At 37.8% G+C, this 72,089-nt stretch overlaps 3 protein-coding genes across 3 annotated transcripts; 2 read left to right on the top strand and 1 right to left on the bottom strand.

Moving 5' to 3' along the window:
- Window positions 1–26,205: 26,205 nt before the first annotated feature.
- On the top strand, window positions 26,206–48,809 carry LOC145793582 (uncharacterized). The gene is made up of 6 exons (XM_082876445.1): window positions 26,206–26,648; window positions 41,851–42,349; window positions 43,878–44,380; window positions 46,618–46,928; window positions 47,492–47,556; window positions 48,432–48,809. The coding sequence occupies exons 1-6, from the start codon at window positions 26,221–26,223 to the stop codon at window positions 48,723–48,725; spliced, it is 2,100 nt and encodes a 699-aa protein (XP_082732571.1). The 5' UTR covers window positions 26,206–26,220; the 3' UTR covers window positions 48,726–48,809.
- LOC145792885 (uncharacterized) lies at window positions 29,011–31,160 on the top strand. The gene is made up of 2 exons (XM_082874747.1): window positions 29,011–30,293; window positions 30,371–31,160. Exons 1-2 carry the CDS (start codon window positions 29,856–29,858, stop codon window positions 31,067–31,069), a joined length of 1,137 nt encoding a protein of 378 aa, XP_082730873.1. The 5' UTR covers window positions 29,011–29,855; the 3' UTR covers window positions 31,070–31,160.
- A 4,842-nt stretch (window positions 48,810–53,651) lies between the features above and the next one.
- Window positions 53,652–54,380, bottom strand: LOC145793581 (uncharacterized). The gene has a single exon (XM_082876444.1). The coding sequence runs from the start codon at window positions 54,378–54,380 to the stop codon at window positions 53,652–53,654; it is 729 nt and encodes a 242-aa protein (XP_082732570.1).
- Window positions 54,381–72,089: the final 17,709 nt, after the last annotated feature.

Below are 72,089 nucleotides of genomic sequence, written 5' to 3'. Positions count from 1 at the left end.
CTCTTCGGCCTTTGCAAAAGTCGTGTTGATCGTCGAGGGCGTCGTTTTGATCCGAGAATCTTGGGCTTTGGAGCATTTTGGTTTTTGTCTCTTCTTCATCCGAACTCCAACTTCGAGGTAGGGATAACCTACTCCTCACTATGGGCTTTGTCTTTAAATTTTAGTATTTTGAGATGTTGGAGTTGATTTGGTAATTTTGTGAAAGTTTGGGGGCCTTTGTGTAATTTTATGAAAGTTGCGGTTTTAGCTATATAAAACCTAAATGCATGTTTGGCATGGAAAAGTGAAATTAATGTTGAAACATTAATGAAAATGGAACCTGAGGGTTGTAATGTTAATTATGGAAAATGTCCTAATTACATTGATTGATTAATTTGTATAATTAATTGTTGGAAATGAGGAATTGATTTGAAAATGTGGAAATTGGAAAGGGAAGGGGTTAAAGGGTGTAGTTGGATCACTTGTCACTCACCTAGTTGAAATGTTGATTATATATCCATTGTTGCATTTATTTTCCGTATAGAAATAACTACTTTGGGCTATCGGTGGAGGATAGTCATGATTGTTGTAGACAATGCATGATGATTAGGCTAACTGAAACTAATCACTGGAATGCGTCATTGGGTTTGACGGTTGGAAGAATACATTAAATTTATGTATTGTGTGATGATGTGTATAATTATTGTTTATATGCATTGTGTCGTATTGGAGGAGATAGGGGATGTACTCCACGATTTAGGGGAAGATAGGGGATGGACCTCTAAACCGGATGTTGTTGGGAGGAGACAGGGGCTGGACTCCATAGATAGAGCTCATATGCTTATCTATTAATGTGTTGACAGAGCTCATATGCTTGTGTTTGGAAGTGTGATAGTGCTCTTATGCATATCTATGGAAGTGATGATATAGCTTGTATGCTTATCTGTTGGTGTGGGATATAGCTTGTATGCTTATCTATTATGAAATGAGAAAGTGTTTAATATGAGTTATTGTCTCATATGGGTTGTTTGGCCAGGTTCTTAGCCATGGTTATAAATTGAGAATTGAACAGAATTAGAAAATGGATTGTAACATGGACTTGCATGTCATGAAACTGTAAAGTGTAATAGGGGAAAGTATCAGTGTTGGCCATCTATCAACTGCTAATCTTTTAATCATTATTCATATTTGGTTTAGTGTATTTCTACTGGGCTGTGGCTCACCCTATATGGGAATATCATTTTCAGGTACAGGTAGCATGCCACCTCCAAGGACGTAGCTTGGGAGGCTAGAGGCAGGCGGACCTTTGTTGTTTTATTTCTTTGATGTATTACATGTATATTCCAGCCAAGGGCTTAAGGTGTAAATGAGTTAGCACTCTTTTGTTGTAACCAAGTGTTAACTTGGAAAGCTGTAAGCCCTTAGGGCATTTGCTTTTGTTGTTAACATGTGATACTTTTGTAATGAAGCACTCTGATGAATAGAAGAATGTGAATCATTTGTATATCAATGCATGTCTATATTAATGGGTTTAATGTTGTTATTTCGAGGGCGTTACAACTTGGTATCAGAGCGTACCGGGTTCGAATACTTTGGGGTACGTGGGAAGTGATTAGTATCACAATGGGTTTGTCTCGCTTGATAGAGACTGAGGTGTAGTGTCATATACTATGTGTTTGATTGATAACATGCTTATGTGACTATGTGGGTATGGGATTTAATTTCTAGGATGTTGATTGGATCCTTGGGTTTCTTTGAGTCTTGTTGGAAAGGCACTTGATCAATGCTGTTTCTAACTGGAACTCTGGTAACGCCTCGGGACTATCATTATCCGGAAATGAAATTCGTAAGTGTTTATGTGTTTATGTGCTTACATGGAGTGAATTACAGTTGTCCATGCATTAGGACGTGAGTGTTTAGTTTCAGCACATTTATGAATGTGCTAACGTTCTGAGTTACCGTTATTAGGATGTCAAGACGAGGACGCGGTAGGCGTGGCAGGCGTGGTAGGCAGGAGATGCCGTTACCGGAGGAGGTTCCGGCAGTGCAGGAGGGAATTGGTCAGGCCAATGTGGCCGAGCCAGCAGGTCAACAGGCTATGAGTGCCTTGGCACGAGAGATAGCAGGAGCTTTGGGTATTCTCAGAGCTGGGAATCAGGCAACTGAAGCAGGGCCTTCTTTCTTGAAGAGGGAGTTCTTCCGGTCTAATCCGGACGAGTTTGTTGGAGATCCGAAGGAACCACTGAAGGCTGACGAGTGGTTAGAACAAATGAGTAAGACGTTCGAGATGCTTGGCATCGAGGACGGAGCTTTGAAAGTGACCTTGGCATCCTTCTAGCTGAAGGGAGATGCGGGTCAATGGTGGAAATACGAGAAGGCTTGTGTTGGTGGTACATGGGAGGCGTTTGTGAATGCTTTCCAGGAGAGGTTCTTATCTGCAGTTGCTAGGGAGAAGTTGAGTGATCAGTTTAGCCGGCTTAATCAGCAGGGTATGTCGGTGGCAGAGTTTGAGGCCACTTTTACTAGTTTGTCCAGGTTTACACCTGAGTTGGTGGCGTCCGAAGAACGCCGTTGCTATGAGTTTGAACGGAAGTTGAGGCGGGGCCTCAAGTTGAGGGTTGGTGGGTCTTACATCCGAGAGTATAGGCACTTAGTGGATGCTGCAGCTCATATGGAGCTTATGATGTAGGAGGAAGACGAGGAGAAACATAGAGGCTCCAAGCGGGGCCAGGAGGGTCAGGGTGATGGCAGGAGACAGAGGGGTTATAACCCTCAGCAGTCTCAGGGTGGAGTTGCTAGATCAACCTTTCCGGTGCCGAGTGCAGGCTCGGGGAGAGGTAATCAGGGAGGCTTGACTTGTTTTGCGTGTGGCCAGATAGGTCACAAGTCTTCGGTTTGCCCGCAGAAGGGCGGAGGTCAGAGAGCTGCTTCTTTTTCAGCTAGACCCCAGAGTCAGAGTTCGGGCAGGGGGCAGCCCTTATCTTGCTATCAGTGTGGGCAGCCTGGGCACCTGAAGAGGTTTTGCCCACAGTTGAGTGCCACTTCAGGAGCGTCTGGTTCTAGATAGACGCAGGGATTTCAGCCAGCTCAGTCTGTGTAGGCCTCGAGGGCCAATCCGGGGGCTTCGTCGTCCCAGTCAGTGCAGCAGTCGTATGCTCCGAGAGGTGAGCAGGTGGATCAGGGGCCTACAGGGCGCGTGCATGCTGTTACCGCGCAGGATCTAGTACAGGCTCCATCAGTAGTGAGAGGTACTTTTCTGTTTGGCAACTTGGTTGCTAGTGTGTTGATTGACACAGGTGCATCTCATTCTTTTGTATCTGCTGCATTTGCATCTGTTTTGGAGTTGGAGTTAGCATAGTTAGCATCTCCTATTTGTGTAGTGTCACCTCTTGGGGGTGAACTAATCTTGAAACAAGGTGTTAGAGGTTGTGATATAGAGGTCGCCGACCATAGGCTTCCTTTTCCTTTTGTAGTTATGCCCATGAAGGGTTTTGATGTTATTTTGGGTATGGACTGGCTATCGTCATACCGGGCTGTTATCGATTGCTACCGCCAGAGGGTCACGTTATGTACCTTGAGCGAGGAGTGGTTCCATTTCTTGGGAGACCGGGTTGGTAGTGTTTTGCCACCGGGGTATGATTCGCGAGGGCGGAGTGAGCTTAGTGGTCTATTTGCTAGCTTTGAGAGTGGTGAGTGTGATGAGACCCAGATTGTGTTGCCAAGGGTGGTTTGTGAGTATTCGGATGTCTTTCCCGAGGACCTTGTTAGTTTGCCACCTCACCGAGAGATAGAGTTCTCTATTGATCTAGTGCCCGGCATGGCTCTGATTTCTATGGCACCTTACCGTTTTGCCCCAGCAGAGTTGGTTGAGTTGAAAGTTCAGCTCCAGGAATTGCTAGATAAGGGTTTTGTTCGCCCTAGTGTTTCGCCGTGTGGAGCACCGGCCCTCTTTGGTAAAAAGAAAGATGGTGCCTTGAGATTGTGTATCGACTACCGAAAGTTGAATCGGGCTACGGTCAAGAATAAGTACCCTATGCCCCGTATAGATGATCTGTTCGACCAGTTGAAGGGTTCCCGTTGTTTCTCTAAGATAGACTTGAGATCGGGCTACCACTAGTTGAGGGTCAGGGAGGAGGATATTCCTAAGACGGCATTCCGTACGCGGTATGGCCATTATGAGTTTTTGGTGATGCCATTCGGGCTTACCAATGCACCAGCAGTCTTTATGGGCTTGATGAACCGGATCTTCCGGGAATTCTTAGACCGTTTTGTAGTCGTTTTCGTGGACGACATTCTTATCTATTCGCCTTCAGAGGAAGAGCACGAGGAACACTTGAGAGTGGTGCTTGAGTTGCTTAGAGCCCATAGGCTGTATGCCAAGTTTGGGAAGTGTGAGTTCTGGCTAGGAGAAGTCAAATTCTTAGGCCACGTGGTATCCGGGAAAGGGGTGTCCGTTGATGCATCCAAGGTAGAGGCAGTGCTAGATTGGACACAACCAAAGAGTGTGTTTGAGATCCACAGTTTTCTGGGATTAGCTGGGTATTACCGTCGGTTTGTGAAAGATTTCTCCAGGCTAGCTTCGCCGTTGACTAGATTGACGCGGAAAGGGGTCAAATTTGTGCGGAGTGAGACTTGTGAAAAGTCGTTCCAAGAGTTGAAGGTTAGATTGACCACCGCTCCGGTCTTGATTATTTCGGAGAGAGGATCGGGTTATGCGGTCTATTGTGATGCCTCACGAGAGGGTTTGGGTTGTGTGTTGATGCAAGAGGGGAAAGTGGTAGCTTATGGCTCACGTTAGTTGAAAATTCACGAGAAGAATTACCCTACACACGACCTAGAGTTAGCAGCGGTGATCTTTGCCTTGAAGATGTGGAGGCACTACCTTTATAGTGAGAGGTTCGAGGTGTTCTCGGACCACAAGAGTTTGAAGTACCTGTTTACACAGAGGGACTTGAATTTGAGGCAGAGGAGATGGATGGAGTTCATTGAGGACTATGATTTTGAGTTGCACTATCACCCGGGAAAGGCCAATGTTGTGGCCGATGCCCTTAGTAGGAAATCCATTAGTGATGTAGCTTGTATAGCAATCCGGGAATGGGGAATGTTGGGTGTACTTGGCGAGTTTGATTTGCATCTGGGCGAATCCGTTGAGGCTGCGGCCTCATTTTCTGTTGTTGCGCAGCCTACACTTGTGACTAGAGTGTTAGAGGCATAGAGAGGTGACCTTGAGGTAGAGTCCTTCCGAGAGAAAATCTCCAGTGGGAAGGCTGAGAAGGGTTTGACGGTGTATCCCGACCTGAGTGTGAGATACCGAGACCGTTTGTTTGTGCCGGAGTCTTGCCAAGAGGAAGTACTCCGAGAGTTCCATCATTCACGCCTTGCGGTGCATCCGGGAGGCACTAAGATGTATCGGGATTTTGGTCGCCAGTTTTGGTGGCGGGGTATGAAGAGAGATGTGGCGGTTTTCGTGTCTAAGTGCCTTACTTGCCAGCAAGTGAAGGCCGAGCATCAGAGGCCAGCGGGTTTGTTGCAACCCTTACCTATTGCCGAGTGGAAGTGGGAGCATGTCACTATGGACTTCGTTGTAGGTCTTCCGAGGACTCAGCGGGGTAATGATGCTATTTGGGTGGTTGTAGGCCGGTTGACTAAGTCGGCGCACTTTATTCCCATGCGCGTGAGAGACTCGGTAGATCATCTCGCCGACTTGTATATTCGGGACATAGTGAGATTGCACGGGGTCCCAGTGGCAATCGTCTCAGATAGAGATCCTCGTTTTACTGCAAGATTGTGGCAGAGTTTACAGAGTGCCTTGGGTACTAAGTTGACCTTTAGTACGGCTTATCATCCTCAGACTAATGGGCAGTCCGAGCGTACTATTCAGATCCTTGAGGATATGCTTCGGGGTTGTGTCCTTGACTTTAGTGGGACGTGGGAAAGGCACTTACCATTGGTGGAGTTTGCTTACAACAACAACTTTCAGTCTAGTATCGGTATGGCACTGTTTGAGGCCTTGTATGGCCGACCGTGTAGGTCTCCAGTGTGTTGGGCCGAGGTGGGTGATGCACCTTTGTTGGGTCCGGAGTTGGTTAGGGAGACGACGGAGAAAGTTGAACTCATCCATAGGAGGCTTGTTACAGCCCAGAGTCGTCAGAAATCTTATGCCGACCGTAGGAGGAGGCCTTTGGTGTTTGAGATAGGTGATCATGTCTTTCTAAAGATATCACCTAGGCGGGGTTTGATGACATTTGGCAAGAGTGGGAAGTTATCCCCTCGGTTTATTGGGCCTTTTGAGATCCTTGAAAGGATTGGCGAGGTTGCTTATCGTTTAGCGTTACCACCGCAGTTGTCCGGAATTCATGACGTGTTTCATGTGAGTATGCTTCGGAAGTATGAGCCAGATCCATCGCATGTATTAGATTGGACCGACTTAGAGGTAGATGAGGATGCCTCGTATGAGGAGAGACCGGTTTGGGTCTTGGATAGGCGGGATCAAGTCCTGCGTGGCAAGACCATCCCTTTGGTTAAGGTTTTGTGGAAACATCACGGAGTGGAGGAAGCCACTTGGGAACGTGAGTTGGAGGTCCGCGAGAAATATCCAGACTTGTTTATTGATGAGTAATCTTGTATTTAGATTTTGTAATGTTGTTGGACTTAAGAGCTTTATATATGTCTTAAAGTTGTAAAACATTGGTAATGTTTTGGTATTAATGGAAGCATGTTGTAGAACTTACCTTGATATGGGAAGTTGATTATGATATTGCATATGTTGGCTATATTGTAGAATTGGAATTATATCATGTATATTGATTATGATATGAACTCTGAACCAGGTGTGTTGGAAATGGAGGAAAATTGCATGTTAATAATGCACTTGTAATATATGTTGTGAAATGCCTCTTGAAAAGAGACGGAATTGACCGGTAATGGGCCGAAGTGTCACAATATTGTTGAAAATGGAGAAAACCTGTTTTTGAAAAACCTGTGTTTAATTTCGGGGACGAAATTCTTTAAGGGAGGGAGGTTATAGCGATCCCGGTTGCCCCTTTTCTGTCCTGTTGTATTCCGGACTCGGTTCCGTGAAGTTGGTAGTGGTATCTATCTTGTTGCCGTCCTTTAATTCCACTTGATTGAGTTTTAGGATGTGTTGGGCAGGTTTGTTACAGGTTGGTTACGCCTTGGTTTCAATTCCTTGTTGTTCAGTTTTTAGGCGATCCGCTCGAACGGGGATTGCACTCCTCTAGTATTTCGTGTTCCTGCAAAACTTCTGCAGATGTGATTTTTTTGCTCGAGCGGGTTTGTTTATGCTCGAGCGGGTTGGTTGGCGCTCGAGCGGGTTTGTTGGCGCTCGAGCGGGTAGTACTTTCTGGGTACAGGTTCTGGGAGGGGGAAATCTACGCTCGAGTGGACTGGGTTTCGTGCTCGAGCGGAAGTGCTTTGTTCTTGTGTCTTGGAGCTCGAGCGGGCCTGATTGCGCTCGAGCGTGTTCAGATTTTTGTTCTTGGCGCTCGAGCGTTGTGTTCTACGCTCGAGCGGGTCATACGTATATGAGTTATCCGCTGGGTGATTTTAAATCACTTTTTGCTTTTCTTTCTCTCTTCTACTTTTTCAAAAAAACCATTTTTGAGAGCTTCTCTCTCTAGAAACTCCCTTCTCTCTAGGGTTTGATCTAGTTAGAGTGTCCTCCTTCTCTTCGGCCTTTGCAAAAGTCGTGTTGATCGTCTAGGGCGTCGTTTTGATCCGAGAATCTTGGGCTTTGGAGCATTTTGGTTTTTGTCTCTTCTTCATCCGAGCTCCAACTTCGAGGTAGGGATAACTTACTCCTCACTATGGGCTTTGTCTTTAAATTTTATTATTTTGAGATGTTGGAGTTGATTTGGTAATTTTGTGAAAGTTTGGGGGCCTTTGTGTAATTTTACGAAAGTTGCGGTTTTAGCTATATAAAACCTAAATGCATGTTTGGCATGGAAAAGTGAAATTAATGTTGAAACATTAATGAAAATGGAACCTAAGGGTTGTAATGTTAATTATGGAAAATGTCCTAATTACATTGATTGATTAATTTGTATAATTAATTGTTGGAAATGAGGGATTGATTTGAAAATGTGGAAATTGGAAAGGGAAGGGGTTAAAGGGTGTAGTTGGATCACTTGTCACTCACCTAGTTGAAATGTTGATTATATATCCATTGTTGCATTTATTTTCCGTATAGAAATAACTACTTTGGGCTATCGGTGGAGGATAGTCGTGATTGTTGTAGACAATGCATGATGATTAGGCTAACTGAAACTAATCACTGGAATGCGTCATTGGGTTTGACGGTTGAAAGAATACATTAAATTTATGTATTGTGTGATGATGTGTATAATTATTGTTTATATGCATTGTGTCGTATTGGAGGAGATAGGGGATGTACTCCACGGTTTAGGGGAAGATAGGGGATGGACCTCTAAACCTGATGTTGTTGGGAGGAGACAGGGGATGGACTCCATAGATAGAGCTCATATGCTTATTTATTAATGTGTTGACAGAGCTCATATGCTTGTGTTTGGAAGTGTGATAGTGCTCTTATGCATATCTATGGAAGTGATGATATAGCTTGTATGCTTATCTGTTGGTGTGGGATATAGCTAGTATGCTTATCTATTATGAAATGAGAAAGTGTTTAATATGAGTTATTGTCTCATATGGGTTGTTTGGCCAGGTTCTGAGCCATGGTTATAAATTGAGAATTGAACAGAATTGGAAAATGGATTGTAACATGGACTTGCATGTCATGAAACTGTAAAGTGTGATAGGGGAAAGTATCAGTGTTGGCCATCTATCAACTACTAATCTTTTAATCATTGTTCAAATTTGGTTTAGTGTATTTCTACTGGGCTGTGGCTCACCCTATATGGGAATATCATTTTCAGGTACAGGTAGCATGCCACCTCCAAGGACGTGGCTTGGGAGGCTAGAGGCAGGCGGACCTTTGTTGTTTTATTTCTTTGATGTATTACATATATATTCCAGCCAAGGGCTTAAGGTGTAAATGAGTTAGCACTCTTTTGTTGTAACCAAGTGTTAACTTGGAAAGCTGTAAGCCCTTAGGGCATTTGCTTTTGTTGTTAGCATGTGATACTTTTGTAATGAAGCACTCTGATGAATAGAAGAATGTGAATCATTTGTATATCAATGCATGTCTATATTAATGGGTTTAATGTTGTTATTTTGAGGGCGTTACAAACGCGTACCGAGTACGATCCAATAAGAGGAAGACACGTGGCTGAAACGGTTGAGTTATTGTGCATAACAGCTCATACGCGTGAAGGAGCTCGTGGAATTCTCGTGTCTTTAAAAATGGACATGTCGGCCTTTATAATGATCTCGGCTGAAACAATTTTAAGCCGACGTACTGGAAATCGAGTACTGATATAGGTTCCATCACCTCAGAATGCCGAGGTAATAGAACCTAGGGGGCAGTTGTGGGGACACATTTTAGAGTACCAAACACGTGGCCAAGGTGACGCCGACGTGTCAGCCGAGGTGCCGTGTGTCCTAGTCATGGCGCCATGGTGATCTCGGTTAAGTCGAGGTTATCTTCGAAGATATCGGAATCCGAGATAAGTGGATAAGGCACAAGAGTCCTAGAATGAGGAAAGACTTCAGCATGGATAAGGATAACACTCTAAGGCCATGTTTGTTTGGGCGGACTGGATTAGTATTCCCATGACTAATAGTCCTAGGACTACCAATTCGTTGGATTATGTATCCTATCTTAACTAATAGTCAAGTTTAAAATAATTAATCCGTACTTCAATTGTTTAACCAAACATCGGATTAATAATTTTATTGGACTATTAGTCCAATCCCAAGCTCATGTCCACCCAAACAAACATGACCTAAGGGAATTTATCTTTATCTGTTAAAGAGTCCAGGATAAGCACTGAGCTAAAGTCCATTGAAGCAAGGCTTCCGTTGAGACAAGGATTGAGATAACTATAAAAGAGAGGCACCCCCATGGGTCTAAGGTACGCAACTTATATCCAGAACAGTGAGTTTAGCGCTATTGATTATCTGTGAGAGATATTTGATTACTGATTTAATCATCGGAGTGCCCTCGGGTGGACGAACCACCGCCGGAGTCTCTTCTTTCTGTCACATGTCATTCAGGCGCCATCTATTCCGCTAGTACTTTCCAGTTGAATACTGAGTTGGCAGTGTGGTCAGAAATTCACTCACACACCTACATAATAAATATCATGAGTAATTATTTTACGTTAGCAAAGATGAAGATTGCATCTTATATATATGCATATATATATACACATGATATTATATTCAAAGGTGTTGACTGAATTATATATTCAAAACCTTAGTGATTTAGCAAAAGTTTGACAAAGTAAAAAGGACAAAAAAACAAACGCAAAGTTTGACAAAGAAAAAGTGGACAAAGAAAATATAATGTTTGACAAAGAAAAGGTGTGCTAAGTTGCTTTTCCACAGGCTATTCTGTCGAGGAGCGTCTCCTCTTCCAACGGATATATTTTTGTGTATAAATAGAAGTTTTGTGCAAAGAAAAATTAAGAACTTGAAGAGAAAAAAATTTTGCGCTCCAAAACTTTGAGTGTATTCTGCTCTTTCACTTTCAGATCTAAATGTAGTCTTTGTTCTTACACTTTCATATCTTGTGAGAGAATTATTGTAAAAAAGGGTTGAAGTACCTCTTATTCTTATTTATTATTTTGTAAAGGAATTTTGTAAGAGTGAGGAATTTATTGTTGAGTGAGACTCAATAGATAAACATAAGACCTGTGTAAAATCCATAGGCTTGGTGAAGCCTTGGTGGTGTATTGATTCATTTTAAAAGTAAAGAAATTCTCAAGGAGGTTCCTTGGAGAGTGGACATAGGTCCGGCGTGTCGAACCATTATAAATCTTAGTGTTTGATTTTCTCTTCCTATCTCTCTTACTTTTATATTGAAAATTATTGTTCTGTTATTTTATTTGTTAAAATTCTAAATATTGTGTTTATTATTTTTTAATATTGTGAAATTTTTAATAACCCAATTCATCCCCCCTCTTGGGTTGCCTACATGGGATAACAAATCGAATACTAATTAGTGTGTTTGATTTCAATTTTCTGAATTTAATTTAAGTAATTAAGATGAAATTCTAAATTAATAGCATGTGTGTTGCATTATTTGCGTTCCTATCTGTTTATCATAGAAATATCTGTTTGTGTTTCCGTTTTGTTCTGCGAATTGAAGGCCTTATCGGCCACAAGACGTGAAATTGACTTGGTTTCTGTATTATTTGGAATTTTTAGAATTTTATGATAAGTTTAATTGAAATTCGATTCGGAACCAAATAATTAGAATAAAATAATACAAATTTGTTTGAGTTAAGCCAAGCTTAATTAAGTCCCCTAATTGAGCCTATATAAGGCTTATACACCATTTTGAGACATCTTCTCCTCATCACTTTGAGCCTAAAAATGTGAGAGAGTAAGGGACCAAGAGAGTTTGAGATCAAACCTTGAGTTTAGGAAGGAAATTGCTAGGAGATTGGAGAATCGCTTAAGAGCATCATTAAACCTTAAAGAATTAAAGACTCTAAATGAGAAATCTTGTCCTTAAGCTTTGTATTGAAGACATATGTGAAAGAGTTTAAGAAATTAAGTTGGCTAAACATGAGAATTGAGCTTAGATTAAGGAATTTGGGAAGAGTCATTACATGCATGCATAATTCATGAAGTTTTGAGTTTGATTTCAAAGAATTTCAACATGCATGTGTTCATCTTGCCTTTGTTTTGAGAATTCATGAAGTTTCATACCAAATTACCCCAATAGCTCATGTATTGAAAGCTTTGAAGCCAAAGTAAATTCATACATGTTACATTCTTGAAATTCTAAGTTTGAGTTTGCACAATTTGCATACTTTTGGGCTTTGATTTTGCGAAATGATTTTTGAATTCACTATGTTTTACAAGTTTACATATGTTTCCTCAAGTTTTGGGCCCAAAAGGATGTGAATTGTAGCTTTGAATTTGAGTTTTGGACTTGAGAGTGCAATTTGAAAATTCCAGAATTCTGCCTCGCCGCTCGAGCAACAGAACTTGCGCTCAAGCGACCACTCTTTGTTTTGCACTTCCGCTCGAGCGATCAAGAGTTGGCTCGAGCATAAAATGCATGCTCCCAGAAGTTTACATGTTTTGCAGACTGCTTGAGCGACAAGAGTTGCGCTCAAGTGAAGACCTCAATTTCACGCTCGAGCGACCGTCGAGCAGAGAAATCACACAACCAATACTTTTGTAGAGGTTTACAGACCGCTCGAGCAACCGAAGTTGCACTCGAGCGACCATGCCTATTTTGCACATCTGCTCGAGGGAAGGAAACTGCGCTAGAGCGAGGACCCTATTCTCAACAAAATTACCAAAGTGTTGAACAACATGTTTTGGCATCCTCATTGCATCCTAGGTATTCCTAGGTCATGATTAAGACACAATAATGAGATAAGACTTAGAAACACACTAAGAATGAAATGAAAAAGTTAAGTACGATCCAAGTGTGTGTTTCAGTATATGTATCTGTTATGTTTATGTAGGTCACGCGCCGTAAGTTATTGATCCATTTGCAGCTATCGAAGCTATCTGTGTAGTTATCTGTGAGTAATAACTTAGTAAAGCTATGTTTGATATGAAATACTTTCTGAACATTATGATATGATATGAACTGTTTTTGAATGATATAAAAGGCTATTTTGTGATTCCATAAATGATGATCCATATCTTTGAAATGTATTTGTGGTGTCCTTAGCAGAGGCCCTTACCCAGGGGACATAATACTGTGACTTATGGTCATGAGGCCCTTACCTAAGGGGAATAATACCATGGCCCAGGCCCTTGCCCGGGGGAAAGAATACCATAACCCATGTATGAGATATGTTACCCGGTACCGAAGGTTTTATTATGAAACTTGATATGCTTGACCAAAATGATATGTTAATGCTAATGGAAGTATCCCATATAATTTGAATATGAATATGAATATGAACATGACTTTGTTTTTTATACGACTATGCTTATCTCTCTAATTGATATGATACAAAATTGGATATCATTTCTTAAAATCTTTACTCTGTTATTATTCATTGGGCTTTCACTCACCATATATATTATGTATGTAGGTGACCAGGTGTGTGACTAGACTCAGAGTTGATGATCTGGAGTCTCTGTTTTGTCGGCCAACCATTGTGCCTCCCGAGGAAATTCCTAAAAGAGTTCAGTGGTCGAGTTTTGTAAACCAAGACATAAGCTTAAGACTTTTGTTATTTTGTGACCAAGTTGGATGGATGTATATGACATCATATATGTATATATATATATATATATACATATACAAGGTTTTAAATTATCTGTCCCATGTATGTCTGCACAGCTCTATAGATGTTGTATTTTGTATATTTGCTTCTGCAGCCCCTTTATTTATATGATTTTTAGGTTAGAGGCCTTTGGTAATCCCAAGATTACTGGCCGGTTACGACGCTAAACCTATAGGGACAGGTTTGGGTCCTGACATACGATATGACTTAAGTATACACTAGGTATGTCTACGGTACGACAAAAGTTAAGAAGAAAAAATTTGGCTCATGTTTCATGTACACGTATGCAAAAGCACCATACAAAGTACAAGTACAGGTACAACATTTTGTCGAAGTACCCATGTTTCACAGGTTTTGGTAGATCAAAGAGATTAAGATGACGGTTTGGGTTCGATATAATAGATTTGAGAGTTTTGGATTCAATGGGGTAGATGGTTAGGGTTTGGTGGGATAGATCTGAGAGTTTTGGGTTTAGTTGGGTAAATCTAAGAGATAAAGATAAGGGTTTTGGGTTCGATGGGGTAGATTTAAAAGTTTTGGGTTTGACTTGGTAGATCTAAGTGATAAATTTGAGGGTTTGGGTTCGATGGAGTAGATCTGAGAGTTTTAAGTTTGATGGGGTAGATCTGAGAGATAAAGATGAAAGTTTTAGGTTCGATGGAATAGATCTGAAAGCTTTGAGTTCGATGGGCCAGATTTTAGAGATAAAGATGAGAGTTTTGGGTTTAATCCGATAGATCTGAGAGAAAAAGTGAGGTTATGAGAGAGTGAGGAATATGATCAACTAAGAGAAAAGAGAAGAGAAAAAAGTAAAAGAGATAAACAAATGAGATGGTGAAAGAGAGTAAGGAAAACAAACGACTAAGAGAGAAGAAATGAGAAAAGGGTAAAAGACAGAAACTAATGAAAGGGTGAAGGAAACGTCGGAGACGAGAGGGTTAAATGGAGGGGGGAGATGAAAGGGCGAGATAGAGAGGCTTAGATGAGATGAGATGAATTTGAAATGGATGAGATAAGTCTTGACATAATGTAATCTAACAAGTTAATTAACGAAAACACCTGAAAACTAATAATGATTTCATGAAAAAAATCATACATGAGTAGTTAAATAAGGGGTCGTTTGAAGTGTCCTAAATAAGTGTACTTTTTGATTTTTTGAACTAAAACTGAGAGGAAAAAAAGATAGTTGTTTGGGATAACTTTTTATCTTTTTACGAAAAAATGTGTATTAAAATATTGTATAAAATAACAAAATTATGTTTTTACCCCTACATATATAAATATGTATTGACAGTGATGGTACATGAAGACAGTATGTTGGCAGTAAGAGATATAAGAAAAACTTTGCTTACGGTGCTGTTTACACAGGACGGTGCTTTTCGGCTCGTGGGGCCCACCACGAGTCCCGTTTTGATAATTAGAACCGTTCAATATGTAGAACTCATCGAGTATTATATGCTTGTAAGAAATTACGTTGATCGAATATTGATAGCTATTTGATCGGATTAGTTTTTTGTCAACCGTTACTTTGTGCACCGTCTATTTTTTATATAAAACTGATTTGATCATACAGTTATCGATATCTGATCAACGTGATTTTTTTATAAAAAAATAGTATTCGACGAGTTCTACACATTAACAGTTCAGATTATCAAAAAAAGACCTGTAATGGGCCCCTACGGGCCGAATAGCACCATGCTATGTAATTTTTGTGTGTACCCTCTTTTCAAACTCACCATCACTTCAGACCACTGTGTCACGTTCAGCCATGATGTTGGCTTGTACATTTTTTGGAAATTTTTTTTTTTTATATATATATTTTTGAATAGTGATCACTTTTTGACTTTTGAAATAACTTTTTTGACTTTTTAGTTTTTTTCAAACACCCCAACCCAGCCCTAAATGAACATTGTCTTTTCTAAATTTTGGTACTTTTAATTTCAATTTGTTCAAATCTTATTCTTAATTTTAGATTTTTTTAGCCTAATTAATAATGCTAGTTGCGTTGTTAGCGCAAATACATGCACTTAAATTGCACATAACCAGTGCACATGCTAATTTTTATTGACAAATTTGCCTCTCAACATGACACCATCTTCCACTAGTCTCTACTACAACTAGCAACCACCACCACTTTTCACAAACATTTTCATCACTTAATGAAATAATAAATGTTGTTATGACTGGTATCCTTTTCGCATTACAGATAATCATAATAAATGAGTTTAATAGAAATGAATCTTCACAATTAGTATCTTGATAAAAGAAACAAATAGTAACAATGACCTACTTTTAAAATTTTAATTTTCTCTAGCAAAGAAGTAAATGCATGCCAAACATTATCAAGTCAAGTTCTTCGGATAAAGGGCTTTCTTAGTTTATTTTTTGTTATTAATATGGTGTTTTTTCTTCTTTTTTTTTTGAAACAGATTATTATTATGGTGTTTGGGTGTTTGGGATTGACTTTTTTTTAATGATTTTTTTGTTCTTTTTTTTTTTCTTTAGTAATTTTTAAAAAAAAAATTAATTTAAAAAACTTTAAACTTCTATGTTCTACTAAACTAGACCAATCATAAAAATAAAATAATTAAAAAAAAGTTTACTGAAGGCCAAAAAAATATTTTAAAAAAATCTATTTTTTAACCTTTTTTTTTCTTTAGAGATTTTTTTTTTTTGATTTTTTTGATTATTTTTTTACTTTTAGATTATTCTACATTAGATGGATCGGAAAAGTAAAAATTTTGACACAAATTTGACAACAAATCACTAAAAAAAAAAAATCAAAAGAAAAATGTGTTATTTATTATTATTATCTTTAAAGATTGTGTTTTTTTGGATGGATGACACATTGCGTGGCATACAACTAAAAAAATCACATTTTTTTTAAATTTTTTATTTTTTAAAATTATATCAAAATTTGTTATTTTTCATGTCTTGTAAACAAATCTAAAAATTAATTACAATTTCAAAAAAGTTCATTCTAGACACCAAAAAAAAAAAAAATTGAGAGTCAACTATTTTTTATAGGGGTGTTCGCGGATCGGATTTGTGCGGTTTGTGGTTCAGTTTTGACCTGTTCGCATCTATGCAGTTTAGAAAAAAGTCAAATCGCAACCGCCCGCAATGCGGTTTGCGCGAATAGAGTTTGCGGATGTACGAGCAGTTTGCGGTTTGAATTTTTTTCTTTAAAAATTAACATAGATATTGTTTAATTTTAACTTCACACACACTGTGACTGCTTACAGATTGAATGGAATTGTCACTTATATCACCCATCAGTTTAACATTCATAATTTGCACAGTTTATATTTTGTAATATGAGAGCATTGTGTTGATCAAACATAAAAATCAATTAAAAAAAAAGGTATTCTTTTTTTTTTTTTTGGATAAATAAGTTTAAAAAAAAAAAGGTACTTTGAATCATTTAAATCATTAATCAAAGTGTAACTTAGATAAGACTAGAAATTAATTAAGTAGAACAAATACAAAACATATAATGAAAGTTGTAAATTCTTCCAAGTAAATGAACAGCTAAGTGTTTCCAAATATATATATATATATATATATTGCGGGCGGTTGTGACGGGTTGCGGGGTTGCAAATTGTAAAATTGGATTATTTCAAACCGTACCCTACCTTATTATATTTGCGAAACCGCTCATACGTGTGCAAGTAGAGTCGGGTAGGACGGGTTATACGGGTCGGATAATCCTATGCCCAGTCCTAATTTTTTACTCTGTTTTTGTCCTTTCTAGATTTTTTTTTTTTCAAAAATTTTAGAATTTTTTAAACTTTTTCAGTCCATATAGAACCCAAAAATATAAAATTTTATGAATCTTTTAGTTTTTTTCACTAAAGATTAAAAACAAAAAAAAACAAAAAAACCCATTAAAAAGTCCATCCCCGAACACCCATAAGAGAGTGATTTGGGTTGTGATTTAGAGGTTGTTTGGGGTGTTCTAAATAAGTGTACTTTTTGTCTTTTTGGACTAAAAAGTTGAGAGAAAAACTATGGATGTTTGGGTTAACTTTTTGATTTTTTATGAAAAAATATGTATTAAAAAATTGTATAAATTAGTCTGTAGGAAAAAATTAGGATTGAGAGTTGTGCAGCCGTAATTTTTGACTTTTGGTAAATAGTGATAACTTTTTACCTTTTTGAGTAACTTTTTAACTTTTTAATTTTTTTTACACTTCCCAAACTTGGCCTTAGACTTGTATCGAACACAAATGGTATTCACGGGTCGATTCAGCTTGGGTTCACCATTAAGCCACTAACCAAATCAAAGGTTGGGAAATTGGTCACACACCTTTTTCCACGATAGAACAATACACAATCACTAGAAGGGTTTTGGTAGATCTAAGAGATTAAGATGAGGGTTGCGGGTTCGATGGAGTAGATTTAAGAGTTTTAAGTTCAATTGGATAGATCTGAGGGACAAAGTTGAAAGTTTTGGGTTCGATGGAATAGATCTAAGAGTTTTTGGTTCGCTGGAGCAAATTTCAGAGATAAAGATGAAAGTTTTGGATTTATTTGGGTAGATTTGAGAGAAAGAGTGTGGCTGGGAGCGAATTGGGGTGGCTGCTATGGGGCTAATTGGGCCCTTTTCGGGGTCCATTTTGAGAATCCGAATCGTTGGTATTTTAGAATATATCAAATAGAATATATCTGTAAAAAATCAAGTTAATCGGATATTGTTTACCCATTCATCCACACACATTTGTATTCAAATAACAATTGTAATTTAAAGTATTAAAATGGATACAAATGTGTGTGGATGAATGGGTAAATGATATCCGATTAATTTGATTTTTTACAGGTATATTCTACTTGATATATTCTAAAATATGAACGGTTCGAATTCTCAAAATAGACCCCGAAAAGAGCCCAATTGACTCCACAATAGTAGTTACTGTGCACCCCGCACAGCAGCCACCCAATTCCGGCTAGGAGAGAGTAAGGAAGACAATCGACAAAGGAGATAAGTCTTGAGATAATGAAATCTAACAAGCCAATCAAACTGCAACACGTGGATACTAATAATGATTTTATGAAAAAATTCTACGTAAATAATTAAGTTCTTATTTGTCATAATTTAAAAAAGTCAAAAAGTCAGTATTCTGTTTAAGTCATATTATCTTTCTATTACATCACTTCAAATTTAATCTATACCCAACTTATATTTTATAAAAAATCAAAAAATATACTTATTTAAATCATCCCAAATTACCCCTAAATAACTGAACATTGTCCTGTTTAGATTTTGGTACTTTTGTTTTAATTGTTCAAATCTTCTACTTAATTTTAGGTTTTTTTGGTCTAATCAATAACGTCAATTGAGTTGTTAGATCAAATATATGCGCGTAAATTGCACATAACTAGCAGGCATGCTATTTTTTAGACAAATTGGCCCCTCAACATGACACCATCTTCCTCTGTCTTTGTTACAACTAGCAACCATCACCTTTCACAAACGTTTTATCACTTACTGAAATAATAAACATTGTTATGACTGGTATCTTTTTTGTGTTGTAAATAATCATAATAAATGAGTTTAATGGAAATGAATCTTCACAATTAATACCTTGATAAAACAAAGAGCAACAATGAAGCCGAGTTCTTTGGATTATTAAGGCCAAGTTTGATATACACAAAATAATCTATCTTTTTATCTTTTTTTTATCACATCATCTCTCTACTTTTCTGCACATCTTTTCGTAAAAAGATAAAAAGTACACTTATTTAGGTCAACCCAAACAACCCTTAACACTATGGAGCCTCCAAATTTATCCAAATATTTACCAATTGTCTACGTGGCAGACCACATCAAAGTGAAGGCTTTTAAGAAAAAAAATATTCCAATTAATTTGATTATCAATGCATTTGGTAAATTTTGAGTAAATTGAAAAGACTCCCCAAACTTATGTCTTTAGGGGTAATTATTCAGTAATCTCAGAGTATAGATACGTGGTATTCCGTAGCATTGTGATTGGTGGAGAATGTGGATAGGTGGGGTATTGTCCTGGGTTGGGGCACATGAAGAGACATATTGAATGATAATTTATAAAGGAGTATAGACACGTAATACTTTAGAAACATTGAATAATTTCCCAGTCTTCTGATACATACTTTCTTAATTTGTTTTTTGTTTTTAATATGGTGTTTTTAGTTAGATGTCTAACCAAACCTCAGCCTCAACTCCGTATTTTATGCTATTTTTATACATAAATTTGATAAAAAAATTGAAAAGAGAAAAGAGTAAGTTCGTTAAATATAATTATATTTCACAAATTTTTAATTTTTTCGTTTGAATTTTTTATACAAATTTATGAACTAAACACAAAATCAAGATAAATAAAAATTAAATACATTTAGAAATCTCTCATGCAAAAAATTAGAAGGATTTTTTTTTTTTTTTGACTAATTGAATTAGTTTTGTGGATGTGGATCAAACAGCCCCATAGAAGGCTAATAAGACATTGTTTTGGGAACTAACTATTTTAAGAAATTTTTAGTTTAAGGTTCATAATATTATGATCTTATAAGATAATAAAGGATATGTAATATTTTCATAATAGTTGAACTCTCTCAATATTTTCAAAGAGAAATATTAACACAGAGAAATTTTTTCGGTTCTTCAAAGAGAAATTTTCGCTCATTATAGATAAATTTGAAATTTTTCTGTGATGAACTGAAATTTCTCCAACAATATTTTTAAGAGATCTTAACTAATAAAAAAATATATATATTAGACTTTTCATATTATCAAAAGTTGAAGAGGGATAATAGATAAAAAAAATTATTTAAGAACCACAAAAAAATTTATAATTACATCTATAATGATATAATATTATAAACGTCAATTCACGTGAATTTAAAGGTGTAAATATTCAACATTACTCGAAGATAAATAGCCATTTTACTGAAGAATATTGGGTTTAGAAAATGGCTCGTAACTCAAATTTTGTGATTCAAAAGTAGTTTAAATGGCCAAAACGATGTCGTTTTGGCCATTTTTATGTTGTTCTGTACTCAAAACGACGTCGTTTTGACTATTTAAACCACTTTTAAGATACAAAATTTAAACTACGTAACATTGTCGATTTGGTTTAATTAGGAATGTTTGGTGGTATTCGTGTTTGTTGAAAATGCTGTGGAATTGACTTTTCCGATGAACCTAAAAAGGAAAATGCTATGGAAATTTAAATTTTAGATTCTGCTAAGGAGATGACAATTTTAGAATAGGGACACTCTAGGTTGTGTTGAAAATTTGATTAAAAATTAATTTTTTAATTTTTTTTAAAAAAAATATATAAAAAATTAAAGAGATAATACGATAGAAAAATATATTAAAAATTTGTTTTGGACTTTTAAGCAGTTACACTTCAACACTTTTGAATAATTTATTTTGTTAGAGTATGCTTGTAAAATATTTTTTAAATAAAAATAAAAATAAATTAATATGTTAATTAAAATTTATTATTTTAATTAATTTGATTAAATAAAAAGACAATTTAATTTTAAAATCATTTTTATTATTTACTTTACAAACAAATATTGTTGGATAAAAATTTACAGAGAAATTTATCATAGAGAAATTTCAAATTTTTTTGTGATGAATTGAAATTTCTTTAATAATATTATTGAGAAACCTTAACTAATAAGAAAAATCATATTAAACCTCTCTTATTATCAAAAGTTAGAAAAAAATATTTCACTAATTTTTTTTATATATATTTTAAATTATAATTATTATTCTTTTGTTTAGAGATAAATAAATATAAGGATAAATTATACAAATGATCCATGTAGTTTACATAATATGTCAATTTAGTCTTTATTGTTTCAATTTGCTTGATTTTGCCCTTTAATTTAACGGATTGTATTATATTAGTCCAATTAATAATGGCGGTTAGGTTTGGTGGACAGAAAGTCGTCACGTGTTTAAACGATGTGTCAATTTGATCCTTATAATTTACACGATGTGTCAATTTGGTCTATGTCAAAGATAGCTTTTAGGTCGGCCAGATGACTTTTAGGTTCCTTGGTCTTCACGACCATGTCGACGATGTAAACTTTCACCGTCTGGCTAATCAGGTGTCTGAACATCTTGGTTACCAATCTTTGGTAAGTTGCTCCTGCGTTTTTCAACCCAAAAGACATCACTTTGTAGCAATACAGTCCTTTTGGGGTGATAAACGCAGTCTTCTCCTCATCTGGGGGGTACATGGCTATCTGATGGTACCCCCTGTAGGCATCCAGAAAGCTCATCATTTCATGCCCTGAAGTGGCATCCACCAGCTGGTCAATATTGGATAGAGGAAAACTGTCTTTGGGACAGGCCTTGTTTAGGCTGATAAAGTCCACGCAAACCCTTCATTTACCATTCTTTTTCTTTACCACTACTGTCTTCGATAGCCATGTCGGGTAATTAACCTCTCTAATGGCCCTGGCCTCTAGAAGTCGGTCTACTTCTTCTTCCACTGCTTCGACGTGCATCAATGTTGGTCTTCTTGCTCGTTGGATTACAGGTTTGGCCGACCTGTCAACGTTCAGTTTATGGCAAATGACCTCGAGGTCAATGCCAAGCATTTTGTAAGGCGTCCAGGCAAACACTTCAATGTTTGCTCTTAAAAAAGCCTCCAGCTTTTTTTCCTCTTCCTCGGCTAAGTCCGAGCAGAGAAGTAAGAAGCGTTCTTCATCTCCCTCCTGGACGAGGATTTTCTTCAGTGCTTTTTCACTCTTCTCGGCTGGCTCTTTGTCGACGTCCTCTAGGACTTCCACGTCCTGGTCTTCAATCTCTACCCTCTCTGGTTCTCGTATGCTGCAGGTGGATTTCATTGCTACCATGGAGTAGTTTTTGCCTGCAGCTGATCTCCTTTATCCCATGCTCTGTTGGGAACCGCAATAGTTGATGCAATGTTGAGGGAGCAGCCCCCATTGCATGCAACCATGGCCTCCCCAGGATAGCATTGTAAGGGGATGGTGTGTCGGTTATGGTGAACTCTGTCTTTATCTTCTTGGTGCCAGCCTGCATATCGAAGCTTACTGCTCCCAGTGGCCATATCGGCGTTCCATTGAACCCGACCATTGGGCCATTAGATTGCTCCATGTCGTCTGGGTGAAGGCCAAGCTCCTTGTAACATCTGACATACATGATGTCACAAGAGCTGCCTTGGTCAATGAGGATGCGCTTCACTTGGCACTTCCCGACTTGGAAGGATACTACCAAGGCATCGTTGTGTGGATGTTGGACCATCTCAAGGTCGACTTTAGTAAAGGACACCATCGGTCCTTGGTACTCCTCAGCCTGAGGTCTTTTCTGCCGGACTTAGTACACATGCTGCAAGTGCCTTACCTTCTGGGTCTCCCCCCTAATTTTGTTTTTGTCGACCTTTGAGTGAATTACGTTAATTACCTGAGGTCCGTCTTCCTGCGGTTGCTGTGATGAGGGAGGTGGTGCTGTTGGTGCCTGAGGAAGTCTTGCTTGCTCTTCCCTTGTCCTGGCCTCATCTACAAGGTCCCTCAGATGGCCTTGCCTTACCAGGTCTTCTAGGTGTGATTTTAGGGCTCTGCAACCCTGAGTCAGATGCCCATCTTCATTATGGTAAGGACAATGGTTACCAAGGCTCCTTCCCATAAACTCTCCTTGTACCCTGGCTGGTGCTCTGAAGTAGGGTTGGGTTCGAATTTTATCCAGGATTTTGTGAATTGGGATTCGGAACACAATTATGACTGCCTGAGCAGTTCTTAGTCCTATCTCTTCCTTGTTGGATCCGTTGTTACCTCGGCCTCACTTCGGCGAGCCGTTTCCTTTCTCTTGCTTTATCGCCGTGGTTCCTGGCGTGTCCTCCTCGGCTCTGGCATATTTCTCAATTCTAGCTATGAGCTCCTCCATGCTTTTTGGCAATGTCTTTGCCAGTGATTTTTGAAGTAGGCAGCCATCTTTCAGTCTGTTTTTAAATGATACGACGGCCACTTCTTGGTTGCATTCTAGTATTCGGTTGAATACCTCGTAATACCTCTTGGCGTAGGCCCTCAAGCTTTTGTCTTCGCCAATCTTTAGAGCCATTAGGGCATCTACCCTCAAGGGCTGTAATTTGTTTGTGACGAACCTGGCCATGAACATCTCGGCCAGTCCTTCCCACGTCTTCACACTTCCCTTCGGCAATTTGTGAAACCAATCCGATGTAATCTCCTCGAAGGATGAGGGGAACACTTTGCAGAGCAACGGCTCGTTCCCGGTGTACCATGCCATCGAGTTCAGGTATAATCCAACGTGAAAGTTAGGGTCCGACTTACCATCGTATATCTTGAACCTCGGCATATGAATCTTTTCGGGGCCTCAACTTTGTCCAACTCTATCGAGAATGGTGTTCTCGGTTTAATTGTTGAAGTTACCTCGACATGATCTTGCTTCCTTTTGAGGTAGTCTCTCAAGTCCTCTTTGGTCCGCCCAGGAGCTCGGCTATCTCCTGATTTCAGTCTTTTAGGTGCACTACTTTCAGCTTCGTTGTGAGCCCTTTTTGACCTTTCTCCATTGGTTGCATCAAAGCACAACTCCTGCCTTTGAACATGCCGATGTTCTCTGGGGTCTGCCTCCTTGGTGCGATGTGTCTTTTGAGATTCTTGCCTTCTTGGCTCTCCTCGCCTGACCTCCCTTGAAGGCCGGTGTGAATGTCTTTTGCTCCTGGTGTGCTGGGGGACAATCGGGATTGTTTTCTGCCCTCCCTTCTGGGCATTGGCCACTGAAATCGGCGTGTCCTGAAGCGGGAATGGTGGCTGCATGACGTTGTTTTGCATCATGAAGTTGACGACCGATTGCAGGTCCGCCAACTTGTTTGCCATTTCTTTTATCTCCTCGTCCCTTCGCAGGCATCTATCTTTCCATACTTGGAGGTTATCTTCGTTATAGTACCTGCTTTGGTCTGTTTTCTTTGGTACGTCGCCTTCCTGGCCGACGTCTTTCACTCTGTGATTTTGGTCTTCGTTGCAATTATCCCCCTCGATGTCAACGTTAATAGGTCTCCCACTCCCAATAGAGGTGCTATCCCCAACCTTCTCATTCTGTCCATCGTTGGCCATTTATTCTCTTTTCTTACCACAGACGGCACCAAATTGTGTGAGTGATTTTCTGACCACACTGCCAACTCAATATTCAGCTGGAGAGCACTGGCAGAATAGATGGCGCCTGAATGACCTGCAACAGAAAGAGAAGGCTCCGATGGTGGTTCGTCCACCCGGGGGCACTCCGACGATCAAGTTAGTTATCTCAAAGATAATCAATAGTGCTAAACTCACTGTTCAGAATACAAATTGCGTACTTTAGACCCATCGGGGGTGCTTCTCTTTTATAGCCAACTTAATCCTAGTCCCAACAGGAGCCTTGCTTCAATGGACTCTAGCTTAGTACTTTATCCTGGACTCTTCAATAGATAGAGATAAACTCTCTAGGAACTTTATCTTTATCCTTATCCAGGCTGAGTCCCTTCCTCATTCTAGGACTCTTGTCCCTTATCTGCTTTACCCGGATTCCGATATCTTCGGAGATAACCTCGGCCTAGCCGAGATCACCTCGACGTCATGACCAGAATACGTGGCACCTCAGCTGACACGTCGACATCACCTTGACCACGTGTTGGTACTCAGAAAATATATCCCCACAGATGGCATTCGTGTTTGTTGAAAATGCTGTGGAATTGACTTTTCCGATGAGCCTAAAAAGGAAATGCTATGAAATTTAAATTTTAGATTTTGCTAGGTAGATGACAATTAGAATAGGGACACTCTAGGTTGAAAAGTTGATTAAAAATTAATTTTTTAATTTTTTAAAAAAAATATATAAAAAAATAAAGTGATAATATAATAAAAAAATATATTAAAAGTTTATTTTGGACTTTTAACTAGTTCCACTTCAATACTTTTGAACAGTTTATTTTGTCAGAGTATGCTTGTAAAATATTTTTTAAATAAAAATAAAAGTAAATTAATGTGATAATTAAAATTTATTATTTTAATTTATTTGATTAAATAAAAAGACAGTCTAATTTTAAAATTATTTTTATTATTTACTTTACAAACAAATATTGTTGGATAAAAATTTATGAAGAAATTTATCATAGAGAAATTTGAAATTTTTTTTTTTTTTGTAATTAACTGAAATTTCTTTAATAATATTATTGAAAGACTTTAACTAATAAGAAAAATCATATTGAACCTCTTTTATTATCGAAAGTTAGAGAAAAATGTTTCACTAATTTTCTTCTTTTTTTTTATAAAAAAATTATAATTATTATTCTTTTGTTTAAAGATAAATAAACATAAGGATAAATTATACAAATGATCCATGTATTTTACACGATATGTCAATTTGGTCTTTATTGTTTCAATTTGCTCAATTTTGCTTATGAATTTAACGGATTGTGTCATATTAGTCCAATAAATAATGGTGGTTATGTTTAGTGGACAGAAAGCCGTCATATGCTTAAATGATGTGTCAATTTGATCTCTATAGTTTACACGATGTGTCAATTTGGTCTATATCAAAATTGAGCAAATTAAAATAATAGAGACCAAATTAATACATCGTGTAATTATAGGGACCAAATTGACACATCGTTTGACTTTCCGTCTACCAAACTTAATAGCTGTTATTTATTGGACTAATATGACACAATCTGTTAAATTCAAGACATATTTCAACGAATTGAAATAATAGGGATCAAATTGATATATCAAGTAAACTATAGGAACTATTTACATAATTTACTCTAAATATAATTATATAATTATAATGAATGATCTATAAATACTGTACAAGTATCCGAATTTTCGGGAAAAACAAACAGAAAACAAAAAGGAAAAAAAAGAAAAAGAAAGAATGGTCTCCAAAGAAAGCCATCTGAAACACTCTTCTCATGAAGAAGATGATGATGAGGCCTTTGCATATGCTTTGCAATTGTCTACCTGCCACATCTTTTCCATCGCCTTGAACGTGGTGGTAGAGCTCAAGCTGTTCGACATAGTCGCCGGAGCAGGCACTGTTATCTCGGCGGCGGAGATAATGTTTCGTCTAGTACCGACGGCGGAGGCGAACCCAGATGCGGCGGCGATGCTGGACCGCTTGCTGAGTCTGCTGGTGAGCCACTCTCTTCTCACTTGCTCTGCTCATACACTTGAAGATGGGTCGAGTGAGAGACTTTATGGACTCGCACCTGCTGGTAAATATTTTGTTGAAAACAATGAAGAAAAGGGTTCCTTGGCTCCAATGGTCCCTCTCGCCTTCCACCGAGCCACCTTTGGAATCATGTAAGTCATCCCCTAACTCGATCTAATATGATTTGATAGTTTTTAAAAATCGAATCGTGGGTGAATTGAAAAGTAGATCACATAAACAGATTATCTGTTGAATTGTTGGATTGAATATGAATTAAATCGTAACGTTATAATTATTTTATAAATATTTTTATAATTTAAAAATAAATAAAATATATTTATTTAAAATATTTTTATATTTTAATATATGTATATATATTTATCAAATTTTTATGTTTATATATATTTTTTATATTAGTATTATTTGTAAAAATATTAATTATAAATGTGTTTAACAATGAGCCATGTATATACTAACAAGCATGGACGAATCCAAGATTAAGACTTTAGGGGGGTTATTTTATAGTTTGAAAAATTGGGTGTTGTACGGGAAAGAAATAAACCTTCTCGTATAATCCTGTTGATCAAGCCTGCGCTTCTCCGTTCGTCGTCGCTTTATCACTTGAAAACACTAACGTGAGCTAGCCGGCGGGTGTGCGCCGGAAACCTCTCCGATGCCTAAGTCAGTAAGCTTGACAAATAGACAAAAGCTCTGTATATTCAGAAAGCAAAGTTGTGTGTTACCTCTCCAAAGGTGATGTTTGTGAGCTTTTATAGGTTTTGTGTGGCACAATCCTAGTAGGACTTCTATTCCTCCATGCAGAGTCCTCCTAGGATTTAACCTCCCGAAGGATAATCCTTATCCTCCAACACCCCCCTCACTGCTTAAACCAAGTGAGATGGTTATTACCATGGCTGGACTCCCACATGACCGAAGTAATCATGGCTATGCTGAGCCACAGAGTAAGCCGTACTATCCTTAGTTCGGTTCTTCCTTCTCCTTTTTATCTCGGTTCTCTCATGTACAAAAAATGGTATGTTTAGACCGAGCTACCGAGCAGCAAGGTTCTGACCGTTCTAACCACACTACGCCATGGCCGGACTAATTCTGAGACCGGCTTAACTCCAAGTCGCTTCCGGACCGGAGTAACTTTACATTCCTCTCGGGCCGGAGTAATCTTTTACCTCTCTTGGGCCGGAGTAATTTTACGGCCTTTTTACCCAGCCCTTCGTACTTTGGGCCATAATGCCCATCTCATAGCTCGGCCCAATTTTCACCAAAATTACCCTCTTAATTGCCCCTTAATTCCATCTGCACAGCATGATTGGGATTACCTGTCTGTCAGCCAAGCTGAAGTTTTTAAGCCTTTGCAGCCGAGCTAAAGAACCCTTTAGCCTTTCTAGTCGAGCTAAAACTCTTAAGCCTTTCAGCCGAGCTAATTTTACATCGGGCTTTGCTTGTCCGGTCAAAACGTCTCTTCAATCACAGCGACTGAATCGTTTCTCCTTCCCAGGACACGTGGCACGCTCTGATTGACTGAGGACGGCTGTCACGCCGTCTTCGTACTTCGTGAAATTTGAATAGTCCCGCCCTTTTTCCTTTACCTAAAAACGAGCCTCTTCATTTTTGCCATATTTTGCAACTTCTCCCTCTCTGTGCCTCTACTACTTCTTCAATCTTCTGAGTTCGTGTTCTTCATTATTCTTCGTCTTTCTGAAAGAGTTTGTGAACTGCTGCTTTTTGCTTCCATCTTCAGCTCCTGCTTCTTCATCTGGTTAGTATTGTACATCTTACTTGCTCTGTTTGTTTTCGTATTTGTTCTATGCGTTTTGTTTTCTGTGTTTTCTACAAACACGTTTTTCCGTTTTGCTTTGCTTTGTACTTCTATGGAAAAAACTTAACAGTAGAATGCATGAGTATATGAAATATCCTGTAGAAAACAGGTTTTTAATCCAAAATCATGATGCAACCGAACTAGGATACGGTTCAAGCTAGGTAAAAGTCGAGTCAGCTTACAACCGGACTAATACTTCATGTTTACACCAGTAGCTTTGAATAAGTCAAACCACCTCTTGATAGACCTTAGCCGAGGTAACCCACCGAACTAGGTTTGCTCTTAGCATAATGAGATACCTGAACTCCAACCGATCTAGGCCTTTGAGGCTAAACCAGCTTTTTTTTAGATGGAACTCAGAAAGCTGCCCCTAGACGATCAACCAGTCAAACAGAACCGTTTCCTTAACCGAGATATCTAGACGCTTGCCGAGCCCAAACTAGCAAAGCCCTACTCAGACCGAGCTACAAATCACCTTGCAGAAACCGAGCTAGAACCTGTGGCATCCACATAGCCGAAGTAGGGCTCCTATTTTTTGTACTTTTATTTTGTAGCACGGTCTGATGATCTGTGCTTAACCCCTTTGTTTTCTACTTTGCAGACTTAGGTTGCCCAGGCACTCCTCTGCGCGCTCAACCGAGCTACTGAGAACAATTTTTGGACCGAACTAATTTATACGTAAATTATACAATAAATGGGGAAGTATAGGTATCTAGTAGACACTCCGGGCGGCCTAGCCGAATTCAGAAAAGACTACAATATACCCAATGACGTCCACCTGATTTTAGCCGAAAAAGATGTCATTCCTTGGGGCAATGAAGGCTTTGTCCTCTTCACCCTCTTATCCATAATTGAAACCGGACTACGATTTCCGGTCCAACCCTTAATTTGTGAGTTTCTTAGGCAAACCAGACTATGGCCAACCCAACTATCCACCAATTCATACCGTATCATAATGGGAATAGCTGAACTAAACCGCCAAGCCGGTTTGAACCTCGGTCTGGCCGAAATCTTCCACCAATACTCCATTGGTTCAAAAGAAAATGGGTGGGTCTACTATTTAAGAATACGCCGTCGCCGAGAGAAAATAATAAAATATACACCGGATAAAGATTTAAATGATGACGATTTTTTCTAGGTGTCTGGGAACTTTGAGGATCACCAAGCCCAGATTCCTGGCCGACGTATAAACTGGAAAAAAGGAGAACCCGGTATATTTACTTCGGTTTTCTTGCGTGCTTTATTGTATTTCGGTTTTTCAATCTTTCAGCCGAACTAACAGTTGTCTTCTTTCGCAGATTCTGCCCACCTTCATTCTCTATACAGCTACCCAAATCTAGCGACTTTGCGCGCCGCACTACGATATCCAGAACGTAGTTGGGCTAAGCTACTAAGGTTCGAGCCGACCTACAGATACAGCGGCCGCCGAAAAGCTAGAGTGACCGACTTTCTGCTAGAGGAGGCCCCAGAACCGGACCCAACCTTGCCAGAAATCAGACTAATCCCACTAACTGCTGAGGAAGAAATGGCTAAAAGGAACAGAGTAAGGGCGCTTCTAACCGAAACTAACAGACCCGAGGTTCAACAAACTGGTCAGGCGACCGAGACCGTGGTAGCCCTTCCATCCCAACAGCCATCCTCATCTCGGGCGAGCAAGCGTGCCCGGACTAGCCAAACCGAGCAACGACTTGTTGACGAGGATGAGACCATTCTTCCGCCAAGCCCTCAATCCAGCCTTCAACCGGAGCAATTTGACCGAGCTGACTCCTCCAAATGGGCTCTAATTCTCACCTTTCAAAACCGAAATATCCAGGAAATTGACTCGGTTGTTGTCGAGAAAGATCACTTGATGGCTTTCAATCTAGCCAAGAGTGTTTGCCTTCCAAAAGATATGGAGCACCACAACAAGCAACTAAACACCGAGCTGAAGGCCATCCGGTCATCAACAAAATCAATGATCCTGGTAGGTGGCTCTCTGTTTTCTTTGTCTAACTTTTTCCCAACTGTTAGTCTGGCTAAAAGAGAGTTATTATTTTGCAGGCCATTCAGAAGAACAACATTGCACATAGGAAAGTGCTGGAGCTCCGAAAAACAACGAGACAAGCGATGGCGGAAGCCGAAGCCAAGACTGCCGAACTAACACGTTCTCAACAAAGGATGGATGAGCTGGAGGCCGAGGTAACTCGTCTAACCGGACTAGTTGCCTCGGCTGATAGTGATAAACGGCGAGCTGTTACCGAAGTGAAGGACAAATATTTGTGGGAGATGACACAGCTTGAGGGCGCTAAAGACGCCGAAATAACAGTTCTGAAGAAGAAGGCTGAGGACGCCGAGGCGAAGGGTTTCAAGGATGGCGAGGCTGCGTACATCCAACAGTGTGAAGCTGCGAAGGACTTGTTCTTCAAATGCGGCTGGAGGGGTGCGGTGGAGCAGCTCGGTTGTGGGCCTGACACCGATATCTACAATGCTCCGCAGTATTTCATTCCAGCCTCACTGGCGGAGTATGCTGCCGACCTCCAGAAACAATTTCTTGAAGTGTCTGACGATGAAGAAGAAGAGGAGCAAACTGAGACTCCGGTTGTCAACAATCAATTAGCTTGGTTGGAGCCAGTAGTCGAAGACTTGACAACCGAAAATGTGCTTTTAACAGAGACCATGCTTCCAACTGAGACTGTTGGTCCATCTGAAACCGGAGTCGGTGTTGAAATTGAAGCCGATCTCGATGATCTTTTTGACTAATTTTTTATTTTTCTTTTTCTTGGACTTGTAACCGGGCTAAGGACCCCCCTTTGTATTTGCTCTTTGATAAATGAAAATTTTCTTGAACTCTTACTTCGGTTGATCTGTATGTTTGTACTTGTGATGATTTTTTCATGATCTTTTTATTTCCAACCGTTATCTCGGTTTTAGCTGGTCAATCTAACTATGCTCACTAGCCAACCACTCTTTAGCCGACATAATTATGTCGGCTGAGGAGTACAAAGAGTTTAAAAGCCAGCCAACCACTCTTCAGCCATTCCCTTACTTTCGGCTGAAGAGTACAAAGAGTTGGTTTAATCCAACCAACCACTCTTCAGCCATACCCTTACTTCGGCTGAAGAATATAAAGAGTTGGTTTAATCCAGCCAACCACTCTTCAACCATACCCTTACTTTGGCTGAAGAGTACAAAGAGTTGGTTTAATCCAGCCAACCACTCTTCAGCCATACCCTTACTTCGGCTGAAGAGTATAAAGAGTTGGTTTAATCCAGCCAACCACTTTTCAGCCATACCCTTACTTCGGCTGAAGAGTATAAAGAGTTGGTTTAATCCAGCCAACCACTCTTCAGCCATACCCTTACTTCGGCTGAAGAGTACAAAGAGTTGGTTTAATCTAGCCAACCTCTAAGTTTTCCCAGCCAACTTAGAATAATTTTTGGTTATTCCGACCAGACGTCTTGCAGCCTGGATCCTTATCCTGGGCTTAGGAAGGGTGTTGGTTTAATCCAGCCAACCTCTAAGTTAGTTTTTCTTGCTAACTTAGAATAATGTTTGGTTATTCCGACCAAACGTCCTGCAGCCTGGATCCTTATCCTGGGCTTAGGAAGGGTGTTGGTTTATTCCAGCCAACCACTCTTCAGCCATACCCTTACTTCGGCTGAAGAGTACAAAGAGTTGGTTTAATCCAGCCAACCACTAAGTTAGTTTTTCTAGCTAACTTAGAATAATGTTTGGTTATTCCGACCAAACGTCCTGCAGCCTAGATCCTTATCCTGGGCTTAGGAAGGGTGTTGGTTTATTCCAGCCAACCACTCTTCAGCCATACCCTTACTTCGGCTGAAGAGTACAAAGAGTTGGTTTAATCTAGCCAACCACTAAGTTAGTTTTTTCCAGCCAACTTAGAATAATGTTTGGTTATTCCGACCAAACGTCCTGCAGGCTGGATCCTTATCCTGGGCTTAGGAGGGGTGTTGGTTTATTCCAGCCAACCTCTAAGTTAGTTTTTCCAGCTAACTTAGAATAATGTGTGCAATATTCCTAACTTCACTAAAGCTAACTTTTACAGAGAACAACTCATGCTGAAAAGAATCGATTTATTTTATTGAGGAAAGAAAAAATTACACGTGTTTGAAAGAGGAAAGCTAAAAATAAAATAACTTGAGATTGGCGGTGTTCCATGGTCTAGGGATTGCTTTGCCATCCTTGTCTTCTAGGTGGTATGCCCCTTTGCCTGCTAACCCAATCACTTTGTAAGGACCTTCCCAGTTTGGCCCTAGCTTGCCATCTCCTGGTATCAAGGTGTTTCCCATCACTTTGCGTAGTACCCAATCTCCGATCTTGAATTGTCTTGGATGCACCATTTTGTTGTATTTCCTAGATAACTCTTGTTGATACGAGGCAATGTGGACTAGTGTTTTTTCTCTTCTTTCTTCGGCGAGGTCGAGCTCAAATGTTATGGCCTCTCCATTTAAGTCAGGATCAAAATTTTTGCTTCGAATTGTGGGGAGGCCAATTTCCAGTGGGATTACTGCTTCCATTCCATATGCTAAGGAGAATGGTGTTTCTCCTGTTGAGCGTCGAGGTGTGGTGCGGTAAGCCCATAAAACATGGGGAAGTTCTTCTGCCCACTTGCCTTTTGCCTTTTCTAACCTTTTCTTCAGTCCATCTAAGACAACTTTATTTGATGCTTCTGCTTGGCCATTTGCTTGAGGATATGCTGGTGTAGAATTGTAGAACTCTATCTTGTACTCTTCACAAAAGCCTTTGAAGATTCTACCATCGAACTGAGTGCCATTGTCTGAGATTAGGGCTTTTGGTATTCCAAACCGAGTGATGATATTTTGCCAGACAAACTTCTTCACATCTCTTTCCTTGATTGATGCTAATGCTTCTGCTTCCACCCACTTTGTGAAGTACTCTGTTGCTGTGAGAAAGAACTTCCTGTTGCCGGGTGCTGTTAGAAGTGGTCCTACTATGTCCAAGCCCCACATTGCGAAAGGCCATGGGCTAGTTAATCGTAGGAGTTCTCTTGCTGGTTGATGTATTTGGTGTGCGAATTTTTAGCATTTCTCACACCTCTTCACATATTTTTTTGAGTCTGCCTGCATGTATGGCCACCAGTATCCTTGTGAAATGGCCCTGTAAGCTAGCGATCTTCCTCCTTGATGGCTTCCGCACACCCCTTCGTGTATCTCGTACAAGAATACTTCCACTTTGTTGGGATGGACACACTTTAGGTAGGGTCTTGAGAACGACTTTTTGTATAATGCCAAAGATGGGGAGAGCCAAAATCGCTGTGACTTTGCTCTAATTTTGTTGGCTTCTTTCTTTTCTTCTGGTAGGACGCCGTCTTTCAAGAATAGTATGATGGGATCCATCCATGAGGGGCCTAGTTCTGTGCAACATACCTCTTCTGCTTCGGGGTCCTCAATGCTTGGTCTAGGTAGGTAGTCGATCAGTAGTGGATGAGGGATGGAGGTGTCTGCCATTGAGGCGAAGCCTGCTAGTTCGTCTGCTCTGCTGTTCTCCTCCTTGCCTATCTGTTCTATCCTTACTACTTCAAATTTCTTGATTTCTGTTCTGACCAATTCTTGGTATTTAGCCATCTTATCATCCTTTGCTTCATAGTCGCCAGAAATTTGGTTTACCACCAGCTGTGAGTCGCTGTAGACCATTAATTCGGTGGCTTTCATATGGTATGCTGATTTGAGTCCTGCTAGAACTGCTTCATATTCCGCTTCGTTGTTTGATGTTAGGAAGCCAAGGTTGATTGCTTGTTCCACAACCAGGCCGTCTGGTGAGATGAGGACTATGCCAAGTCCTGCACCATGTTGGTTGGAAGCTCCATCCACAAAGAGCTTCCACATCTCTCCAACGAACAACTTCCAGCAAGTGGAGGGGTCAGAAGATGTCATGGAGTCAAGAACGTTGCTGGTGTTTTCTTCAAGGTCCATGCTTGTTGTCTGCCCCTCGCTATCTGATTGAACCAAGTCTTTATTTGTTGGTGAGTCTTGGTTTGTTGTAGCTTGGTTTGCTTCTTCCTTGCTGTCTATAGTCTGGTCTGCCTTGGAGTCTGACTGAGTACCTTCTGCTAGGGGTTGCGCTATTCCGGCGTCAACTTCCATCCCTAGTTCGGTTGTGTCAGTTAGGTCGACTGGGCAGATATGATGACTTCCAGGAGTAAACTCTGCGACGAAGTTTGCCAAAGATTGGGCTTTCACTGCGGTTCTAGGTTGGAACTTGACGTCGAATTGTCCCAGCTCTACTGCCCACTTCAAAATTCGCCCAGAAAAGTTCGCCCTCTCAAACAAAGCTTTTAATGGGAAAGCTGTGAGGACGACTATGGTGTGGGCGTGAAAGTAGTGTGTCAATTTTCTGGAGGCCATCATCAAGGCTAATGCCAATTTTTTCAGTGGCAAATACCTTGTTTCGGCTCCCAGCAATGTCTTGCTGACATAATAGATGGGCAGATGTTGAATTCCTTCCGCATGGACCAACACTGCGCTAATTGCATGCTGAGGGACTGCAAGGTATAGGAAGAGTTATTCTCCTGGTATTGGGGTGACCAGCAATGGTGGGGAGGACATGTATTCTTTCAGGCTTTCTAGTGCTTGGTCGCATTCTTCGTCCCATTCAAACTTGGCTTTTAAAGCTTGAAAGAATGGTCGTAGTCTGTCTGACGACCGGCTTATGAACCGATTGAGCGCGGCTGCCATGCCGGTGAGATGCTGCACTTCTTTCACTGAGTTTGGTCTCTTCAAATCCTGGATTTCTTTGATCTGAGAGGGGTCTGCTTCTATTCCCCGGTTGGTCACAAGGAAGCCCAGGAATTTGCCAGATCCTACTCCGAATGCACACTTAGATGCATTGAGGTGCAACTGTGCTTCTTTAGGATTTCAAACGTTTCTCTTAGGTCCTTGAGATGGTCATTCTCATCCTTGCTTTTGACCACCATGTCGTCGATGTAAGCCTCCATCGTTCTTCCTAACAATGGTTCAAACATCTTGGTGACCATTCGTTAGAATGTTGCCCCTGCGTTCTTCAGGCCAAAGGGCATGACCTTGTAACAGTATAGTCCTCTTGGAGTTGTAAAGGATGTGACCTCCTGGTCTGGTTCATGCATGGCGATTTGGTGATAGCTTCTGTATGCATCTAGAAAGCTAAGTCGGTTGTGCCCCGCTGTTAGGTCTACCAGTTGATCTATCCGTGGAAGAGGAAAGCTATCTTTTGGGCACGCCTTGTTGACTGTTTTATAGTCGACGCAGACGCGCCATTTGCCATTCTTTTTTGGCACTACGACCGTGTTGGAGATCCATTTTGGGTAGTGCACCTCTCTAATTGCTCCTGCCTCCAGCAGGCTACCTACTTCTTCTGCCACTATTTCGGCATGGTGAAGTGCTGATCTGCGAGTGCGCTGAATGACTGGTCTGGCGGATGGGTGGACATTGAGTTGGTGACAGATGAAGTTTGGATCAATGCCTGGCATGTCGTACGGTGTTCAGGCGAACACTTCGATGTTAGAGGTTAAGAATTCCAAGACCTCTAATCTCTCAGTGTTGGACAGCGATGAACCGAGCAAAAAGAACTTATCCGGATTCTTTTCATCTATTTTTACCCCTACCAAGTCCTCCACTGCTTTCTGATCCGCCGCTTTGCCGACATCTGCGAATAGCTCATTACTCTCAGGTTCTTCCACCGAATGAACATATCCTTTGGCAGCGCGGCTGCCATTTACCGTGACGAAGCATTGCTTTGACATGATCTGATCTCCATAGACTTCTTCAATTATACCGGTGTCGTTGGGGAACCGCATTACTTGGTGGTCGGATGACGCCACCGATCGCATGGCATGCAGCCATGTTCTGCCCAGGATGACGTTGTAAGTAGAGGGGACCTTCAATACCCAGAACTCCACTTGTTTCGTCACACTTCCTGCTCTAACTGGAAGAATTATTTTGCCGACGGGCCATTCTGGCATGGAGTTGAATCCAATTAGGGGAGATACAGCAGGCGCCAAGTCTTTGTCTTGTAGCTTCAGTTGTTTAAATGTTTCATAGTACATGATTTCACATGAACTACCCTGGTCAATCAGAATCCGCTTGACGTCAAAATCCTTGACTTAGAGAGTGATGACCAGGGCATCATTGTGAGGGCAGTATATTCGTTCTAAGTCTTTGTCTGAAAAAGACATGACGTTTGCTGCCTCTGTCTTCCCCTTCTTGGTGGCAGGTTGGGCACTTAGCACCTCTCTTAAGTGTTCAGCCTTTTTGATTGATCCTCTGAGCTCGCATACACGTTCAGGCTCAAAGACTCCATGTATCACATTGATAATGCCTTGAGGCGGGGCGTCGATTGGCATCCCATTGGGGTTATTATGGTCCTGGGGGGCTGGTTGCATTCCTCCTTCGATGTACTTATCCAGGTGTCCTGCTGCTACCAACCCCTCCAGGTGCTGTCTCAATGGCATGTAATTCTCAGTGCGGTGTCCCTTTTCTTTATGGAAGGTGCACCGCGATCTTTTGTCGTAGTCTTTTTGTGCTTCTCCCAGCTTGGCTGGCCACTTGACGAAAGGCTCATCTCTTATTTCGCTCAAAATCCGATATATTGGTTTCTTGAACAACGTGGTTATGGCAGTGCGGATTCTCAACCATCTTTTATCCGGGTCTTCTCCGTTATCTCGTTTGCCACGTCCGTTTCTGTTCGGTCGATTTACCGTATTAACCTTCGCTGAGGTCTTCTTTTCTGGTACTGTGGTCACCCCAGATTTTGCTTTGGCACGTGCGCCATCCTCTTCTACCCTGATGTGCTGATGCACTCTTTCCATCAAGGCTTCCATGGTGAGGGGTGGTGTCATGGTGATCGAGTCCCTTAGTCTGTTTCCGACTGGAAGGCCTCTTTTATACTGCGCAATGGCGAGATTGGTGGGGCAGTCCCCAATCTGATTGAATATCTCCCAGTAGTGACTATTGTAGGATCTTAGGGTCTCTTTATCGCCCATGTCAATGGAGAGCAATTGGTCAATCTCCACCGGGGTTTTAGTGTTCGTTCGAAACCTTGTTACGAACGCCTCTGCCAATTGTGCCCAAAAGGCTATGCTGCCCTCTGGAAGTTTCTCGAACCAAGTCAAGCCTAGGTCGCCAAGACTTGATGGGAAGAGTATGCACATTAAGGCCTCGTTTCGCCTGTATACAGCCATGACCTGGCGAAAGTGGCTCAAGTGTGAATAGGGATCCGTCTTCCCTTCATATGTAGTGAATTTAGGCTGAGGGAAGCCTGATGGTAGGGGCGCGTTTTCAATTGCCGGAACAAATGGCGAAGTTTGCAGCCTTGCTAATGCTTTGTCCGTTGGTTCATATGCAGGGCGCGGTATTGGCATTCCAACCTCGACGCTTCCATGCGTCCGAGGAGCCAACCGCTGTAAGGTAGAAATTCTGTGTGGATCCCGTGCCCTGGCATCCTTCTTGCATCGTGCTTTTTCTTCGAGCACGGTTCGTAAGTCGGATGATCTGGGTAACTCCGTCGGTCTAGATCTGGTTTGGTGCGTATGTGAGGGCCAATACGTGCTTCCTTCAGTGTATGATCTTTCAGATCTCGTCCTCTCAAATCTGGAGTAACGAGTTCTGGAAGACCTGGATTGAGTGTCGCCTGTCTTGAGGCTTCTACTCCCTCCTTGCGAGGGTGTGGTATTCCTACTATGATTTTCTGAGTGGCGAGGGGGCGTCTTGTTTTTGCGCCCCTCTCCTGTCGCCACTTCTTTGTTCTTCATTTGGCGCTTCAAGGCCTCCATGTCCGCCGCCATCTTCCTTATCAATTCGTCTTGTTCCTTCACGCAGTCCTCCAGAATTTGAGGATCAATCCTCCGCCTTTGCCTGTCAGGACTTTGTGAACGAGAGTGACGGGGGCTGTGAGTCCGTCTCCTCCTTGTATCCCTCCTGGTGTTATGTCGTTGGGACTCCAAGTCCGCCATGGGAGAGATAGAAGGTAATCCCTCACGCCTTGCACCCCCATCTGGAGTTTGCCCGTCGATGGCGGACTGTGGCAATTCTTCAATGTGCGCCATTGTTTTTTAAAGAGGAGAAGCTTTAATCAAGAGGTTTTGTTCTATTTGTATTTCCCACAGATGGCGCCAATTGTACGGGAAAGAAATAAACCTTCTCGTATAATCCTGTTGATCAAGCCTGCGCTCCTCCGTTCGTCGTCGCTTTATCACCTGAAAATACTAACGTGAGCTACCCGGCGGGTGTGCGCCGGAAACCTCTCCGATGCCTAAGTCAGTAAGCTTGACAAATAGACAAAAGCTCTGTATATTCAGAAAGCAAAGTTATGTGTTACCTCTCCAAAGGTGATGTTTGTGAGCTTTTATAGGTTTCGTGTGGCACAATCCTAGTAGGACTTCTATTCCTCCATGCAGAGTCCTCCTAGGATTTAACCTCCTGAAGGATAATCCTTATCCTCCAACACCCCCCTCACTGCTTAAACCAAGTGAGATGGTTATTACCATGGCCGGACTCCCACATGACCGAAGTAATCATGGCTATGTTGAGCCACAGAGTAAGCCGTACTATCCTTAGTTCAGTTCTTCCTTCTCCTTTTTATCTTGGTTCTCTCATGTACAAAAAATGGTATGTTTAGACCGAGCTACCGAGCAGTAAGGTTCTGACCGTTCTAACCACACTACGCCATGACCGGACTAATTCTGAGACCGGCCTAACTCCAAGTCGCTTCCGGACCGGAGTAACTTTACATTCCTCTCGGGCCGGAGTAATCTTTTACCTCTCTTGGGCCGGAGTAATTTTACGGATTTTTTACCCAGCCCTTCGTACTTTGGGCCATAATGCCCATCTCATAGCTCGGCCCAATTTTCACCAAAATTACCCTCTCAGGTGCTACTCCATATAATTTTAAAATTATCAAAAAATAATTTGAGGGTGCGAACTCTTGTAATTTTAAATTATTTTAAAATTTATAGTATAATATATGATATTTTTAAATGGGGGTGCGGCCGCTCCCCAAGATCCATCATTGTTAACAAGGAGTCATAGTGGCATAATAGAAATGCTTGCTCTTAAGAGCTTGAGATGCTAAGTTCAACTCCTTGTTGTATCAAATTTTTTTATTGTTGGACCATATATAGCAAATTTGTCCGATTTGCTTCAACCCGTTCCAGTTCAATCGGGTTACCGATTTAACCGCAGGTTTGGCTGGTTTAAAATAGGTTGCTTTTCAAGCTAGTCCAGATTTGAGGGTTGATTCGCACCGAACGTTGGATCGGTCGACAGTTCAACTGGAGCCTCCCAATTTACCCGAATATTTACCAATTGTCTACATGGCAGCCCACATCAAAGTGGAGGCTTTTAAGGAAAAAAAAAAAAGATCCAATTAATTTGGTTATCAATGCATTTGGTAAATTTCTGAGTAAATTGAGAAGACTCCCCAAACTTATGTCTTCAGGGGTAATAATTCAGTAATCTCAGAATATAGATACGTGATATTCTGTAGCATTGTGATTGGTGGAGAAGATAGATAGGTGGAGTATTGTGTTGGCTTGAGAAACATGAGAGAACATATTGAATGATTATTGATTAAGGAGTATAAACACGTAATACTTTAGAAACATTGAATAATTTCCCAGTCTTCTGATACGTACTTTCTTAATTTGTTTTTTGTTTTTAATATGGTGTTTTTAGTTAGATGTCTAACCAAACCTCAGCCTCAGTTCCGTATTTTATGCTATTTTTATACATAAATTTGATAAAAATTTGAAAAGAGAAAAGATTAAGTTCGTTAAAATACAATTATATGTCACAAATTTTTAATTTTTTCTTTTCAATTTTTTATACAAATTTATGAACTAAACATAAAATGAAGATAAATAAAAATTAAATACGTTTAGAAATCTCTCCTGCAAAAAATTAGAAGGAATTTTTTTTTTTTTTTTTGACTAATTGAATTAGCTTAGTGGATGTGGATCAAACAGCCCCATAGAAGGGTAATAAGACATTGTTTTGGGAACTAACTATTTTAAGGAATTTTTAGTTTAAGGTTCATAATATTATGATCTTATAAGATAATAAAGGATATGTAATATTTTCATAATAATTGAACTCTCTTAATATTTTCAAAGAGAAATATTAATACAAAGAAATTTTTTCCGTTCTTCAAAGAGAAATTTTCGCTCATTATAGATAAATTTGAAATTTTTCTGTGACAAACTGAAATTTCTCTAATAATATTTTCAAGAGATCTTAACTAATAAAAAAAAAATATTAGACTACTCATATTATCAAAAATTGAAGAGGGATAATAGACAAAAAAATTATTTAAGAACAACAAAAAATTTATAATTACATCTATAATGATATGATATTATAAACGTCAATTCACATAAATTTAAAAGCGTAAATATTCAACATTACTCGAAGATAAATAGCCATTTTACTTAAGAATATTTGGTTTAATGAGGAATGTTTCGTGGTATTGGTGTTTGTTGAAAATGCTGTGGAATTGACTTGTCCGATGAACCTAAAAAGGAAAATGCTATGAAAATTAATTTTTTTAATTTTTTTTAAATATATAAAAAATTAAAGAGATAATATGATAGAAAAATATATTAAAAATTTGTTTTGGACTTTTAAGCAGTTCCACTTCAACACTTTTGAATAATTTATTTTGTCAGAGTATGCTTGTAAAATATTTTTTCAATAAAAATAAAAATAAATTAATATGATAATTAAAATTTATTATTTTAATTAATTTGATTAAATAAAAAGACAGTCTAATTTTAAAATTATTTTTATTATTTACTTTACAAACAAATATTGTTGGATAAAAATTTATAGAGAAATTTATTATAGAGAAATTAGAAATTTTTTTGTGATGAATTAAAATTTCTTTAATAATATTATTGAGAGACCTTAACTAATAAGAAAAATCAAATTAAACCTCTCTTATTATCAAAAGTTAGAAAAAAAATATTTCACTAATTTTTTTTTTATATTTTAAATTATAATTATTATTCTTTTGTTTAAAGATAAATAAATATAAGGATAAATTAAACAAATGATCCATGTAGTTTTACATAATATGTCAATTTGGTCTTTATTGTTTCAATTTGTTTGATTTTGCCTTTTAATTTAACGGATTGTGTTATATTAGTCTAATTAATAATGGCGGTTAGGTTTGGTGGACAGAAAGTCGTCACGTGTTTAAACAATGTGTCAATTTGATCCCTATAATTTGCACGATGTGTCAATTTGGTCTATGTTAAAATCGAGTAAATTAAAACAACAGAAACCAAATTAATACATCATGTAACTATAGATATCAAATTAACACATTGTTTGACTTTTCGTCTATCAAACCTAACCGCCGTTATTTATTGGACTAATATGACATAATCCGTTAAATTCAAGAGCAAACTTCAATGAATTGAAATAATAAGGACTAAATTAATATATCGTATAAATTATAAAAACTATTTGCATAATTCACCCTAAATATAATTATATAATTTTAATTAATGATCTATAAATACTGTACAGGTATCCGAATTTTCCGGAAAAACAAACAGAAAACAAAAAAAAAAGAAAAAAAGAAAAAGAAGAAAGAATGGTCTCCAAAGAAAGCCATCTGAAACACTCCTCTCATTATGAAGAAAATGATGATGAAGCCTTTGCATATGCTTTGCAATTGTCTACCTATCACATCTTTTCCACCGCCTTGAACGCGTCGGTGGAGCTCAAGCTGTTCGACATAGTCGCCGGAGTAGGCACTGTTATCTCGGTGGCGGAGATAACGTCTCGTCTAGTACCGACGACGGAGGCGAACCCAGATGCGGCAGCGATGCTGGACCGCTTGCTGAGTCTGCTGGTGAGCCACTCTCTTCTCACTTGCTCTGCTCATACACTTGAAGATGGGTCGAGTGAGAGACTCTATGAACTCGCACCTGCTGGTAAATATTTTGTTGAAAACGATGAAGAAAAGGGTTCCTTGGCTCCAATGGTCCCTCTCGCCTTCCACCGAGCCACCTTTGGAATCATGTAAGTCATCCCCTAACTCGATCTAATATGATTTGATAGTTTTTAAAAATTGGATCGTGGGTGAATTGAAAAATAGATCAGATAAACGGTTATTTGTTTAACTGTTGGCTTAAATATAAATTAAGAATAATACTAGGGATAAGAATCATGAAAAAAATATTATGAAATGTATGATGAAATTTTTTTATTTTTTGATTAGCGTGTGATGTTTTATTCTATATATAATCTAAAGGTAAAGAATCTTTCATGATATTTTTTTTCATGATCTCTAGCATTAATCATTAATTAAATCTTAATGTCATAATTATTTTATAAATATTTTTATAATTTAATATATATATTTATTAAATCTTTTTGTTTATATATATTTTTTATATTAATATTATTTATAAAATATTAATTATAAATGTGTTTAACAAAGAGCCATGTATGTACTAACAAGGAGCCATAGTGGTATAATAGAAATTCCTACTCTTAAGAGCTTGAGCTGCTAAGTTCAAGTCTTTGTTGTATCAATTTTTTTTTATTGGACCATATATAGCAAACCTTCAATTCGTTCCAGTTCAATTGGGTTACCGATTTAATTGTGAGTTTGGCCGGTTTAAAATAGGCTGCTTTTCAAGCTAGTCCAGATTTGAGGGTTGATCTGCACCGGAACTTGGATCGGTCGACTGTTTAATTCATCAAATCGGCCAGTTTTATCCGGTTTTCAAAACATTAGTTGGGTCTATAACGATGATTTTGAGTTTTTTTATTGTGTTTTATATTTTATATTCTAGACGCATGTGAAAAATAAAATATTTGTAGATAAACAAAAAAAATAATAGATTAAAAAATTAGAAAATATATATATTTTTGTATTTGGTGATTTTTAAAATATTTTTTTATAAATATGTTACTTTTTAAGTATATCTATATTATGTGAATCTAAAAGGGGAATTTTTTTTTGATTGAAATATTTAAAAAAATTTGCTACTAAAAACAATAATGCAAGACAAATTAAAAAACTCAAAACCAATTACCTATTTTTTTTTTAAATTCAAAATGCAAAATGTGTAACAGTGATATTTTTAAAAATATAAAAAAATTTGATGATAAAATAAAAAATTCTCACATCTCTTTATTTATTCTATGTAAAATAAAAAAATATAGATCATTAAACTACATAAAATGTACAGTGTTTATCAAATGATCGAACTTTATATGACTTGGATCCATATTGGTTAAAAATTAACTTTTTAATTTTTTAATTTTTTTGTTGTATAAAAAATATATAAAATAATATGACTAAAAATAAATTAAAAAACTAAAAACTAACTTTTTAAATAATTTTTCAAATTGCCCCTCTGTTCAATATTTCGGAAAGCCTATCTCAAGAAAACCTTTTTCAAATTTCACGAATATTCTAATTGTGTGGTGGAGATACTTCATATGACTTGGACCATATATTTAATATTTCGGATAGTCTATGTCAAGATAACTTTTTGAAATTTCACATATATTAAATAATTAAAATGAATGATCTATAAATACTGTCCAAGTATCCGAATTTCCCAGAAAAACAAACAGAAAACAAAAAGGAAAAAGAAAAAGAAGAAAGAATGGTCTCCAAAGAAAGCCATCTGAAACACTCCTCTCATTGTGAAGAAGGTGATGATGAGGCCTTTGCATATGCTTTGCAATTGTCTACCTGTCACATCTTTTTCACCGCCTTGAACGCGGCGGTGGAGCTCAAGCTGTTCGACATAGTCGCGGGAGCAGGCACTGTTATCTCGGCGGCGGAGATAACGTCTCGTCTAGTACCGACGGCGGAGGCGAACCCAGATGCGGCGGCGATGCTGGACCGCTTGCTGTGTCTGCTGGTGAGCCACTCTCTTCTCACTTGCTCTGCTCATACACTTGAAGATGGGTCGAGTGAGAGACTCTATGGACTCGCACCTGCTGGTAAATATTTTGTTGAAAACGATGAAGAAAAGGGTTCCTTGGCTCCAATGGTCCCTCTCGCCTTCCACCGAGCCACCTTTGGAATCATGTAAGTCATCCCCTAACTCGATCTAATATGATTTGATAGTTTTTAAAAATCGGATCGTGGGTGAATTGAAAAGTAGATCACATAAACGAATTATCTGTTGAATTGTCGGATTGAATATGAATTAAATCGTAACGTTATAATTATTTTATAAATATTTTTATAATTTAAAAATAAATAAAATATATTTATTTAAAATATTTTTATATTTTAATATATGTATATATATTTATCAAATTTTTATGATTATATATATTTTTTATATTAGTATTATTTGTAAAAATATTAATTATAAATGTGTTTAACAATGAGCCATGTACATACTAACAAGCATTGACGGATCCAAGATTGAGACTTTAGGGGGTTATTTTATAGTTTGAAAAATTGGGTGCTACTCTATATAATTTTAAAATTATCAAAAAAAAAAAAAAATTTGAGCATGCGAACTCTTATAATTTTAAATTATTTTAAAATTTATAGTATAATATATGATATTTTTAAATTTTTGGGGGGCAGCCGCTCTCCAAGATCCATCCTTGCTAACAAGGAGTCATAGTGGCATAATAGAAATGCTTGCTCTTAAGAGCTTGAGATGCTAAGTTCAACTCCTTGTTGTATCAAATTTTTTATTGTTGGACCATATATAGCAAATTTGTATGATTTGCTTCGACCCGTTCTAGTTCAATCAGGTTACCGATTTAACAGCAGGTTTGGCTGGTTTAAAATAGGTTGCTTTTCAAGCTAGTCCAGATTTGAGGGTTGATTTGCACCGAACTTTGGATCGGTCGATAGTTCAACTGGTCATATCGGCTGGTTCGGTCCGATTTTCAAAACATTGTTTGTGTTTATAACAATGATTTTGAGTTTTTTATTTTGTATTTTGTATTTTATATTCTACATGCATGTGAAAAATAAAATATTTGTAGATAAATTAAAAAAATCAATAGATAAAAAAATTAGAAAATATATATATTTTTGTATTTGGTGATTTTTAAAATATTTTTTTATAAATATATTACTTTTTAAGTATATCTATATTATGTGAATCTAAAAAGGGGAAAACTAATTTTGATTGAAATATTTTAAAAATTTTACTACTAAAAACAATAATGCAAGAAAAATTAAAAAACTCAAAATTATATTTAAAACTCAAAACCAATTACCTATTTTTTTTTATTCAAAATGCAAAATGTATAACAATGATATTTTTAAAAATATAAAAAAATTTGATGATAAAATCAAAATTGCTCACATCCCTTTATTTATTATGTAAAATAAAAAAATATAGATCATTAAACTACATAAAATATACGGCGTTTATCAAATGATTGAACTTTATATGACTTGGACCTATATTGATTAAAAAATTAATTTTTTAATTTTTTAAAAATTTTTTATGTGTAAAAAATATAAGAAATAATATAATTCAAAATAAATTAAAAAACTAAAAATGAACTTTTAGCTAGTCCCTATGTTTAATATTTCGGAAAGCCTATCTCGAGAAAACCTTTTTCAAATTTCACTCATATTCTAATTGTGTGGTAGAGATACTTCATTTGACTTGGACCCATATCATTTGACTTGGACCCATATATTTAATATTTCGAAACAATAGTTTAAAATTTTATGGTTTAAATGGTTCAAATTACTCAAAACGACGTCGTTTTGACAAGTTTTGAGTCATTTAAACCACAAAATTTTGAACTACTAACCATTTTCCATTTCAAAAAGTCTAAGTCAAGAAAACTTTTTGAAATTTCACATATTATAATTGTGTGATGCAGATTAAATTAGTATTATATGCATTTATATATAAAATAAATTTCAATTGTTGATTGATGAATCGGGACAAAAATTCTAAATTTGGAGTATTACTGTTAATATTTAAAGGCATATGATGCTCTCTTTTTGTTCAAAAATAAAATATTTGTTAATGTGTTTTCAGTAGAATTTCTTGTTTTGTTACTATTAATATTTAACATTAGATTTAGGGATAGAGAATCTTTGGCCATATTTTAACAACTAGAGACAAGCCACATTAAATGATATTTGCTTTCACTCATGGTGAATTCTACTTGGACAATTTGAATTGTTCGTTACAAAAAATAAAACAAATGATTTAGATTATCAAAACAAATCGAAATAAGTCTAAAATGAACTAGATTGAACTAACCGTCTAATTAGATATCCCAATTTGAGAGGGTCTAATCTCAATTTTTTTAATTCATATGAATTTGTAGGGCCCACTTGAAGGATGCAATCCTAGAAGGTGGGAACCAGTTTAAGAAAGTGCATGGGATGACTATATTCCAATACATGGACGTCGATCCAACATTGAAGCAGGTTTTCAACAGGTCCATGGCTACCAAATCCTCTGTAGATATGAAGAAAATTCTTGAAACATACAAAGGGTTTGAAGGGCTAACCTCATTGGTCGACGTGGGTGGTGGGATTGGGACTACCCTTACTGTGGTCGTATCCAAGTACCCTTCCATTAAGGGCATTAACTTTGATTTGCCTTGGGTAATTAAGAGTGCTCCATCTTATCCTGGTACTATGCTATTTTTTTTTTTGACTATCTAAATATATTTTGTAACAAAATTTATGTCTTTAAAGACGAAAAAATATAATATTTAAAACTCTTATATGTTGTATTGATAATTTTTCATCACAATTTTTTTTTTTTTTTTTTTGGGATACAAGGATTGTGCTATGTATTGTAAGTCTCTATTACCAATAAATCTAATTTTTGAGTAATTTTGTGACTAATATTTTTTTTTTTTTTTTTTGAATTTGTAACATTATTTTGTTTTCAAAAATTGACCGACTTTGATTTCACCTTTGATTTTGTCATAAATAGATCCAATCATCACTTAGGTGATAATAGTAATAATTTTATAGCATAACTAAAATTACAAGAAGCATAATTTATATATAATACACTCAATTTTAAGTATGTATTTCATGAAGTGTAAAAAAAATTAAATACAAAAGTTCGATGACAAAATCAAACGCAATCCTTTCATATGAGTTGACTCCATCAAATCTCTATGAACTCTGCATTTGGCATGTCATTTAATTTCTTGCTAATGAATGTAATCAAATGTTTCGCAGGTATAGAACATGCTGGAGGAGATATGCTTACAGCGATTCCAAAAGCAGATGCCATTATGATAAAGGTGCAATTCAATGAATTCGTAACACTTGAAATCTCATGACTAGGGTTTTCGATTACAAAATGATATATAAGTTTACGTTTTAGAGTTATTTTTTAAATTTAGTAATTTGTAAAAGAGATAATTGTCTAATGATTAGAAAACACATGAGAGAGAGTTTTCTTAAATATTCTAATAGACTGTCACATCACTGCATTTGAAAAATGTGTCTAATAGACTGTTTCATCGCTGAGTTTACATTTCAATCGATGCATATTTGAATTTTATACTCTCGATAATGATATTTGTCAATAAATCGACTGATATAATTCGATATAAAACCATATTACTGATATTGATATGTATCCCGATACTCTTACTTAAAACTATAATCATGGCTCGGCTTAGGGTTTATAGTTTATATAATAGTGACAGCAACTAATGTGTCAAGATGCATGAACACATACACACAACATGATATGAACACAATACAGACATGATGACATATTAATTTTCAAAAACTACAAAACATAACAGATGCGGGATACACAAGATATATAATTTTATATGTTCATTATATGTCATGCATATTAATATTACCTTCAAATATAGTACAATGATATAAACATACCACTAATTTATAAACTTTAAAGAAACAGGGATTAATTACTATAAATCTATATTATTTTCTAAGTTATTTTTTTAAAAAAATTTATAATGTATTTATGTGTATCTCTCTCCAAGCGTCCAAACTTGTGTTTGAGTTTAAAAAAAAAAATATGAGTCACTTGGACGCGCATCGGACACATGTTAAGAAGTGTCAAATAAGTGTTAAATACGAAAATGTACATTTTAAAAAGTGTTGGTACTTCTTAATTGACTTGTGTTTTTGTCCACAGAATGTACTCCATAATTGGAAAGATGAACAGTGTGTGAGAATTTTGAAGAATTGCTACAAAGCGTTGCCAGAAAAAGGGAAGGTGCTGATAATAGACATTATAATGCCAGAGACTCCAGATTCAAGTGTGGGTGATAAGTATGCCACTCAACTTGACAATATCATGTTACTTCAACCTGGAGGGAAAGAGAGGACTAAGAAAGAACTTGAAACTCTCTTCAAATCCTCTGGTTTTTCAAATTATCAGTTCATTCCTTGCCCTGGAGTTTTTTATGTTATGGAACTTTACAAATAGGGTAAATTTTATTCGTCGTCGTTGTAATTTATATCATGGGTCAATTTACCCTTATAAATAAAGACTAAAGGAGCGAATTTCATATGTAATTTGCCCCTAGAAGTGTGTCATTTGACTAGCTGTTATTTTATTTTAATTTTTGTATGTGTGTTTGTATCATATTTATATCATGAGATCTATGCATCTCCTGACAATAAATATGACATTCAACAACTTAAAAAGCATATCATTGAAATTATTTGCAGATTTATTAAATTTCATTTTCAAAAAAAATAAAATGGACTTAGCATATATTTTTTTCAATGAGCAAAATAAAATAATTTATCCATCAATGAACAGATAATAGAATACAGAACATTTATAAATGAACAATTTTTTAGACAAAATTTGTTGGTGGATCTTACTGGTAAAAGAGTTTGTCTATCTATAAAAATTACAATCTTAAATAAGGAATTAAGTAGGAAGACTATTGGAGGAAATTTCTTGTGAGAATAGTGAGATATTTGGAGATGTTCTAATGGCGTGGTGCTGGTATTGAAGTGATTGATGGTAGTCAAGTGACACTTTTGTCATTTGAGTACACTACCATTAATTACTTGGCATTGGAGTGAAAACACTTTCCAAGATTTCACTTTTACACCACGCGTCCTAGTCTCACGATATACAAGAAGTCGAGGATAGTGTCGGACTTATTTGTTTGGATTCAAAATGGAGATTTTTTTTTGGAAGGTAACTGGAGATTTGACCAATGAGTTAGAGCATCTTTAACGACAAGTTATTGAAGTTGTTATTATTAAATTATAGTAGTAGTTTATAGAGATTTATCTTTAATGGTAAATTTTGACAATTGTTATTTTTAGTAAATGTTAAAATTTGTGTCAAATATGACATAAGTTTTGATAGTTGTCAAAGTTGTCAAGTCACCAAAACCAACCGTTTCCTCGCTTCCTTCCTTTCTCACCATCTTTCCCAGTAAACAGTTCTAAAATAGAAGCAAAATTCACCCAAAAATCCACCAAAACATAAATAAATTTTGAAGCATTTTTATTTCAAAATCAATAATAAATCAATTTGAAGCAAAAAAAAATAAAAATTAATAATAAATAATAATAATTTGAATTTTAGGAATTTCAAGCAATATGAATGAATCAATTTCAGCAATTTCAAGCAATGAATTTCAAAAAAAAAAAAAAAAGAAATTGAATTTTAGTAAGATTTCATAATCATAAAAAATACCTGCAATTTGAAAAGGAATTTGGCTTCATCTGCTTCATTTTCATGTTTGGATCATCTTCATTACAGCTTCGGGTTAACCTTCTTCGTCTTCTTTGGATGGTCTTCATTAGGGTTTGGGGTTTGGATTATTTTTCAAAGAGATGAAGACTGGAGAAGAGGTTTAGAACAAAGGGAGAGATAGATTGAAGAGGGAGAGAAATGATCATTTTGGTTAGGGTTAGGGTTTCAAAGGGTTTAGAACGGAGGGAGAGAGAGATCAAAGAGAAAGATAGTGAGAATAAGGTGAGAGATATGGGGTTGTGGTGGAGAAAAGGATTGGAGAAGAGAGAATGAAATTTGGAGTTTGAGAGTTGGAGATTGGTGATGGGTATGGTGGTGGTTCTGTTGGTTGTAGTAGTGGTGGTTCTTGTGGTTGTTGTAGTGGTTATGGTGATGAAGAAGGTGAGAAACAAAGAGAGAAGAGGGTTAGAGAAAAGATAACGAAATTTGGGGTTTGAGGGTTGGAGATTGACAGTGGGTGTGGTGGTGGTTCCTATGGTTGTGGTGATAAAGAAGATGAGACACAGAGGGAGAGAGTGAGTAAGGAAGAATGGAAATGGTGAGAGAGCGGGAGAGAGATAAAGACTGGTTCTAGAATGAAGAGAGAGAGCAAACTTGGGAGATGAACTGGGTAGACAGAATTAGAGGGTTCCAATGACCCAATGAATTACTCGGTGAGTCATAACTCGTAGTGTGATTCAATATGTTTAAGTTATAGTTTTAAGCACATTACATTGTAACTTCAGGCACATTATGTCACAATTGAAATCAATGTGCATCATGTGCACTTTCTAGGTGCCTAGCAGAGATTGATCCATAATTACATGTTTATACACTTGTTTTTAAGTGTTAAAGATATATGAAAAATCTAGGATTTGCACCAATTGCTCATATGAACAAATAAAATCAAACCAAAATAAACTTTGGGACAAATATGATCAATTGTATAAATCCTTTTTAAGTATTCAATTTTCACTTTATACAATTATATTATCTTTCCTTTCTATTACATCTACCACTGTGAAACATTTGGGGGCAAGTTTTAATTATGTGTGATGCAAGTGACAAGAGTGACAACCGCACACAAATTTACCCTATACATCTTAGCATATGTAACACTCACCAAACATGTTCCCCAACAATAAGGGGTAGAGGTGTGAGGTCGTGATGGAGAAAGGCTAAGAGGTTCAAGTAGCTGCGATGGTTAGGGTTTATAGGAAAGGGTAGTTGTGATGGTGAGGACTTAGGTGAAAAGGGAATGAGTTAAGATTGACAGAAGCAACAATGGGGTAATAAGGTGTAATAGTGGTAAGGATGATGAAAAATGATGGAAAGGACTAGGGTAACGAGGATGGGTAGGAGAAGGCTTGGGAGTAACAAGGGAGGGCATGGCAGTGGTGGCTAGCAAGAAGTGCCAACCAAAGTTGAAATGGGAGAGCATAGGGAGGAAAGAACATAAAGGAAGGATAGGTTGGTCAATTCAAGGGATACATTCCATAATTTTTTTTTTCTTCCCACCCCTATTGTGATCGAGATAAATTCCCCACTAAAATGTACTTTGTTTTCCCAAGTCCCACTAAAATATAAAGGTAAATTACCAACAAATCCTAGTAATTAGACATAATTCCCATTAAGTCCTATCAATTCGTCATTGAAAGTTAATCCTATCAACATTGTCGCTAAAAACTCATGATTAGTGACTTTTTTGTGACGATTTTTTAAATCTATTGATAAAAACTGCTAATTAATGACATTTTATGTGACAATTTTCTAAATCTATTGTTAAAAACTAACAATTAGCTACTTTTTGTGATATTTTTTTCATATTGTTGCTAAAAACTAACAATTAGTGATGCTTTTTATTTATTTATTTTTTATATTATAAAAACGCTGTTAATTATCACATGACTTATATTGGGCAATAAATCTACCTATTAAGAAATGCACGTAATTCTCTCAAAATGTAATTATCCCTTAAAATTATTCACAGAGAAAATGAAAACCATGCTTAAAATTTTCCAAAACTAGCTTCATAGATGAGATACCTTTCTAGGCTTACTAGCTATAGCATTATAGATTTGTGATAGAAACAAACATAACATATGCACCAACTTGAACTAAAATAGATAAACAAATGCAAATGGAGATTGCAACTGCACAAGTGTGTTGCCCTTTTTATGGGTGACTAAATAAGTGGGTTAAAGCTGAATGAGAGAGTTAAAACACTTGACAATGCTCTTTTTATGCAACCATCAAAAGTTTTTGGTAGAAAGAGCAGGCACTATAACATGATTAGAAAGAGCAGGCACTATAACATGATTAGAAGATTTCAAAAGATTTGCCACAATTACTTAATGACATAATATGATGTATTAAAGTAAACAGCACCATTCCTAGCTACTACCTCATTGTATTGCTACAAGTAACTAATTTCCTACTCTAAGGTTGCAGCTACCATTTGAACAAAGTAAATCAATCGCCACTTACTACAAGATTCTCATCGATGGAATCTGATCCACTTCCAATTGTGTTATCTGAACTATCATCTGGAAGGAGTTGTATCCTGTCAGCATGCTTAATTATCCAATTAGTGAACTTTGGAGAGGATGCCAACTCAGTCACAACATGTCGGGTTGATTCCTGGGTGAAATTCTCCCACTCTTTTTTTGAAAACTTCTTTCTGTTGGGTGTCCTATGGAATGTTGAATAATTTACATGAGTACCATTGTACTTTATAGAAAATTTTGGAAAGAGTGTGAATTCCCCTTTATTGAGAACAAGAGAAGGTCTCCAGACTTCAGTATGGACAAGAGAAAAAGAGGAAACAGAAATAAAAATACTGTTATTAAAAGGTAAAGCTGTCATTTTAGCAAGTTTACAGCCTCGACACTCGTTAATTTGACTATGAGAGACTTTACCTAACAATCCTGACTGAGCTATAGATGCAAGTGGCCAACAGACAAATGACCTAAGCCAGAATTCCATAAATAAAATTAACTTGACTGAGAATCTAACTGAAAAGATGAAAGTGCAACGGGGGAGGTAGACAGAGGAAGATGCAGGCTTTCCACCACATAGAGATCTCCAACTCTACGGCCGGTCCCAATCTGCTTCTTGGACACTCGATCTTGCACACAATAGACAGAAGAAGAAAAGATAACATCAAAACCAGACAGTTGATGAACATAAAAAATAGAGGGAATAATAACAGCAAACATGGTAGAGGGTAAAACAGACCCAATAGATAGGACAGACATACCAGACCCATTAGTAGTATTGATAGTAATAGAAGAGGGAGGGGGCATACAGTTTTGGAGTAAGGAAAGGTGATGAGTCATATGATGAGAGGCACCAAAATCAAAAAGCCAGACAGAGGAAGGAATACCTGAAGAGGACCCAAGTTAACCTGAATGAAGCGAGGTGAGAGCAGAGGCAGATGAAGATGACTGGGAGGTGGACAGGAGATGCTGAAGCAGAGCCATCTGGGCACGCAAAGAAGCCAAGTCAGGATCAGAAGCAGGAGTAGATGCAGTATAAGCAGTAGGAGGTCGAAACTGTGCCTGAGGCGGCTGAGAAGACTAAGCAAATTGACGGCCCTTCTTGGAACAGTTGTACTTCCAATGGCCTTTTTGGTAGCAAAAAGCACACTCATTAGAGGCTAGTGGCCCCTTCTTGGGCTTCGCATGGCCCTGAAGCTGATGAGGTGGTGGGGTCGACAATAGAGGAGACTAAGTAGGAGCCAAGAAGACAGATGGAGACAGTGGCTGTCTTAAGACGGGTTTCCTTGGCTAGGAGCTCACGACCAATAGCATCCACACTGGAGAGAGGAGACTGATGAAGGATACGACCACGGATGGCCTCATACTGATGGGATAGAGCTGTCAGAAACTGGACCAGACGACCATCTTCCCAAAATCGTAGATAATCATCTAGTACCTGGATGCTAGGAGGCTCCATCAAAGCAAGCTGATCCCAGAGACCAGTCATCTCAACATAGAAGTCTTGAATAGACTTATCCCGCTGGCGAGCACCTAGAAGAGCGGTTTCTAACTCATACTGTTTGGCAAAGTTGGACTGTTGATAGACACTGAGTAAATATGCCCACACCTTAGTTGTAATGGAATATTTAGAGAACATCATGCAAATGCGATCTTCCACAAAATTGTGGAACCAAGTCAGAATTTGAGCATTATCAGAATCCCAAGCATCACATGCAGCCTTATATCCCTCTTTCTTGGGATCAGATGGTCGAGGGACTAAACTAGAAACATAAACCCATTTTTTACGGCCGACGATAAATTTTTTCATAACACTGGCCCAATATGTGTAATTGGAACCAGTTAGTCGGCAACTAATGGCATGACTTTTGTCTTCAGACATGATGAGAACTCAGAGGGGGTCAGATTGCAAATACCAGAAAGCCTCAGGGACAGAGTGAAATAACTAGCAAACCAAGAATACTTAGCAATAACACCACCAAAGCTGAGAACCAGAGCGCAAACCAGAAGAGGAGGGCCAGAGGTGATTCGCGACTTGTCTGAGACAGAGTACAACAGCAATCGCGAACCAAAAACAAGAATCCTCGAGTTCGATGATGGTCAGAAGTAAATCACGACAAGTTTGAGATAGAAAACTAGTGGTCGTGATGAAGAAGACAGAATGCAGAAGTGACAATTGTGACGTGAAATCTCAGGTTGCACAACGATTGTGACTTATGTTGATGACGATCGCAAGTGTGACTTATGTTGATGACGATCGCAATTTCTGATGCTGACGGCTAGGGTTTCGGACACAGCTTTGATACCATGTGAGTTTCTGAAGATGATAACTTATATATTCAACTTGTATATGTTACAAAGTAGTCATCAGTTTATATAACCCTAAGCTATGGCTGAACAAGAAAAGATTGAAAAAGGAAATACGCCTATATGCCTAATTTACGCCTAATTCCTAATATATACAATGCCATATATACACGCAATGCCATATATACACGATATATTCTCATAGAAAGATCCTCAACAAGATTAATCCTTCCAGCCAAAACCCTACTTTGTTTATTTCATTTTTATTATGATTACAATATCATGGTCAAAACCAAACCACAAAGAATGAACAATAGATCATAGGAGCTCTGAAACTGACACCATATTAGGCAACACAAGCCAATAAATGCCGCGAACACGAAATATTTCAAAAGAAACTGAACATTTACCTTGCCAAGTCAAGCATGAACCCCACTTCTAATATACAAAAAAGAATACTGTTGTAAAGATAAAGATATAAAGAAAGTAGGAACAGTTTTAAAGAAACACTTACACTTGTTAATCTTTAATTCCCAATTTGTGCAACTACTAATGCACAAATTTGGATAAATATATTAAAAATGTAGACTTCTCCCCCATCAAAATATTTCCTGTTAGATATTGTCATGTCATAGTGAGTCTATATCCAACTTTGCTAAAAATTTCACATCATGCATCTCATTTAATGCTTCATGCTCCATAAAAACCATCATACAGACTTCATTAGGATAGAGAAACATAATTTTGTGGTTATTCATGCAACATACATTGAAAGGGACTGCCGAATTGCACGCCTACATTTAACCATCACGTTGTAGTCCAGACAAGTAATGATGTATCCTCGACTCAATTCTTTAAATCACTTATAATCTCAATTGAAAGCCAAAATAGAACAAAGTACAAACATTTCAAGATTAAAGCTCATAATCTTAAAATAAACACAACACTTACTTAATTACAGCTAGCACTAACTAAAACTGCTAGCCTAACAAACACATAAGCAATAAATGGCATAAGGTTGAACAAAGTTTATAAGCAAGTCAACACCAGGTTACCCACTCAGAACCTAAATGAAATTGGGAACGGTGTGGGGTCACCACCAGACCACTTCATTATCACCACTACTTATACCTCATCATTTTAGGCATAGATAACCTTATGATCCTAATACAATTTACTCGAATACATCTTTCTAAGGTAAGGAACACTAAAAATTATCACAAGCAAATCTGACTACAGAATCCCAAACAAAGTTTCATAAGCAGGTCAGCACCAGGTTACTGGCTTTGAACCTAAATGATGTTGGGATGGGTTTGGCCTCACCACCAAACCATGTCAATATCAGTATCACTTATACCTTATCATTTTAGGCATAGATAACCATATGATCCCTGTGGAGTTTACTTGAATACTCTCTCTTACCAGACCAATTTAATCACAATCTCAAAAACCCAACTAAACACTCTATTTCACCACTCTCTCACTCAACCAGACACTACTGCCACCACCATACATTTTGTAATAAACAATAAACACAGCAACCATAATCTTTTGCTTTCTCTCGACCAAAAAACCTCCACAACTTCTTACTTTCTTTGTACACATATTTCTAGTGACGGCAATAACCACATACAAAAGAAAAGAAAGAAATTAAAGAGGGATAAAGGGAGACTAGGAAATCTCTTGAGAAAGGAAACTTGTTTCCCTGTAAAATTATTTTAGGAATGGACACAGAACTCTCATGAAATTTTAAGGAAAACCTCTAGAAAACATCTCCAAAACAATCCAAGAATTCAAGTACAATTTACATATGAAAAGGAAAAACTCCTACTCAATTTGAATAAGCTTGTGAGAAACTCTTTCAAAAAAATGTTCTAAAAACTCCCTAGAAATGCACTTCTCATAATTTTTACCGTCTTTGTATACTCGCAAATACTATTTTTCAACAATAATAAATGATTGCTCTAATAAGTTTCTGTAGATATTGGATAGTAGTAGTATTTTAATTGATCATGAAAATATAAAAATAATTTACATTGCTATTTTTAAGTTTCTTAATAAATTTTTCTTACAAATATCATATTCAAACTTTACTCTTTTTTATTTTATTTTATTCAACCTATTCAATCTTTACATCACCTAATGTTTCACATTTTCCATAATATTTTTGGATGAAGTTTCAATTTTCGTTTCTCGCTGCCAAACCAATCCAATCTAAGGGCGGGTGAAGAGAAATGTGCCACATTGCCTAGGCAGAAGGTAGTGGGTTTGGGCTAAGAAGCATGGACATGGACACGTGATACGACACGAGTACGACACGGACACGCTGACACGTTAATTTTTTAAAAATTTAGGATACGACCCGTGGGGGACACGCATGAAATATATAATTTAATATATTTATCATATGTTATATATATGAATATATCATTCAAAGATAAAAAAAAAGATGCAATATGGCACTAATTCTTATAAATTTATATGGTTTTTGTTTTATTATTGTACCTTAAGTTGTTTTGTTTAAACTTATAATTAGTTTCACATATGTCTAATCGTTAGACACGTGTATTTAAGCGATTGATACGTGTGTCCTACAAGTGTTCAAAGAGTGTCCGGGTCTTTAAAAAAATTTAAAAAATAGGACACGTTTTGAAGAGTATCGGTGTTTGATATAGACATGACACATCACCTTCTTAGAAGTGTCCGTGCTTCTTAGGGTCTAGGAAATCCTAACCATTTTGGCTCTTGAGTAACTGTTGGATTAAGATGAGTAGGTGTGTTCAAGGGTTGGATTGGTTCGGGTTTGTCATTGGTTCATTACACGAACTAGTCTTTTTAGGTGGGAAACACAAGCATCCGCCTTTGACCGAACACTAGGGACAAAACTGGACCAAATGTGTCATTTGGATTGCAATCGTTTTCAGGTAGGTCTATTGGGTGGTTCATTTTTGTCTAATTTTTTTTTCTCGCAATCAACCACAACCCTAAGAAAAAAATCAATTGTAAAGGCAAAGAAGACCGAAGAGAGAAAGGTGGTGAGAGATGAGATTATAAAAATTGGATAGTGAAGACTAGAGGGAGATAAAGAGTGATAGACGGGATGAGGGTAAGGTAGCTAAGCGAAAAAGAGTGAATACCATCTCCGCCTCCATCTTATCATAGCTTGCCACTACCTTCATATTGTAGCCGTAGCTTGGCCTACAGTTGTTTGGTATTCATGATGCAACAACATGGAGAGAAGAGAAACCGTGAGAGATTGCATATTGTAAGAAGATTTTGAAAGACTAAAAGAAATGTTCTTTATCTAGGAAGCATATATGGGTGTGGGTATGGATACGTGTACATGTATGATAAGTGTACACCGATATGTCAAATACTTAAAAAAGTAAAATAAGGGTACGGTTGGGGTGCATCAATTTATTTATTTATTTATTAAGTTTTTAAGTTTATAGCTAAATATCCAACATACAAATCAAAGTTTCAATATCAAAACTAAAAGGAGAACTGTTTGTCTAAGAAGTTATATAATTCTTTCTTTTTTCTTTTTTGATTGTCTAACACAAGATACAAAAGAGAGCATAACCATGACTAATGGGTAAAGGGTGTTGGAAACAAATTACCTGATGATTTTCAAAGTTTAAAGAAGAAAAATAAAGGCAGCAACAAATTTTGCAGCTGCACAAAAAAAAAAAAAAAAAAAAATCACCATGCTATACCCAAAACATACCCAGCCTGTACCCACGACGTACCCAGGTTGTACCCAAACGTATATGCCATACCCAGCATGTATTCAGTGTATCTGGTACACGTGCAACCATACCGGTACGCATACCCGCACCCAATAAGTACCCGATACTCGTACGACACTATTTTTGGAGTACCCATGCTTCATAGATCTTCATTCATCAGATCATGGCTTCCGAAGGAGAGAACGAAAGACACTGACACAGAAAAAATGACTCTGAGTGATATAATGGGGGAGAGAGAAAACTTAGATATGCCTATAGGTAAGAGGGCAAAGGGTAGTACATAGGTCTAGTCTTTTTTAGATAGGTCTAGTCTTTTTTTAGATAGGATTATATAATAAGGAAAGTGACTCAAGAGCCAATACCAACGTAACACATGTAGATGCAATATGCTAAGTAAATACATTAGTCGGTTCTGGCGGCGGATTTCTAGACAGTAGACCCGACATCTGACTGGTTGATTGAAAAAATTAAGGCTGTGTTTTGTAGAGTTTTCTAAAATTAATTCCACCCTTACATTCTAATGCTATGTTTGTTTGAGTTTTCAAATCATGATTCCAAATCAATTTCAAAATATATTTCAAAACATGTTTGGTAAAGTACAAACTTTTTGAATTTTTGGTCTACTCGGTCATCTGCCCGGACATCCTCCCAGATGTCAATTTCCGGCCGGTTGACCGGAACAATACTCTTTTTTTTTTTTTTTTTTTTTTTTTTTTTTTTTGCAATTGCCAATCACCACTTGTTATTTGGAAGAAAAAAAAATTATATATTTTTTAAATATAGAAATTATTTTTTTAGACCAAAATGATAAATTATTTTTTTGAATTGAATTTTAAAAAGAGTTTGGCTATGAGTATTGAATAGAATTTTCAATAGAGTTTTGACTTGTATGTTTGGTTATGAGTTATAAATTTTTTAATTAAGTTTTGAAATTTTTTTTTTTCAAAACTCATAACCAAACAACTTTTCTCATTTCATATGTCACATCAAAAATTCAAAACTCTTTTCAAAACTCATAACTAAACAAATTTTCTCTTTTCAAATCATAATTCCAAAACTTAAAAACTCAAAATAAACTCTATTCTCAAACCATAATTCTAAAACTCTATCAAATAATATCTAAGAACTTTACCCACCGCAAACCATAATTGATTTCAAAACCATCCGATGATGCTCTAGTAGGGCCATTCGGGTTGAACGATTTGGATAATTTTTTGAACATTCTACACAAGAGGATAGACTTTGTACTAGGCTAGTTCCTGATAGGAAGAGAAAAAGTGGTTTGTTTTATTTGAGCTAGGAATAGAAAGGAAAATGGGTTACACATTGTCCCAACAATCAAGCCCTACTCACAGTTGAAGACATAGAATTGCACTTTGTCAAAATGGTCCTTAGTGCCATCAAGCGTTGGTGTGTTTGCTTTCGGGGGCTTAATCTTTTGATCCCAATAGACCTTGTGAAAAGAGTCGGGCCTTATTCTTCTAGACGATCACCCCTTGTTATATGGTCATTTTTCAACTCTATGGGGCATCTTTGGTGGTTGTGAAAAGGAGGTGGTCTTTGTTCTCAGAAGGGGAAGCTCGGATTGCAAAGAAATGCGTGCTCGAGAAGGAACAAAAGAGGGAGATGTTTCAAGACTTGAGTGGAGCAATACAATAGCTCTGAATAATACAAAGGGTGGGAAATGATTAGAGTTGATTGTTCAAAAGAGGGTTTGCAAGTCTCTCTTATGGACAACAAGCAGGTAAGTTCCATAGCATTGGGTGGAACTATGAAGTATAGGTACTTCAACAAACATGCTATACCTGTATTGGGTACTGATACTTTGCATTGTTGTTCTGCATACATATCAGGTACACAAAACACACACCTAAATTTTTCTTAATTTTTGTCACTCCCTAGAGGTACCTAGTATATACCGAAGCCATACTGAAGCCGGAATAGTATTTTCTTTTATACAAAGGTGAATTCAATTTCATTGGATTTTTTCATGTATTGATTTTAAAATTAAGGTTTGGTTTGTTAGTTATTTAATATAATGACATTTAATTTTGCTTTATACCTTGCTTTTGGTATTAAATTTAAATTGTAGGTTGTATCTTAACCAACTAAACCAAAATACAACCAACTAAACCATTTAACTAATTTTTGCACAACTCTAAATTAAAAATAAATATTTTTTTTACTAACGTACCTAACTATACCCGTACTTTACTTTTTTTAGATTTTACTGTATCGACATACCCATACTCATACCTGTACACATGTTTCATAGGGTGGAAGACATAAGGTAAGATATCTCAAGGTATAGTATCAAGGTTGGAGTCTCAAGTCTCTATTCCTTCTATCTTTTGTCCAGTGTAATGTGAGAGAACAAGGATGTTGTGGTAATTTTTTATTGGACTTCAGTGGTTATTATGGGGGATTATTTTTGTCCAAGAAGCACGGGTGGAGTGTGTTCAAGGGGCTAAATTAGTTCTTGCGAACAGATGTAATACAATGCAAGCAAATGCATTCTTCTTTAATTAGGAATGTTTTCCTGTTGTTTCTTTTCATGCAACACATGTACTTGCATTTCTTTTTTCTTTTTTTTCTTATCTCAGGGAAATTGTATTCTTTTTTGATTATTTTCCACTCTTTTACTGACGATGAGTATAATGGCAGCTAGAAAAGTTGCTACAACAACATAAGACTTTAAGGATCATGCTAAAAGGCAGGAAGAGTTGCTTGTCAACAATTTATCATGGTACTAGAGCATGTGATAGATCATGTCATTGAACCTCAACACCTACCCGATAATTACAATACTTGCACCTCTTTGGCCTGCTTTTGGAGGAGAGTTTGGCCACATGTGAGGGGCTTGTTGAGGATATAATTTATAAATAGTGAAGTCACCACTTTCTCCAACAGTTTAAGCTTTTAGATGAGTTAACATTTATCAAATCATTTTGTTGAGTTTTAGTTAAAGGGTTGCACAATAGAAATTTGTCATACTTCAAAAGAGGGGTAAGGTCTAGAATATATATAATCTATATGGTGTAGTATAATAAATAGGCCAAGTGTTTGTTAAATAGCTTATTAGTTGTAGTATATAAATAGGTGATGTAATACTACTCATGTAATGATATGTAAGGAATAGGTGCTGCATTTCCTTGCTCAAAAACAAACATGATTCTCTCTAACTTAGCCGTCTACAAATACATTGAACTTCATCCTTGCATCTTTGGCTCAACAACCATAGGTGTGTGATAGTTGCCAAAATGTATACATTTAGGCCTCTTAAAGTATACTTGTTAGGTCCTTTAATCATTGTTACTTGATGATTTTAATATGTTTGTGCATGTGCAGGTCACTCAAGTTTATGAGTAGAAATTGGACTTAATTTTATATTTGAAATCTGAGACCAAGCCCGAACTCATCTTCGAGGGCCTAGAACTAACCAACTAACCAACCAACCAAACCAAGCCTTAAGTCCCATCAAATGGGGTCGGCTACATGAATCCTTCTTCTTTACACGGCCTTATCAAAGGCTATTTCGTTAGTCAAATTAAGTAGATCCATATCTTTATTTACAACGCTAGCCAACGTTAATCTAGGCCTACCCCATCGCCTAACACTTTTATCTACCCTTGTAGCATCGCATCTCTTCACCAATACCTATGTTGGTCTCCGTTGAATATGACCAAACCATCTCAATCGATTCTCTCTCAACTTATCTTCTATCGGTGCTACTCCTACCCATTCCCGAATACACTCATTCCTAATTTTGTCTTGTTTAGTCTTGCCACACATCCACCTTAGCATCCTCATCTCAACCACACTCATCTTATCTACATGTTGTTTCTTGGTTACCCAACACTCCGTTCCATACAACATTGTTGGTCTAATAGCCGTTCTATAGAACTTACCTTTTAGTCTAGTGGGTATTCGTTTATTGCACAGTACCCTAGATGCACTTCTCCACTTGCACCATCCCGCCTTAATCTTATGGGCCACATCCGCATCAATCTCCCTCGCTGTTGTGATAATTGACCCTAAATAACAAAAATGTTCACTCTAAGGCAGTTCTTAGTTATCAATCTTCACTTCTCCTCTGCTTTCATTGTTACTGTTAAATTTACACTTCATGTACTCTATCTTAGTTTTGTTTATCCGGAATCCTTTAGATTCAAGAGCTTTTCTCCAAATCTCTAACTTTGTGTTAACTCTTCTAGTCTTATCCCCTAGCACGATATCGTCTAGAAAAAGCATACACCATGGCACGTCATCCTGAATATTTCTCGTCAACTTATCCATAATAAAGCAAAAAGATAAGGAATTAAGGTAGATCCTTGGTGTAACTCTACAATGATTGGAAATTCATTTGTCTCTCCAGCAGGTGATCTAATGGTGGTTACCACCCCTTCATACATGTCCCTAATCACATCAATGTAACCTTTTGTCACCCTTTTTTTCTCTAACACTCACCATATTATATCCCAGGGCACTCTATCATATGCTTTCTCAAGGTCGATAAACACCATATGAATGCCTCTTTTCTTTTCTCTATATTTTTCTATTACTCTCCTCAAAAGATAGATCGCTTCTATTGTTGACTTGCCAGACATAAACCCAATTTGATTCTCTGACACCTCTGTTATATCTCGCAATCAGCGTTCCATCACCCTCTCCCATATTTTCATTATATGACACATTAGCTTGATTCCTCTACAATTCTGAACATCTTCTTTATTCTTATAGATTGACACTAAAATACTCTTCCTCCACTCATCTGGCATGTTCCTAGTCAACAAAATTTTACTAAACAAACTAGTCAACCAAGTAACCCCCTTTTTACCCAAACACTTCCAAGCTTCAATAGGGATATCAGCAAGGCCTAAAGCCTTATTTAATTTCATCTTCTTAAGTGCAATCTCCACTTCAAAGTTCCTAATCTTGCGATAGAACCTATAATCTTGGTTTTTCGTATTACTAACTATTTCTTTCCCTATTGTCGTACCTCCATGTTCCTCATTTAATAGTTTCTCAAAATAGTTCTTCCATCTTTCCTTAATCTCTTCATCCTTCACCAATACCTTAGAATCCTCACTCTTGATGCACTTAACTTGATTAAAATCTCTTGTTTTCCTCTCCTGTATGTTTAGCAAGTTTGTATACCCTCTTCTCTCTTTCCTTACTATCTAGTCTAGTGTATAGGTCATCATAAGCTTTCTTAGTCTCTTTCACTACTTTTTTGACCTCCTTATTAACCAATCTATAGCTCTCAAGGTTTTCCTTAATTTTATCGTTCTGTCACTTTTTAAAGCACTCTTTTTTTGCCTTAACTACCGCTTGAACCTCTTCTCTCCACCACCAAGTTTCCCTAGAGCTGGGTCCCGTTCCTTTCAACTCTCCAAGCACTTCCCTTGAGATTCTCCTCATACAATTGGCCATCGAGTTCCACAGTGTTAGCATTATCTTCCAAGTCTCAAATACCTTCCTTATCTATTTTATTCTTAAATATTTCTAGTTTATCCCCTTTTAGGTCCCACTATCTCGTCCTACGACGCCCACCATCCTTCCAAGCTTGGTGTTGCCCTCTAAAACATAAATCTAGTACCAAAATCCTATGTTGAGAGGTTAGGCTCTCTCCATGAATCACCTTACAATCATTGCATTTTAGGCGGTCTACTTTTCTCACTAAGAAGTAATCTATTTGGCTCTTAACTGATCCACTCTTAAAGGTTATCAAATGCTCTTCCCTCTTCTTATCCATAGTATTGGCCACCACCAGGTCAGAAGCCAACGCAAAATCTAAGATACTCTCTCCAGTCTCATTTCTGTCACCAAAAGTGTATCCACCATATTCCTTTTCATAACTTAGTTTATCTATGCCTATATGGCCATTAAAATCTCCACCTATAACCAGGTTCTCTCCTATGGGTATCTCCTGTAAGATCTCATCCATTTACTTCCAAAAATCCCTCTTAGTCTGATCATCTAATCCTACCTGAGGAGTGTATGCACTAATAACATTCACTATATTCCCTCCAAGAACTAGTTTAACTAACATAATCCTATCCCCTTTCCTAATGACCGCCACTATATTCTCCAAAAGACCCTTGGCAATTATGATTCCTACCCCATTCCTGCGTCTATCCTTACCATTATAATACAGGTTAAAACTGGTATCCTCAATTTCCCTAGCTTTCTCACCCGTCCACTTAGTTTCTTGTACGCAAGCTATACTAACGCTCCTCATAATCATAACATCTACCAATTCCATCATCTTACCAGTTAAGGTTTCTATATTCTAGGTGGCTACCCTAAACCTATAGTCTTGAACTAACTTCTTCACCCACGCTAGTCTAGAAAAACGCAGGAACCTTTGCCCATTTTTCACCACACCTAGACGTCGATGCGGCGCCCCTTGCTCACTTTTCGAAACACCCAAAAGCAGGCGCAATGTGTCACTTAAGGGGAACGACCTAGCATTTAAACGATTCAAAGTAAGATTCATTGTCATAAGGGATCCGAGCGATTTTTTTTACGTGATGGCTGTCAGCTACCTAACACACAACCCTCCTCTTTAATCCGGGCTTGGGACCGGCGGAGTTGTTAACAACGCCGGTGGAGTTCTGAAGGCCTAGAAGAATCTAAATAATTTTAATCAAGTAATAAAAGCCCAACCCATGAGATTTGAAGAAAGAAAAGTTAAAATTGTTACAATCCCGCTATAGAAGTCACTCTGCATAGCCTTTGGTATTTTGAATGTATCTCTGTCGTATGATATCAGATTTAAGTGCTTCAAGCAACATTGGAAAGATAACTCAAAGGGCTACGATTTTGTGTGAAATAGAAATTTTCAAATTCTAACTTTTAATAGGTCAAAACAGGCCAACAAGATGAGCCTAAAAAGCTAAGAATAATTACATTCGAATTTTCCTTTCATTTTGGGAAATTCTAACCTCCTGGGTATTACTTAGAAGGCTCATAATGTCTATGAATATAAAACCCTATTCATTATTAAGGTTGTCCTTGATTTTAGAGAGAGAAGGCGGATGCTACGAAGACGTGTGCGGCTGAGGAGCTCTCCTCTTAGGGTTTGGATGAAACTCTGGTCAAGTAACAATGTTTTGCATTTAGTTTGGTGTTTTAATTATTGATTCAACAATTGTATAAGATTAAGTCTTTTCTATATTATTACTTTGTTTTGAATCTTTCTATCTAGCACATGTTCTTAGTTGCAGTGATTCTAATTGCATATTTATACAACAGTTTTCATTAATTTGCTTTTATTCAATTAAGATAGTCTATGCTAGGAGAGAGGATTTGTGCTAGTACTAGACGGTCTATGTTAATCATTAAACTGCGAATTATCCTCTAGATGATACTATTGGGACTTGTAGTCACTAACGGATCATAGTTGAGTTGAATAATAAATCTGTAAATTGTTACAGTTCATTGATTACAAGGCCATGGTGGGTTCGAAACCTTGATTCTTTTCTATTTGATTGATACTAGTTTAATTATATTTATTTGTTTAATTTAATTAAGCTCATACAAAATTCTTCTTTTCCACTTTTGAATTGATTTAAGAATTAATTTGAAATTTAAACAACTTAACCTTTTAGTCCCTGTGGATCGATACCCAAACTAAACCACTATTCCACTGAATTAAGATCTTAGTAAGGATTTATTTTTGGTGTGCAAAATGACCTTCCAGTGTGTCCATATCTTCTCGCTAAAAAACTTGGATAGACCACCATTTCCAAACCCCTTCACCTCTAACCTGCATACTCGTGCAGAAGAGCACTTATTCAGTTGGAATGAGACCAATGGTTGGCAAATGACATCTTTCAAAGCAAAGCTAAGAAGATTGACATAATGATAGGATGGACAATGTATCCACTAGGCAAAACCATGAGAGTAGTTGATTACGAGCTGGAATTCGGCATTGCACAAGTTCTTTCTTTCCTCCATTGGCAGAAATGTGAACTAAGCACACAAGAAGCAACCTACTTAACTCAAAACAACTTCATAAAGAGGTATGAAAGAGTCTTGACGATAAACTTCAACTAATTTCTTTGAAGTTGTCAAAAATTTCAGTGGCGGCTTGCGATGTGACAAGCCGTCTACTTATTTCCTTCAACTCATCTTTTTGATTATGAATTTTGATTTGGATTAGCATCTATGTCCCTTCCAATTGAGAACTTCGTCTCAGTTTCTTCACCCAAAGTCAGAGCTTATAAGCTCTACCATAGCCATCTCGATGACCTTGATCCCGATCAGCCATAACCAACCAACCCAATATGACCCACAAACAGTCTAGATATGTCGATTACAAAGATCACAATTTCAGACCTAATTTCACAATTGAGGACAACTCAATTCAATCTCTATTCACAGTAGTATGTAGCAGCAAATAATCAAGATCCAATCCAAGAACAAGAATCAAGAATAAGATATCCACATCGCGAATTGATTAGGACAGTTCCAATTGAGAAGAAAACTGAGTCAAACATACCAGAATTGAATTGAGTCATGTCGATCAACTTGAAAAACAGAACTAGGTCAAATTTTGAATCACTTATGAACTATGAGATCAAATCTTTGAGTTGATTTTTTTGGTAATCTGCAGTCGCAACTTCAAAAGAAGATGAGCTCACTACTCCTGACATCAACTCATTGTAGAGGGTTGAATCACAACTTGTAATCGATTGTTGAAGTTGACTCACAGCTTCGAACCCAAAATGTAGAATCGAAGCGGTACAGGGAATCCAAGGGAGTTGGTTCACAAAGAGTTGTGATACCTAGTTTAGTGACGAATTGGAATTGAAGGACCAAACCCAGATCGAATCTCATCTTGCAAGTCAGATCACAAGGCCAAACTAAAATCGCAAGACCATTCAAATTCGAAGTCTGCGAACTTGACTCAATAAGGGGATTCAAGAACTCCAGCAAACACGAACTCAAATCAAAGAGCTAGGTTGCAATCGTGATGAACAATAGCAACTTCAAGTTTGCAATGGGCCTTCAACTTCGACTTCAGAGAGATTCTAGGTTTAAACTTTGAACCAGATGCGACTCAGAACAACTGAACAAAAAATAATCCCTCTTTCGTCCAGTGGAGTCGACCAAGCAACCAGGTCAAATCGTAATTTCCACTTAGTCTTCAGAGAGAGATGGTTATTCCCTGGTTTCTTGACATATTCAAACAAATGAAGGGCTTTGAACTGAGATCTAAACTCAAACGAAGGCTTTGAGATCTTGCTACGATGTTGAATCACTAGTGCGAAAGGTCCAAACGCAAGTCACAACTACCAAATCTAGGGTCAACTCTTGATTGTGATGTCAAATTTGTTTCTTCGATTCAAATCAATCACACTTGTGATGACAACTTCTAGTGAGATGATCTAAGGTTCGCACCCAAGAATTATGGTTTAGATCCAGAGTTAGGTATGTTGCTCCTTTCTAATTGACGAGCTCTATGTACAATTAGAAACAATGAAGTACAAGATCTTATGTAGCGATCTCAGTTTTGCCACTTCGCTGAGTATGTCAGGGATCGAGCTACCCGGTCAGCTCGCGAGGGTCCAGGGGGCAGCACCCCTTGGCGAGTCCTAGGGCAGCACCCTAGCGGGGTTGAGGGGCAGCGCCCCCGAAGCAAAAATGCAAAATGCATTAGAAGTTGCTTGTCCGCTTGAGCGGAGAATGTTTGGTTCCAGAAGTTTGACGTGTCTGCAAAAGTACTGGAAAAGTGTATTTGACCCTCGAGCGAGGCTTTCCACGCTCGAGCAGACCATGTTATATCAGTTCATGAATCTGATATTTTAGATCACTTTTGCATGTCTCTCTCTCTCTAAAAACCTTTTCCTCTCCCTTCTCTCTACATTTTCCTATGCCGAATTGGATCAAAACCTTAATTTCTCAAGATCCATTAGAGTTCTGCCATAAGTTCCTCATCAAAGTTGGTTAACTTCTCGAGGGCTTCATTATGTGCGGTGAAGATCGAGTTTCGACAACGTTGATTTTGGGGGTTTCATCTCATTTCTTCTTCAAAACTTGAGGTATGGATTTTCTTAGAGTTATATATATATTTTTGCAAGATCTATATGATTTTCGAAATCATCTTTTGATAGGTTTGAAAATTGATTGTTGATTCAAGAAGTTGAGTGATTTTGAAAGTGGGTTTGTCTCTTGTTCTTTTAAAATGATCTTATGGGTTTTGATCTTCGTTGATTGAAGAAAAGACGATTTTGGAAAGTTTTCTTTCAAAAGATTTGAGTTGTACAGTTTTGGTGAGAAAACCTAGAATTTGGGGATTTTTTTTAAAGGAGACTGAAAATCCATGAATGATATTATTATATTTATTTTGTGTGTCAAAATAAATGGGTGTTTAGAAAATTTCTTATATATATTTATATAAATGATGAATTTCAGGGCATATGAGAATTGTTGTTCATTTTGGAAATTATTGTTCAAAACGTTGAAATAGTCTTGAAATAACTAATTGTTGAGGATACTTGAGAAGAGGGAATTGTGTTATTCCTTGGATGATGAATTGGAATAAAAGTATTTATATTCATATTGTGAAATTGGCATATCAATTTATTTGATTACATTAAACTTTGAAAGTTGATTTGAAAACTTGCATTGAGAAAAGAATGTTGAGAAACAAATTTTCATGGAATGGTTTTGGGGTAAATATGTTGGTAAGTCTTGATAGGTGGTGTAGATGATATTGAATAAGTTGGCCTGAGAGTCCGGGGTGAATGACCGAAAACCCGCGCAGATAGGTGTCGATCCTTCCGGTTAACACCGGTAAAAAATGACAATTTAGTAGTACTTGTATAGTCTACTTGCAGACATCGACCTAGGGATTACCAGAGTCGTATTTTCCGTCCTAGAAATAAATTGTTAAGTTTTGAACAATTGAAATTGCATGACATCATTGAGCATGATGGTTTTCAAAAGATAAAATTGTGATTTATCTTCAAAAAGGGGTATACCATGGCATGTGCATTTCATATCTTGAGACTTGTATAAAATGTATATACTTTGTTAAGGATTTCCTATTGGGCTTTATGCTCGCCCTATGGGATTTTTTGTACAGGAAAAGATGTGGTGATACCGCCTAACTAAAGGCGAGGAAATGCGTGTTGAGAGTATGAGACTCTCATTTTGCTATGACTCTGTATGTAAGCCAAGGGTTGTATGTGTGTGGGTTTGAATAACCGTTTTGTGTAACTAGGCTCAAGCCTTGGAAACTTGTAAACCCTCGGGGGTATTTTTTTGTTTATTTACTTGTTGTTGGATTAATGTATTGTTGTATGAAGAACTATTGTATCATGTAATGTAAGTTTGGAGATTTATATTCGGTTTTCCTTGAAAGAGCCATGATTGTTTTATTATCATTTGGGCTAGAAATTTGGGGCGTTACAACTTGGTATCAGAGCTACCGGGTTTGAATACTTGGAGCTCGTGGGAAGTGGTTGTTTAACCACAATGGGTTCATTTAGCATGTTTAGGAAGTGTTATGCATTTTGTGACTATGTGATAACATGCTTATGTGACTAAATGGGTATGGGATTGGACTTTTGGGATGTTGTTTGCGCCTATTAAATTTCTTGAGGTCTCATTAGAAGGGTACTTGATCAATACTCGTTCTACTAAGAATTCTTGGTTTTTCGTGGGACGGATTTCATCGTAAAAGAGTAGTTTGTATGTGTTTACATGACTAAGTACTTATGTGGAGTGAAATTGAATTGTGTATATTGTAAAGGAATATATAGAATTGTTGTAGTCGAACGTGTGAGTCAAGTTACGAGCACATATGAGTTAATGCGCTAAATTATTTCTCTTGTGTCCTTTATTAGGATGTCAGGAAGGGGTCAAGTCTATGGTGGTAGAGGCGGGAGGCTTGGTAGGGCTCGCCGAGGTGTGCATGAGGTACTGGTCCATAGGGTTCCAGTGCAAGAAGAAGGGTTCGGCCAAGCTAATATGGCCAAGCAAGCAGGCCAAGCTAATGTGGCCGAGCAGGTGGGACAAGTAGGCCAAACCGCAATGGGGGCCCTACCTCGAGAAATGACAGGGGCTTTAAGAGAGTCTATGAACTTTTTGAGGGTGGAAAATCAAGCTCGAGAGAACACCGCGGAGTCAAGGGCGAGTTTCCTTACTAGAGAGTTCTTGCGGCCAAACCGGATGAGTTCCATGGTGGCCCCGAGTCTAAGAAAGCGGATGAGTGGCTCGAACAAACTGTGAAGACATTTGAGATGCTTCACATCGAAGATAGTGAACTAAGAGTGACTCTAACGAGTTACTACCTTATGGAGGACGCAGGTCAATGGTGGAAATATACCAAGGGTAGAGTGGAGCCGACATGGGAAGCCTTTGCTGTTGCTTTCTAAGATAAGTACATACCTCCCACTGCTAGGGAGAGATTGAGGCAAGAGTTTAAAGACCTCAAACAACTCGACATGCCCGTGGCCGAGTTTGAGGCGGTCTTCTCTAGTTTGTCTAGATTTGCACTAGAGTTGGTGGCAACGGAAGAGCGCCGTCGCATTGAATTTGAAAACAAAAATTATGTTCAAGCTTGTCGAAAATATGATTCAGGAATATAACCGTCTTGTGGAGACGGCGACACACGTGGAAATTTCCATACAAGCCAAAGAGGAAAGGCTTCAGAGTTTGAGGTCTAGAGGCCAAGAGTCTCAAGGAGACTATAGGCAGAACAAAAAGAGCAGGAACACTTATCCATCTCAGTCCCAACCACAGCAGTCTAGATCCAACTTTCCTTTGCCTAGTGCAGGTTCGGGAAAAAGTGCATTGAGTAGTTTCTCGTGTTTCAAGTGTGGCCAACCAGGTCACAAACCCTTCTTATGCCCATAGAAGGGAGGAGGGCAGTTAATAGTACCACCACCTAACCGATCTCAAAGTCAGTCTCAGTCTCAGAATAAAGGTCAAGGGTTTAATTGTTATTAGGGCGGTCAGCCGGGCATATGAAGAGAACTTTGCCCACAATTGGGAGGCGCATCTGGTGCATCAGGGTCGAGGCAGACTCAAAGCCACCAACAGGCTTAATCAGTCCAAGATTCGCAAGTTAATCAGGGAGCCGCTTCGGCTCAGTCAGTACAACAGGCCTTGATTGATTCTGGCAAGTCAATCAAGGGCCACAGGGGCGCATGTATGCTGTTATCGTGCCAGAGCTGTTGCCAGAATCCTCAATTGTGAGAGATATTTTTGTTGTGTGTAATTCTTTGGCTAATGTATTGATAGACACGGATGCGTCTCATTCATTTATATCTACTGCATTTGCTTCTGCATTGGGGTTAGAGGTAGCACGGTTAGTGCCTCCACTCAGAGTAGAGTCACCTGTTGGGCGTACAGTTGATTTAGACCGGGGTTATTGTTATTGTGAAATACAAGTTGTCGGGCGTCGACTTCTGTTTGCTTTTGTGTTGAGAGATATGTCGAGTTTTGATGTCATTTTAGGCATGGAGTGGTTGTGTTCTTATCAAGCTGTGATTGATTGTTACCATCAGAGAATTACAGTG

The sequence above is a fragment of the Camellia sinensis genome, chromosome 6 (assembly GCF_055761805.1).
Source record: "Camellia sinensis isolate YWXY chromosome 6, ASM5576180v1, whole genome shotgun sequence".
NCBI classification, from domain to species: domain Eukaryota; kingdom Viridiplantae; phylum Streptophyta; class Magnoliopsida; order Ericales; family Theaceae; genus Camellia; species Camellia sinensis.
Note: the sequence above shows the minus strand (reverse complement) of the source record. Positions and strands in the feature narration are given on the sequence as shown.

What these genes read in the sequence shown, in the direction of transcription:
- LOC145793582 (XM_082876445.1), top strand. Translation starts at nt 26,221, where the DNA reads ATGGTCTCCAAAGAAAGCCATCTGAAACACTCTTCTCATGAAGAAGAT. An exon ending in GAGCCACCTTTGGAATCATG is followed by an intron (nt 42,350 to 43,877) that starts TAAGTCATCCCC and finishes AATGATCTATAA; the next exon opens with ATACTGTCCAAGTATCCGAA. An exon ending in CGAGCCACCTTTGGAATCAT is followed by an intron (nt 44,381 to 46,617) that starts GTAAGTCATCCC and finishes ATGAATTTGTAG; the next exon opens with GGCCCACTTGAAGGATGCAA.
- LOC145792885 (XM_082874747.1), top strand. Translation starts at nt 29,856, where the DNA reads ATGGCTAAAAGGAACAGAGTAAGGGCGCTTCTAACCGAAACTAACAGA. An exon ending in CAACAAAATCAATGATCCTG is followed by an intron (nt 30,294 to 30,370) that starts GTAGGTGGCTCT and finishes ATTATTTTGCAG; the next exon opens with GCCATTCAGAAGAACAACAT.
- LOC145793581 (XM_082876444.1), bottom strand. Translation starts at nt 54,380, where the DNA reads ATGTCTGAAGACAAAAGTCATGCCATTAGTTGCCGACTAACTGGTTCC.